Genomic DNA, 72,089 nt, shown 5'->3' on the forward strand with positions numbered 1-72,089 from the left:
GAGAAAAGAGAGAGAGAGAGAGAGAGAGAGAGAGAGAGAGAGAGAGAGAGAGAGAGAGAGAGAGAGAGAGAGAGAGAAACACTTTTATTGAGTCCTGTGGTTTAGCGATGCGTGGTGGCCGCCGGTTGAAGTCTGGCGGCGACGATGGCAGCTCTTGTGACCAGGAGTGTTTGCACGTCCAGGTCCAACCTGCCCAGCGCACGCTCCCACTGCTCATCACTATTTACATGCGGGAATGGAACTTGGGGACATGCCCACATGGAGTGGACAAGTGTGGCGGGGGTGCCACAGAGGAGGCAATTCGGTGAGGGGTTTTGCGCGGTGTAGATGCGATGGAATACTGCACGACAAGAGGGCGTATTCGTTTGCAGGAGTCGCCAGAGACGTTCCTAGTTGGTGAGCCCTGGATGTGCGGGGGGATAATGGCGGCAGGCGAGGCGGTAATGCACGACGATGTTGTGATAGGTGAATAGTCGGTCCCTCGCGAATCCGGCAGCATGGTAGGGGGTGAGGCTAGGCCCGGCACGAATAGTAAGCCCTCGTGCCACATTGTTGGCCGCCTCGTTCCCTCCCAGACCAATGTGCGCCGGGGCCCAAATGAGTTCCACCGGAAAGGTCGCGAAATTTTTGGAGAGGATTTTGGATGCTACGAGGGAAATTGACCCACGGGGGAAATTTTGAATGGCCGTTTTCGAATCTGCGATTATAATTATTGGAGTAGGCCGGGTCGTTAACGCAAGTGCTATTGCAGCCTCCTCCACCGCCGCCGCTGGGGGAGGTGGTACGCACAGTCAGAGAGGTAAAAGGGAGGCTATCCGGGCTGTTGATGCCTGCGAGGGCATAGCCATCGTGACGGCGGTATTCTGACGCGTCGAGATACACGGCGTCTGGTCGGATGGGCAATTTCTTCGCCAGTGCTCGTGCTCGCTCCTCCCTGCGAGCCCTGTGGTACTCGGGGTGCAAGTTCGTGGGAGGGGACGAACGCGGAGACAGGCACGGGTGGTTTTTGGGATGGGGACCTTCGGGTCGGAGATCTCTGGTGCGCGGATCCCGAAACGTTTTAGAATGTCGTCACCAGTGGAGGTAGAGGAAAGAAGGCGTAGCTGGTTGATGTGGTGGGCTTCAATCAGCTCCTGGGCCGTATTGGGGAGGCCTAGTCGTTCAAGTTTGGCGGTGGGTGCATTTTGGGGAATTTGCAGTGCTGCCCTGTATGCCTTCCTAATTAGATTATTACCTTTCGCCAGATTCGCATTGATTACTCGGAGGTATGAGAGGGAGAGCCGGCCCATTCGCGGAAAGCTGGGGCGTTGCAACATTTTGAACCGCTTCACTTGAGCTCGCTCCTGGCCAACACTAGGAGTCAAGGGAAGGTCGGTGATGGTCGAACATAATTATTACGCGCGATCCGTACAAAGCGCGCTATCGGCATCTGCATTGGCTCATCTACGGCGGTACCAGAAGTGTCCCCCACACAGCAAACTCAAACAGAAGGATGTTGGCAGCCACTGAGCAGTGGGGATGTAGTCAGAGAAGGTGTTTGGTGGTTCGAACCCCCTGGGAGTTTTTTTCAGGCAGCGCGTAAGCGACGCTTAGTGTTTCTTGGGGCAAAACTCCTCCCTTTCGACATCCCACAACCTCGCCCGCCGCCCCCCCCCCCCCAAAAAAAAAAAAAAAAAAAAACATTTCTCGCTACGGCCCTGCTGAGTAGCGTCGTGTGCCGTTCTCGTAGAGCGTCTTTCGTTGTATATGTGTTATAGTTCATTGTTACTAGACACCGGACTATCACGAAGACAGGGAACGTTTTTGAATAAATTACCCCAGCCAATGTTCTCCCCAAGAAGCGCGCTGCCGAGTTTTCCGGACTCTTAAAGTTACCTGAACTACATGCGTTTGATGACAGGCTGCGTGCGCCTGCACACAAAAATTCTCCAAAGGCAAAGAATGCAAGACTATCTTTAGAGGCGAATACTGGCAGTAGGTTCCTTGCAGTGAATAGATTATACATTCTTATATACGTACTTTTCTTCAGCATGTGTCACCGCGTTTCGTCGCCGACACGCGCAACCGAACTCTCTAAAAAAAATCGGCTACCTTAGATGAGAAGACCGAGGAAATGCCGCAGTTCACGTGATCACTAGGCGCAGTCAACCCCCGACGCGCTCCTCCCCACCCGAACGTCCGCGCCGCGACGCGCCCTCCCCACACCCGCTCGTCGGCTCCCAGCCTCCTCTTCGCTTCCCCTCACATTTCTTGGTCCAACATTTTCCTCATCCTCTCCTCTTTGCTGTGCCGAGTTTCGAGCGACGCCCGGCACGGCTGAACTCAAGATTAAACAGCTCCCCTGTTAAAACAATAATTGGCCCATAATTGTATTAACAGCGGAGCTGCGAAAATGACAAGAAACATTTCTGTAGATCGTCGTATTTTTGCTTGCCGCCTTGCCGTATTCTTGTGTCGTGATTCTCGCAGCTAGCTACGTCACAACAGCTGATGGCTGTCGTAGGAACAGGCTACGACAGCCATCATGCTACAGGAATGCTTGTCGTTACAACAAAAATGTGTTTCTTAACAACACATGGCTTTGGCGTAACAACAGGGCTTCTGATGTCTCAACAAAGTCTTTTGTTGTACGACATGAATTCTGGTTGGGATTCTGCGGTATTGCTGTTTTCATTTTAGAATCGGTGCCGCTTCGGAAGTTCATGAGCTCGAGAGCAGGCGCATACGCTTCAGAGACCCGAATTGCAGCCACTCAGCCTTGCCCTCTTCGCTAGTCAGCGTGTGACCAAATATAAGTTCCAGGATGCATAAAAAGAATCCGTCGTGGGCTCGTACATTTCGCAGCAAATGCCGCACTGCACTTTCCCGTGTAGATTGCGAGATTCGCCCCAGGAGCAGGACACGCCCTGGCTCTTGCTTGTTTAGCAAGGTTATGGATTGTGTTCAAAGGGAGTATTTATACAAATTGTCAAAAAACATTTACACAGCGCCCAATTTCTTCCATCTTAAGACACGTAGCCGTAAATATAGATGTACAGTCGAGCGAGGCGGCAGCTGCTGTTCTTCCTTCACGCAGCGTCTCGCCGCAGGGTCTTATGACGGCTCTTCTTCGTCCGTGCCTACACGCACAACAATTCACACAAACAGCAGTCTGCACAGACAGCTGAACGAGGCGGTGCGGTACCAGGAACGTTTCTGCGAGCAAGAAAGACGCGCTGACTTCTTTCTTGCTGGCTTGGCATTCTTTCGCTCTCAGGAGAACCGAGAGGGAGAGCGAGAAACCACTTTATTAAAGACGATAGTCTTTCATGGGTTACTTAAACTCAGAAATTTTGGTCTGTCTGTATGTATGCCTGTCTGTCTGCCTGTCTGTGACCCCATTCATCCACTCGGCCAAAGTGAAACGAAGTTTGCGCAATAGCCTTATATACTCACAGCCTAATCTAAACGCCAAAGTCTGGTGTATAGTTTCATACTTGTCAACATTGTTGAACAAGAACACGCAATTACGCAAATATAGGACAGGAAATCAATACATACGTGGTGTTTGCAGTGTTCCTTTACTAAAACATTCATGGATGCTTGGCTTTTGCGAAATGAAATACTACATCTATACCGCAAAAAAAAACAGTTAACACTATCACCTGCTGTCGCCCGCGCCATCATAGCTACTGGCGGAATTTTAAGAATTCAAGCGGCAGCGGTTACAACCGGTTTTACTATAGTCGGTGACAACTTAAGAACGGCACCGATGATGATGATGATGATTGCTATTGGTTTCCCCTTTGAAGCGGGGTGATGACATGTCATCTTACCAAAAAGGACTAATATAACCATGTTTCACACTCTTGGTTTAATACTAGCGCTGCTTAGGGCAGACACTAAAGCTTATTAGGCCCGAAATACTTTTTTTCCCTGTTACAGGTGGTAACTGTCCTAGGCAATATTCCCCTCTCTGCTTTTCGTCCACCAGCATTCTAATCTTCTTTTCGTCTCCTCGACAGCTTTGAAGTTAACTTCCTCTCTGATACCCGTAAATCCTAGACCTTCTGGAAGCCCAATATTCCCTTCATGTAGATTTGGATGGATACCCTCACATTCTAACACTATGTGCCGCATAGTATCTGTTTCTTTTCCGCAGACCACGCATACCCCATCATTTTGTGAATACTTCCCCACAAAACTCTTAGTTCGCAGGCAACCTGCTCCAGCCTCAAAAAGCAAGGCACTGCCCTGGGAATTATCGTAGAAATTTTCCTTTCTGATGTTCAATTTCTCAGCCCTGTACACCTCTAACGACGTTTTAGCTTCCATTTTTAGATGCGACGCTCAGAGCATCTCTTGTCGGCGGCCCTGTCCTTCCTGGGTGCGTCCGTTGTTGTCCGCAGCCACTCTCCCCCTCTCCTGTCCGATAGCGAACACTCTCTCGCGAGGGGTATTGGATTGGATTGGATTGTCTTGGCTTGGCTTGGCTTGGCTTGGCTTGGCTTGACTTGGATTGGATTTGGATTGGATTAGAATAAAGTGGATTGTGTGGGATTGTGTTACGTCATAGCCGCGGCACTCTCTCCGCGGTCTCCTCTCCTTCGGGCGCGCTGCGCATATAACCGGTGTGCCGCTCTCCGGAGGCCTTTCGGTCGATGGTTGCTCTCCGCTTGCGCTTGAACCCCCCTCAGCGTCGCATCTCACCAGGGTTACCGCTAGGGGAGGTGGGCGTAATTTTTTTCCTCCATTTATTCGTTTCAATCTGCCTTGCCTCTTTTTTTGTTACCTTGGCTGTTTTGGATTCTCCACTGTTCTTTCCGTATTTCATCGTTAGCCTTCTGGTCTTTCTTAACCACTGCGTGTCCACGCTTTTGAAGTATAGGTACCTAAAAACCTTAGCTGCCCACCTTCGTTGATCGTTGAACCGGAAGTTGCCGCTGTGCCTTATCACCGTAGCCGGATGTTTCTCCGCGCGGCGCAAGTAGGGCGTTACTGGGAATATTTTGAACATGGCGTGAGCCGTTTCCGTGATTTTGTGGACTTAATATGCTTATAAACGACTCCAGTGACGACAAACAAACTGCGTGAGACAAGGAAGACGATATCACGCATTCATAGCAAACCCCTTTCAAAACGTGTGCCCACTGACGTCACGGGTCCGGCGCTTTGGCGGAGTGATACACTACCTGAGGTGGTGCCCTTCTTGAGTTGTAACCGAGTATAGATAGGTTCCACGTTCTGCTTGTGATGCACGTGGATATAGTGAACTAGAATACTTTGGTAGTGGAAAAAGCGGCCGCCTCCGAGTGCGGCACTTACCCTGGTATTCTGAGTCCTTCCTCCGCTCGAGCTTCCAGTGAAGAAGATCCTTGATATCGATTTCCCTCTGCATAAGCATTGTGGAATCCTCCCCTCAGCCTTGTAGAGGGAGCAAATGAAATGGAGGAGGGACTCAGAATATGGCCCTTAGTGTCAACCCCACGAGGTGGCGTTCGCGTACCCCGCCCGAGCGTTTTTTTCGCCTCAAGAAGCGGCGGGCAGGCGTGCGTCGGGCAGTCTCCGAGGAGCTGCAGTTCTTTTTTCATGTCAAAATAGTAGAGAATGCTATTAATGTACCAAGGTTTTTTATGGGAAGGGTACCTACGTTGTGTATTTACTGTTTTCTCCTTTTTTTCATCACATTTGGCCAACCTAGCAGACCACGCACGCCGTGCTCAGTCTAGGCTAGCGTGCGGATACTTTTTTCTTCGTTGTTTGATGGTTTCTCTATCGTGTTGGGTCAACTGAGGAATGAGGGGGGTGCTTAAGGCTTTCTGCTTAAGGTCAATGTTTCTGCTTTTTTTCTTCATTTTTTTCTGATTTTTCTATCAAGTTCTGCATACCTAGCAAACAGCGTCGTGCGTGCGCAAGCATTTACGATGTATTTTACAAATTGTACCCATGAAGCACACATGACAGATGTCTTGAAACTTCAGTCAAGTCAACGGAAAGCATGCAAATACAGGATTCGCGACCGCAATTTTCAGAAAAGCACCAAGCCATACAGCATCATTTTACTGCACGATCATTTTAAAACTGCATACTGTTTCGCACACTCTACACCGATAAACATAAAATAATTACACCTTATTTACATTTAATTATTTACATCCACGTTACAAACAAATCAAAGAACCAAGAACATTTAACCAAGGGGGGTTCCTGCTAGGCTCCTTTTACAATTTCCCAAACCAAAATCACGTGAAGCGGCTAGCTGGTGTTCTTTTCCTATAAGGATCATGTGCACCGACTCAACAGTGGGGAGATAATGTCATTGTGTAACCTGTTTATTGTTCGCTTTCCATACTGTAAATAATTACCACATGTGTGCGCTCACCCACGCATGCCAACGAACGTGTAGAGCGCTTAACTATAGCAGACTATAGCAACACGAAGGGAAAAGCAAAACCGAAACTGAAACCACATGTGAGTCGAAATGCAAGTGCGAAATAGAAGCTCGGTGCGCTTGAAGCAAGAACAGGTACGAATCAGTACCACACGAAAGCGTCAACTCGCCGGAGCGCGCGAGCAACGCCAAGCGAGTCCCGGTAATGCGCGCAAACGCAGCGCGTGTGAGAAAACACACAAAACAAAGGAAAACGGAAGCAAATAAATAACGCAACCCGCAGCGTTCAGTTTCGACTGTATTCGAGGGGCATCAGTTCTATTGCAGTGTAAATTCATCCCTGGTGCGGCTTATGCGCGTTGCAATAGCTTTGTGAATGCTATTAGTAAGGTAGCAAGGTTCTTATGGGAAAAGTGCACCTATGCCGTGCGCATGTACTATTTGTTCGTTTTTTCAACCCATTTGGCCAACCAAGCAGACCGCGTGTGTCGTGCTTTAGTGATCGAGGCTAGCGTGTGGATACTGTTTCATCATTGTTTGCTAATGTTTCTGTCGCGTTTGTCAGCCGCGGAAACGGCATGGTGCGTTAGGCAGGCCGACTTACGCACATTTCCGTTTTTTTTAATTTGATCACGCTAGAGGACTGCGCAAGCCACAATTCCTAGGCCCGGCCCGAACCCGACAAATTTTTAAATATAAGCCCGAGCCCCGCCCGTACCCGGAAAAATTTAATAAAATAAATCTGTGCCCGTCGAACTGTTTTGAAATATCACCCCGCGTTCGAAAGACGGTAAACGTGAGTCCGAAAAAATTTGGCCTTTTCAACCGGAAAACGTAACCATAGGCCAAGTATATTCGACTTACAATTTTTAAACTTGGACCGAGCTTTCTAAATATATATCCGGACACAGAAAAAATAATTTTGGAGAATATCGACGAAATATATTTTTAACAGAGCTCCACTCACTTCGCGCTTCGATTTTTATTTCATTTAACCTAATTCAATCAGCTAACTTTATGGTATCAACAATCACGAATTTGCGGCGCATGACTGCCGGGCTTCAGACACTGCGTGCATGCGCCCGGGCCAGCACGGCACGAAAAAAAAAATTGTTGAAGGCCGAGCACCGCTTTGTCCCAAGAAAATGTGTCCCACCTTGCCTGGGCTACTTCAGTGCACTAATCCACGCAATACACACGATATGCTTTTAATAACTATCAAGGCAGCGAAAACGATCAACATTCAAAACTGTAATTCTCAGAAAAGCACCATATGGCGCATCATTTTATAACTGTACAGTTAACAATTACCATATTACGAATGCACAAGTTCATTAAAAGTGCTGCCCACGTCTTGCAGACGGAAGATATTATGAAACACTTAGGAATTCAACAAATAGAAGCAGGGTAAAACAAGTCGCAAATATAAGATCTTTGTAGTAATCGCATAAATTTATTATGGGTATAATCCCCCAACACGCTATTGCATTATCCTTTCAAACCGTATGGGCCATGGCCCTTCGGAAATAAGAGACCGCCGCAAGCATATGTCCTCTCTATATTACAAACAGAAAAAAAAACAAAGAACATTTAAAGATCAGCGTAGTGCAAGCTAGGCAGCTCTTGCAATTACACACGCAAAAATATCATGTGCAGCGGCTTAAGAAACATCAAAACCGAGCGTGAACCACCAAACAGCAGCATAGCGGCAAGGCGCCCAGGCAAGGCGCCGCCTCGGGATCTCCTCGGGCGGGGCACACCAGCGCCACGCGCGGCGGTTAACAAGTTCGGCGTCATTAGCGCTATGGGGAGAAGGCGGCGCTTTTAAATGCAGAGCATTTCTTAGGCTCGCCTCTTCCTGCGTCGGACGGTGTCAACAGCTCCGCGTCCGCAGCAGGTGCGCCTCTCCTCCTTCCCTCCTCTCTCTCAACAGCAGCTGGCGCGCGCATGCGTCGTAGTCAGCCCGTTCGCTCCGTCGTGGTCTCCGCGTAACAGGTGCGTGATAGCAGCGCGGTGGGGCGTGGAAGGGCGCGCGCTGCTTGCGCATGCGTGCTCTCCCCCCCGTACTGCTCTCCCTCTACTGCGCGCGCTGCAAATATAAAGCGTCTAGCGGTCGCTCGTGCTTCAGTCACTGCGTTGCTCCTTCCTTCCTTGGTTGACGCTCGCCCCCACGTTTACTCGTGTCTGCTACTCCAGCATCACGGAAGAAGCGATGGAAGCAACACTGCCTTCAAGCAGTACTGAGGCCCCAATGCTCTGCATTTACTCGTGTTCCCCTCGCGGGAAGGCGCGGGAATTTTTTTTCCACTACCCAAGTATTCTAGTTCACTATAGCTCCGCTGTTCCGCCTCCATAGCTTACGTAATCGTGTTTTAGAGCAATTTACCACGCTCAAAATATTACTGTAAGCTTTTGAAATTGCACAGTATTTGAGGGCAATAAGTATTCGTCTCATTATTTTAAGCGGCACGTGATGCGACCGTAGGCTCTCATCACCATCGTTATGATCCTTTTCCCTTTGTGCCGTTTTTTTTTATCTTCGTCCTTGTAAGCCCTACATATACTCTACAAGCGCACACGTGCTTTGGTGCTGATGTAATTGTCATGCTCAGATTACTCTTAATGGGAAGCCGAGCCTCCCAGACGAAAAATAGAAAACAGTAGTGGCAGAAAAAACAGCATTGGATTTATTCGAACAATCCGGAAACATTGCAGAGACAGGCATCATTCGTTGCCGAGAGAGTCGAAAGATGCTAACGAAATGACATTTCACATTGAGTAGTGGCACTGGCTAACTTGCGAATGACAAAGTCTAGGTTCCTGTAGTTGTGTAACAGAGGGGACGACTAGAATGTATACATATTGAACATGGAGAACAGCGGCATGGGGAGTCGATTATGTAGGTGTTTCGTCTCTTCTGGCTGTCTTGTTTCAAATAAATGTCTAGCTGTTGGTATTATGCATGCATGCGTCTAAACTCCAGCCTTTGTGGCGATATTCAGGAATAAGCAAAAAAGCAGCATACGTTTACAGGAGTTGTCTTCACCTGCAGCACAGATTTTATTCACATGTGGCATCGATTACGTCAATGGTCTTTTAAAAAAAGTTGATCAGGGCGCTTGAAAATATTAGCTACACTTTTTCGAATGCATGCAGCACTGAACGCGATCCTTGCTTGGGACAGAGGCAACCAGAAAACACAATGTTCTTACGTCTGAATGCTGGGGAAGGTTTCAAAGGTAGAAGGGCTTTATACTTTAGCCATCACAAAATTCACAGTTCAAGGGCAGCAAGCGTGGACCAGAGCTTCCCTGACTACCGAGGAGGACGCCAACTGGCGGGCACCCAACCATCAGCGCATGAAGCTCTAGATACATGTTTATACACTCACTCACAGTCTCAAAGCTTTCCAAAAACCATGGTGAAACTCAACCAAATATGACTTGACAGGCAAGTCAGAACGCTTTGTATTTATCTTGATTACATGGTTTCTGCCGGATGAGAACGGCAACATGCTGAAAACGGGAATCTAGACCTAAGCTGAGTCGAACTGCGCTAGCACAAACGTCCAACTGCCTGGTCACCCCCTTTTATACATTCACCAACAAAGGCGTGATTTATTCTTAACGGTTGATTCCGAAATAACATATGCCACTAGTCTTTGCTTTGGTTTGTTTTGGAGAAGGTTGGTCCAGCAGCAACGGGGGGTTCAAGTCAGCCGGATGCCATAAGACCAGCCACGGGTCGCATAATTCATTCGAAGTTAGTTTTCTCAACAGCTTGTGCCGGAGTTCTAAATTTCCTGCCCGTGCATATACAGAAACGCAGCCGTTGAAAAATATTTTCATGCAGTAACCCTTGTCTTCTCCCGCTTACACTGACTACTGTCGACGATGTGTGAGGAACGTTGCACGGAGTAGGGGGGATAAGATGCGTCGTTCCTGGTTAAGGCGCAAAACCTCATTTATTGCAGCCAGCTCTGCTTAAAATGTCATCTGACACAACTATGCACCAGTTCTTTCACTCCTATAGATCAGCGGTAAATTGTGAAAAGTGCTGGGTCAACATTTGAAGCAGCGTTCTCATACAACACTTGCAGGACACACATGCACAAAGAAACTGCAATGACGTTGCATACACCGGGTGACTGCGGTGCCTTGTGAAAGAAATGACTTAATTATGTACAGGAAACTTCTTGGGCTCTTCCACGTTGCACTGTAGGCTCCGTCTCTTGCCGCTGGCGGCCAAGCTAGGCTCCGCCTTTTCCAGTGGCAGCAAACGATTCCGGCGCAAAGTACTTGAGGCTGTGGACAAGTAAGCGGTTTACGGACAACAGCTCTGGGCCGGAGTCCTCCCTCCTGAAGAGTCCGATCAGGGCCACGTTCTCACCCTCCGCCGGTCTGCTGACCTGCGAAGAATTGCACCGGGGAGTTTGAGGGACTCGTGGCTATTGCCTTAAAAAAGGTGCACTGGGGGACACTGGGGTGTGCGCTCTTTGACAATAGGAAAGAACTAATAAATAACAGCAAGATTTTTTCAGCAGCATGGGGTAATAATGGGTTATAAGTGGTGTTCCAGTAATAGCGGGTTTATATAGACCTGTACCAGCTACAATATGGTTTAAAATTCTAAGCAGCACATTCTGTTCTAAGTAACGGATGTGAGCTGCTCGCGGGGACACCGACAGCACAGCGTCGTGAGCCTCACTTCGGCTCAGTCGTTACGGCGGGTGTGGGTTCACACGACAGCCACGCGAAAAGCGTACCTATGGCAATAGTGGGTTCCGACTTTACTGCCAATGCCACTTCTGCATCTTACGATGTCTCGAATATTTCACATTTCAGATCTTACTCAATTTCACATGAACGCATGGATGGCAAGACCTAAAGGCGGAATTGAGAAATTGAAATTCTACATCATTGCCGCGCTCTTCAAGTATGGCTAGGTTGATTGACCAGAATCGGCGAGTTTTAAGTGCTCATCAAAAGAGTGACCAGATTTGAAAAAGAGTGCACACGCGACACAGAGGTGCAGAAATAAAATATTGATTGTAAGTGTCATAATGATGCTTTCAGAAATAAAATATGTCAGCAGCACTTTTGATAAACGCTTTCATTCTTTGTTTGCGTCTTGAAGTACCATGAACACTATAGATTTATCGCCATAACGGAGCAGCATGGCGTGATTAACTCGTCACGGCAGATGCGCCTTTCGTTTCTGCGTTGTATTTGTGGCTTTCTATTTAAAGTGGCCATCGAATGCGTTCATTGGTGCAACTGAAGGAAAGACGGCTAATAAACGCTGCACCGTTGTAATGACGGGATTCAGGCGGTCAAAGCACAACAAGACACAGAAAAAAAGAAAAGATTTTTGAGCAAGGTTCGAAGTTGTCTAATGGGGCATAGAGCATAAGTTGTTGGCTGAGGTACTTCGCGACTCCCTAATTTAAGTACTAGATGAGTTGGTTGACTACCTTCTGCAAGCACTTAAAATTTTGAAAAGGTTGAAAAAGTGTTCCAGGGTCCCTTTAAAGAGAGCGCTTAAGGGATTCAAGTAGTTCGATAATTCAGCGGTGGATTTTCCGCCATATGCACTGCTCTCATATTGTGTGGTGTTGCTAGGGGAGCACATGGACAGTTACAATTTAACAAAACGGGACAGGTGAGGGCACGATAGGAAGCGTCGACACCGTGAACAATGTGCACATTGATTGATTGTAGTACTTAACGCGCCAATACTACACAGGAGATGAGGCGTGCCGTAGTGGAGGGCTCCGGATTAATTCTCACCACCTGGGGGGATCTCTAACGTGCGTCGAAATCTTGAACACACGGGCATTTTTGCTTTTCGCCTCCACCAGAAAAGCGGCCACCACGGCCGGGAATCGAACCCGCGTCTTCGTACTTAGCAGCACAACGCCTTAGCTACTGAGCCACGACGGCGGGTAACAACGGACACATAATATGTGCTAAAGTTGAACAGAATCAGGTTAATATTGCATCTAGACAAACGTTTACGCGTTTGTACAATTGCCAAGTATGGATGTTGCTGTTTTAACCGTATATAAAATATAGGAAGAGCTACGTATTTTGTTTTCTACGGTTTGTCAATTGCCTGACATTCACTTTCGCAGTTACCATGAGCTGGAAAGCTCATACGTTTTATCACAATTGACTAGCTAAAAGATTGTTTTGTAGCCATAATGAGAACGCCGGGGTCATTACAATACCTTTGCAATAGATGAAAGTAAAGATCAATGTACGAGACTCAAAATTTTACGCATGGTATTCTTTTTTAACATATTACGCCACACTTTTCTTCCAATGCGCACGCGAACACTGCTCGTCCTTTTTTTAGTTCAACTTTTTAAAAAACTACCAAGTTATCACAATGGCTCGAATTTTAGGCGGAGCGTTCTCGCACACTGTCAAAAACCACTTCACTTACTTTCATAAAATGAACTAGCCTCTCCTCCAACCAGCCGCAGCTCGGCATTAGTTTGTTCAAAACGAAAACCTGACATGGCGAAACCCTGCTATGTCGGAGTTTTAGCGCAATGAACGTTTGGTAAGCGATTGTCAGTGATCGCATGATCTGTGTAATTCGTTAGCGATTTGCCAAGATGCACCTACCTCGAGAAGAAGCTCCGGCGTGGTACCAATTATGTCGTGTAGCAGCGAAGACGCCTCTTCGGACCAAGAGACTCCATTTTGCTCAGTCAGGCGATCCAGGCGGCACTGCAACGCCTGTAATGAACCAAAGTCAATGGGTGAGAAAGAAAAATGATTGGAAGGCCCATTTAAGGGGAGACGTGGGTCTTGAAATGAACTTTTTTATTAATTGGTCTGTGATAATGAAAGTCACTGTGCATATGTGTTTTGTCTTCCTCATTTCAAATATGTAATTAGTTTTCAAGTGGTAAAATTATTTTTTGAGTTATAAAGAAAACACTGGAGCCTAATTAAGTAATTTCTTACGGGCCGTTAAGGAACTTTTTATTCAATTTTTTTTTTAATAAATGGTATGGATGTGTAGCTTAAGACCTGCCATGCATGCTGAAGCTATTTATATTCCTGTAAAGATAGTTGATTGGATAGAATTAATCTAATTATTCCAAGTACAGTTTTCTGAAAACTTAATGACCTCTAATTATTACTCATAACATTTATTTGAGGCAAAATGAGTCAATTAAAATAGCTTCAGCATGCAGTTCATTTTATCCCGAATTCAACGGTATAACACTTGTAGAAATCCTTTGAAAAAAACTACCTCAAAACCCCTGTAAGGCTAGGCACATATGCAAAAAAAGGGAAGCTGAGAAAATCGCAGTTGAAGTTTTACTACAAGTGACAGTTTTATCTATTGAGCATACGAAAAAAAGAAAGGTTCTAGAATGTAGCTCGCGTTTCGCTCAACACGAGCATACCAAGTTTGCTGAAATCAGTTGGTGGGAAAATTATGAAATCCTCTGTCTACTGATGGCACCTGGCAGAAAAACTGAACAAAAGCAAAGCCAGAACGTTGCTTCAATTTTTATGCTGTTGGCATCGCGCCGTCTCTCTTTGGCGACTAGGGCCGAGGTGCCGAGCGTGCACCACAGTTGTAAACGCTATTTTGTTATGTTACTGCTTCATTTTAAGCAATCAAATCGGATTTGCATCGCGTGAAGTGAGTTGCAGCGAAGGGGCTGGTAACGGAATGCCCGCCACTGTTCTGTAACGTGCATGCGCTTGGCTAGGTGGGATAACCACGTTTTCGGTTTAATCTACTCGTATATCACGTCACCAACGCACATTGTGCACAGCGCGAACATTTATAATTCTCAAATCGCTCATCTATATGGTAACCTGCCGACGAGGAAGCGCGCGCCGGAGTGCGGGCCGAACCGCCGCAGCATCGTTGATAACAGAATGAACACACTTCCCTTGCGACGTCGGCATGCGGCATCCTCCACTTTATCATTTCTTTTCTTTCTATTTGCTACTGATCGAAAGATAGACGCACCTTAGTGCCCCCGCAGGCGTAATCATATCGCTACGCTATCGTCTCGGCAGCCCGCGCGGGCGCTAAGCCTACCTCCGTCTCGGCGCCGTTCTCGCGATAAGTCGTCGTCACAGGAGCAGAAAATCGCATTTCAGGCGCTTTTAATAATGCCTGTTCTTCCTTTCGGTTATCGATAGACATCTTTACTTTATTTTTACGCCATGCGGGGCTTTTGCCGGTCCTCGCATAGACGAATACATGAGCCGTTGCCCTGTGATGAGAGTGCCGAGCAGACGACCCACGGCGCCCAGCCAATGAGGTTGCGCCCTGCGGTCACGTGCAGTCAGTAACCAATTAGGCGGCGCGATCCGTCTCTTTTCTACCCCGGTTTTACTCGCAACCAACGGACGAAACGGAGTGGTTCTGGCGGGGAATTGAAAACGAAAAGACGCGCTTTCAAATGAGACCAAGATGGACGCCGTGGCGCATGTAGAACCCGAGGGGCGAGTCGTCGAAAAAATGCTATTTTCGCGTCGAATCTTGGCCGATTTTAGCGGGCGTCGGTGCTATAAATTGATATTATGGCTCAAATACGTACTCCTGGGTCTGGATATTTTGCTAACCGGTAGAAAAATAGCTCTACTTTCCGAAAATGGTGATTTCTAAAAATCGATTTTTTGGCCAAATTTCGGTATTCCAAGACCCGCGTCTCCCCTTAAGAATGCTTGAGAGTCAATTTCCAATCCCTCGCTAACTATTTCCCCTCCCGATGCGCCGTTCGTGCTCCGTTTTTGGAAGCCTGCGACACAGCGTCTTTGCAGTGCTCCTCACCCACCGTGCCTACCATGCTTTGCATTGTACCCGACCCGGATCTCATGTTTGCCTAATTCAGCAGAAGCAATGTGCGCCTGTTTTTCATTTCGCTGCCTGCCAGTATTGGCATTTCGTAACAGCCACTTCTATTTCATCCTATCTTCCCGTCAACATGACCCTGTAATCGTGTCAAACTTCATTTTATAGCACGTACATGCAGCGATCTGGCTGCGTCGAGAAGGGACATGATGTACGCGTTGGGCAGAGCGAAGCCAATGCTAACAGCTCCGACTTGGTTGCTTCTCAAGCAATAGGGAGCGCAGCGCCACCGCAGCAAAAAGTGCTGCCGGCTGGGTTTCGGCTTCAGCTCCCCCTTTTCATCCGCTCTCTCGTGTTCTCTGTTCGTCGCCCGCTCGGTTTCGACGGATTAACGCCTCAAGTCTTTGTGGACATGCCCCATCTATTATATTAGCAGGATCACACACTTTATGGTGTTTAGAGGCAAATTTCTCTGCCATAGGACAGCAAGAAATGTGTGCTGAATGATGAAATTCTTTTGTAAAGCGCCACATGAAAAGAAAAAATGTTGAGAACAAAAATGCTCATCGACAGCCTTGAGCCCAAGCTGCAGAATCAAAAGATGGAAACAGGCGTTTTCTCTTTTTTTCCGTAGCCGTTTCTAAGCAGCTGCGAATTTTTTAGCTTTAAATACTTTGAATATAATTATTCACAAATCTTCGCAATATTTGACGTTAAATCGTTTAATACTGGACGGAGGTTATCTGGGCATTTTTTTATATAGTGTAGAGGATTTTTTAAGCGAACCGGAAAACAAGATTCACGACTGTTTTCTAACACGAGTTGCTGCCACTAAAAAAAGAGAACAGTTGAGGGCCTTTTTAAATTCTGGAATGGCCAGGATGATTGGAATTACTGCTGAGTAGATGATCATCGTAATGTCAGACATAAAATGGTTGACGCAGTGCTTTTGCGCCTATATCTGAAAAGTAAATCAGACTTGCCCATAGACTTCAAAAGAGAGAGAAATTTCGATTCTGTGCCACATTTACGTCTTTCAGTAAAGCCACATCGTTTAACACCTTAAACAGGGAGAAAAGGGGCATTTAGTGATTCTTCTCAGAAAACCAAATAAAACAGGATAATCAATTACCTGGACGAGGGCGGAGTCACTAAAATGATTTAGGGTTCTACTGCGATGTTCATATAACTGTTCACACAAACTGCACAACGTTTTTTTTTTTACTTCGCTTCCAGTCTTTCTTCCGCCATAATATCTATGGGGCCTTTTTTTCCTTTCTCACCCTTTCCCAGGCTGATCGAAACGTTGGTGTTGCGATTCTTGCAAACTCTCTCTCTCTCTCTCTCTCTCTCTCTCTCTCTCTCTCTCTCTCTCTCTCTCTCTCTCTCTCTCTCTCTCTCTCTCTCTCAATAAATCCAACAAGCCCGCTTGATATCCTTTTTCGACTAATCTAAACGTGAACCACCTTCTGTTTTATTTGCTAGGATTTGTTTTTCAGTTGCATAGCAGATTCTCTGTAAACGAGAAAGAAAGAAGGGCACCTGGTAGGGAAGACGGGACACGGTTTCCAGGAAGCTGTCCAGACTGCGGAATTGTGACATGAAAGCCGTCCCTTCGTCGCCGAAGTCCACGTACCGCACCTGGAACTGATAACGATAAGATAAGATTTCTGGCGTCGTTTGTTTGCATGATGCGCGAAGAGCAAGAAGTGTGAAAAACGGGTGAGGTATAGTAAACGTGTACTATACTGCAAAACGGTATGGGGAGGAGTTCCCAGTCCAAGACCCGTTGCGCTTTTCGAGCCTTTACAGCCGTCAACACCAGCAGGCGCTAATCATTGAAGCGGATGACGGTCATACCGTTGAAGCCGGACAACCGGATATGTATGCAGGGCTTCTAGGATACATGCGGTGAAGAAGCAACGCACCCAGTGCTATCCGTTAGCAGAGAGGAATCAGACGTCCTGGTCTTTAACGACAACACGGAGCACAAAACAGTACCAGTGCAACAGGTAGGAATACCATGGGTAAAAGAGCATAAACATTGTGGGGTATGGCTTATCGATGGCGGAGACTACACGCACGCGGGTGAGACTTTCCTTAAGACGGAAGCAAGGTGGAATGCGTCTTTAATGAATCATAGACCACTGTGGGGCCACAACAAATGCGAATTGGCAAGGAAAGTCTGGAAGGAGGTCATGGTACCAGGATTGACTTTCTGAAATTCGGTTCTGTGCATGAAACCAGAGACCCAAGTGGACCTGGAGGTAAATTAGAGGCAGTAGGCAGACTGGGCTTAGGGGCCCACAGCAAAACTACGAACGAAGCGATATAGGGTGATATGAGCTGTTCGTCCTTCAATGCAAAGGAAGCTCCAAGAAAGATAAAGTTTGAGGAGTGACTTCGTGGCATGGAGGACAAAAAATGGGCTGCGAGACTGTTTAATTACCTTTATATTAGAAGCATGGACATGCAGTGAAGACGGAAGGCCACACAGCTGACCAAGTGGTACGGAAAGTCGGTAGGGGGAGTGGGGTATACATAGGGTTGTTCGTTTTCGGGTAAAACCCGATTTTACCCGATTCTTGCACCCCGAACAAGTTTCAGGAGAATCGGGTTAAACCCGATTTCTCCCCGAATAAACCTCCCTGTAGCGATCTGCACAATCGTGAGTTGCTGCTAACTCGTGTTGATGCTCTTCCCCTTCTCTTCTCACCACTACCTGTCTCCTTTGTCACCCCTTTCTCCTCTCTAATCTTTACATCCCCTCCTCCCCCCCCCCCCCCCCCCCCGCACTGGGTTGTATGCAGGTGAGCCCACATTTGGGCTCAATAATATCCCCAGTGCACTTCCTTTCCTTTTCACCCGAACCACTTTCTCTCTCTTGACGGTCTGCCGTTCTCTCCTGGCGCTCTCTCGTTCTCTCCTGCGTTCTCTCCTGCCGTTCTCTCCTGTGACGAAACTCGCCACAAAATGGCGCTGCACTCTTGGACGGAACGTCTCAGAAAAAGAGGAAAACCAGCTAACTTTGTGGAAGTTGGGAGCCGTCCTTGATCCGTTTCAGAAGCGTCTGCTGGGGCAGTCATTTGAGGACTGCCGACCTCTGTTCATGTCCGTAACCGACAATGTAGATTCCCTTAATGACGAGTTCAACCAGTATTTGCTGGAAGCGAGCCCCACAAACCCAGCTGTCGAACTAATCGAGTATTGGCATGACTCTACTTCTCGCTACCCAAGGCTTGCAAAAGCTGCACTGACATTGTTGTGCCTAGCTAATGGTAGCTGTGATGTGGAGAGAACTTTCTCCCAGCTGAGATATGTTCAACGACCGGACAGATCTCGAATGGAAACTGACATGTTGCGCATGCAGATGATAATGTATGTCAACAAGGACGTGTAAAAAATCGATGACCAGATTTTCGAGAATAAAATGTATAATTTCTAAGAGTCAATGTTTACTGATTCATTCATTTTCAGACACCACTGATTCATTTTCAAGCAAACACAAAATTTCGGGTAGTATACTGTATTTGCTATAATACTCTGGTGTCTGTCCCAATTACCAGCTTGAAACACCAAATTTAACGTGTTATACTTAAAAAGCCCGTGATACGTTTTGATAAGCTCAGTGTAAGTTCTGATAAGTACAACCGTATATTTAACCCGAAAAAACCCGAAGTAAGGAATGGTTTCGCAAAAAAACCGATTTTTCCCCGAATATCAGTTTGAAAAATACCGCCCGATTTTTACCCTCCGAATTTGAAAAAATATAAAACCCGAAAACGAACAACCCTAGGTATACACGACAGTTAAAAGCAGGTAAGGGTAGCAGAGGCGACGAATTGGGCGCAAAAAATGGAAGCGAGAAAAACCCTGGAGACTTTTGGGACCGAGAAACTATCAGGACTGAAGGTTTCTATGGCAATACGAGAGTCAGTACATTGCTCTGTGAAGCATGCGCCAGGTGTCTGAGAACCCTGGCATACGCGGGTATCTACAGGCAACAGGATGACACATGTGTAGGCTGCGGCAGAGGTTGGGAAACCATAGACCTTATTGTCAGGGACTTCACAGGGACACGACCTTCGAGGGGTGAGGGGAAACGACGTTTGCGTAGGTTTTGCAATTTGGAGTAAGGTATCCTCAACTTCAGGGGGGTAGAAATGACGAAGAGGCGAAGAAATGACGAAGGCGAAAAATGACGAAGAAAAGTAGGGAAGAAATGGGTACGTAGGGGAGTACCGTAAAGTTCCGAAAAAACGATCACCCAATGTGCAGACATATGAAGGGAAAACACGAGATGGGAGAACTTTCGGTTCAAGTGCGGGAAGCACAAAATCAATATCAATATCAATCATCTATTGATCAGCATATCAATAGATGATTCGCGTTTGTTTCGTTCACTCATCTACGGAAGCAAATTCTAAAACGTCTACCACTGGAACGCCTGTTAAACATGGCCGCGCACACTGAATGAGAGCCAAAGAGCGAGTGGGGTTTAAAACGACGAAGCGAGCTAGTCCGCCATATTCCATCAGCAGTAGCATTCAATACACCATGAGGAGCGCTTAGTTGTCTATGAAGTTTTATGTTGTTTTTGTTGTTTCAGAAAGAAAGATATGCCTTTTGCGACACAATACTCAGTTCAGTTTTTCAGTTCATCTGAAAATTTCCCTATTCGGATGGCCCTAAAGTGCCCAACATGCGTGATATGCTGTCGCCCCCGTGATTCGTGCCTTTTGCATTGCTTGTAGTATAAGAGAGGACGCGAGGCAAGTTGGGAACACACCTGTCCAGAGGGCAGGGGATCGGGCGAGGTGAGCACGGCTCGGCGGAAGCTACCGTCGTCCGGGAACTCGCAGGCGTAGAGCGTACCCATCGCAGGAACTTCGTGGAGCATAGTGGAACGTGGAGCATACTGCGCATGAACAGACGGCACAGAATTAGTCTTTCCAGCAAAGTGGCACGCCGGAAACTCAAAGAACACGCTTCATTTTTGTCCCGATGAAACACCAATGAACACTTCGTGCCGACCGCAGGAGTACACAGGACAGCAATACACAGTCAGATTGATTGATTGATTGATTGATTGATTGATTGATTGATTGATTGATTGATTGATTGATTGATTGATTGATTGATTGATTGATTGATTGATTGATTGATTGATTGATTGATTGATTGATTGATTGATTGATTGATTGATTGATTGATTGATTGATTGATTGATTGATTGATTGATTGATTGATTGATTGATTGATTGATTGATTGATTGATTGATTGATTGATTGATTGATTGTGGTATCCCCTTATAGCGGAATGATGAAGCGTCATGTCACAACAGAATCGAGTATCCTCTCGTACTACTAGTTTAACTCTAGCGCTGCTATGAAGCTCAAGCACAGAATCAAATTAAATTTTACCCGTGGCGAAAAGCAATAACGTTCGTGTGTACAAAATTTCAGAACACATTAGAGATGCCCAGGTGGTCAAAATTAATCCGGAGCCCATTACCATTGCGTGCCGCATCGTGTGCGTTGCGTCGGAGTGTTAAACCCTACGATCAACCCATCAATTTTATACAGACCGTAGACGTCCCAGGATCTATTCCCCTTTCTACCCTTTTTCCAACACCATTTTATGTTTTTTTAGTAACATCTACTGCCTTGAGGTTTACTATCTCTGTATAAATTTAAACCCTGAGCTTAGGGAAGGCAGGCATTTCCAACATACAGACTTGTATAACTACGATCAAATTTCAACATAATGTGCCGAATCCTGTCAGTTTCCTTTTCGTAGACCACGCATAACGCATAATTTTGTGAATATTTATCGGCAATGCTCACAGAAAAACGCCTCCTGACGTCACCTGGCAGAGCATAGTTGCGCTTGTGTGAAGCGGCAGTTCGCACAGCCGGGTTGGTGCTTGGACACATGCGTAATGACTGGCTCACACAAAGGAATATTGGCGTAACTAAACAATAAAAATGAATAATTATGCGAGTCTCAAATTAGTGTGTACTTTTCACTGTTATCATCGCTCCTTCAGTAATTGCGTCTCAGAGCGGCGCTCGTTATCCACCAATCGCTTTCGCTAATTCGTTCACAGTAACAGCATGCCTACTGAACACTCTTTCACTGGCTAGCATTTGAGGCGGATGTCCAGCGTTCTTTCTCTTATACTGGATGTGATGCCGATACCAGGAGCGTCTGTTAGAGCCTATACGCTCTGGTCTTTTAAGAGGCTTGCGAGGGTTGGCGATACTTGTCAAGTCAGGTCTGCACTAGGCAGACACGTTTCCTTTCTCTGTGTCCACCACACACTGTAACATATTTACGGTCGTTAAAGTCCTCAAGTACGAGTACCGGCATTGGTAAAGGGCAGTCTCGTCGAATGCAGTGCACCCTGAAATTCTGCGAGCATATTTTCTACCAACACCATTAAATGGACCCGCACAATGGTTAGGTCCCGAGTGAAAGACGTTCCGTTGAAGACATAACGATACAGTTACCTCCAGTCCCACGAATGCGCAAAGGTATTGTCTCGGAGCATGGGTAACGAAACTCGTCCAACTTTCGGTGATAAAAAGTCTCTTGCTTTTTGAACGAGTCCCCATAAACAGTTGCTCGTCAAAACGGTTGCCTTTTGAACTGGACTGCCTACCTTTGTACGGACACTACTCTCTCGACCGCCGTACACGGGATTGGAAGATGGGAACCGCAGAAAGTTAAAAAATGGCCCTAGGACGTTCCTCACTGCATTTGCGAGCTTCCCGAGGAAGACCGCACCGCGGTCGCATTTGCTGTTGACCTCACTAAGCCATGTGCAGTTATGCAATAAGCGCATGTGCCAAAGTCGTACTGTCTTCAGACGGATGACGCTTGTGTTGCGCTCGTCTGGGCACCTTCGCACGCGCTGTCAAGGGCATCCATCTTTAACAGGCGTACAGGTAAGTGCAGAAGTCTCTCTACTGGCCTGCTACAATACCCAGCACAATCCCAGCAGGCGCGGTCATTGCGTAATTCCTCCTGCTCGTTACCTGGACCCTTAACCACAGCCGCACAAACGTAAAAATCTCTTTTTGGATTCTAACCGTGTACAGTACACTTGTAACCATGTGGCGTCGTGCATTATCACAAAAATGCATAACTGGCGGAGTTGACACTTTTAATCGCTACAACAGCACAAATGCGGATAATTGGTAGGGTGGAATTTACGAAAACAATGAAATAAAAGAGAAACTTCAAAATTATAAAAGCGATCTTATGAAATGACAAATGTAGATCTTATACATCTTCCTCACAAAACGAAGACAAATCGTAAAAGAATGAGGAAATCCAAAATGAACCAAAATATGAAAGCGGAGCAACCATCAACTACACTTTGCATTTGTACAAAAATGCATAGTGGGAAATTTACGGCACTTAATTGTCATTTGAGTATTCAAATGTATGTCTTTTGTAAAAAGGGACAAAAGAAAACATGAAGGCAATAAAATAACAAAGCGGATTTGGCCACTCATACGACGTGTGGCTAATAAAATTGCAATAAAAACAAACTTTGTAAGAATCAGAAGCATTTGTAGATAATTCTCAGAATTTGTGCAGATTTTTTTTCTATGTGTTCCCTCGACATATGCCCCTGTGATTTTTTTTGTGTTTATGCGTCATCATTTGCACGCCTTCGCTTTTCAAATAAATCAGTGGCGAGTAACGACCGCTGCTTCTGGTACTTAGTCCGCAACTTCATCTTGGCTGCACTAAGCGTTCAGTCATATTTGGGAGCATTGTAATGAGACTGCAAAAACCAAATCGCGCTCTGTATATTCCCCGTCGTAAGCTTTCCCGCCTCACAAAGTGATTACGCGACTGGGGCATGCGCATGCGCCATCTCCATTGCTTCCACACGCACAAATTCTTGGCAACCAGAGAGGCTGCTGACCTATTTGTGGACAACTCACGGTAAAGGTGCTCCTTGTATAGTAACTGACCACTCTACAGAGGGTTTTAGCCTACCGTGTGCTTGTACGTTCGTACATTCCGTGCGTACCGGGACCCGACCACGCCTGCGCGTGGGGACACGGCGAGGAGGGCCTCACCCCACTCGAACGAAGGCGCTCGCAGGGGAAGCCGGGGTCGCCAGTCAGCGTAACTAGACCCTTTGGCCGGAACGAATGCGCAAGTGCCCAGCCGGGTCCCAGTACAGACGGAACACACGGAACGGACAAAACACACTGTATGGTAAAACTCTCTAATAGACAGTTATACCAGAGCAGTGAAGCGGTCCCAGCACGGCGTCCGGTATACAGTCCATACACCTGCGCATGCGCCCAGCTGGTCTCTCCCCCTCTGCACACACACGGTGGTGCCGGTCCGTTACAAGGTACCATACCGGGACTGGTTCTCTATGCTGCTATTCCTATTTAGTCGTTGAAACGCCACCGTGCACTTCGAGTTGCCGATAACCTTAACGCGACATTCCGTTCCCTTGTGCGTACAACCCCCGAAATTCCAGTACGCACTCAGCGCCATCTACTTGGTCGCTCTAAACAGTTGTTCTATTCTTTTCGGCCACAGCTAAAAGAACCCCGCTGTTCGGACTCAATCCTAGGCGCGGAACCAGGTGTTCTGGGCGCGAACGGCCGGAGTTCGAGCCCCATATTTTTCTTCTAAGATCCGAGACTTTTAATGCAGAACATTCTCTGTCTAGAATGCTCGAAATGCCGATAAATACGTAGCGTAAATGGATCAGCCCTGCACTACGCCTCGCATTCACAAAACGCGGAATCGCTATAATGGTGTAACTTTTCAGCTTTGGCGGAAAGAAACAAAAGAAAACCTAAAAGCAAAAAATAATCTGATGTCTTTGGCTGCTGATAGCCATATCTGGTTGTAAAAAAACTCGCACTAGTTGACAATTTTCTGAACGTCTGGATATTTTTTATTGTAAGATGTTTTCATAGCTCAGAAGGACACTTTCTGTTTGTAAATATTGGTGGCTTTTTGCATTTTAGGTTGGTTTGAAGCCGGGACGCGTAATATATCAACTCGTTTGATTAGCGTTATGGATCGCACCGGAAATGCCGGGCTTATACCGCTTTGGGAACGTAAATATCGCAACCAATACAAGGTGGAGGTGCTAACTGCTCCTGGCTCACTCAAGGTAAACAATGGCGATAAGGATGATGATGATTATTATTCGTTCATTTATTCATGCTCCCGCCAAGATGCCAGCCCTTGCAGGCGGGGCAATAGTTATCGTGTAAAGCATAAAGGGCGCATGGTGAGGATGATGATGGACAGCCAAAGACAGGATATTTGAGTGTAGTCGATTCGGGCCAGCTGAGGACAAAAGGGAGATGCTGCTAAGTGTGGTGCGACTGGAGAAACGGCACCCCCGTTGTTAACGACCATATAATTGTTAACAACCATACAGCTTTATCGAAGAAATATACTGAAACGCTAGCTTTTTCGTGTTTATAATTCATTTTCATTCGTTAGGCTGTTTTGGAAGCTGCATCTGTCCTAGCTGTCGCCGTAATACCCCAACCCCAGTCCTCATCTCGTTCATCCCCGACAGCGCGTCGAACATTCAGGCGAAATGGTGCAAATCTCGGGGAAATCAATTTCCGAGGAGACCGGGACGGTACGCTAAACTGCCTGGACCCGTCCCGTGCGCCGATGAGTGTTTTCAGCCCCCATGCTCACCTGGCAGCGCTTGTTGACAATGCACATGAGGTCGTGGAGGATGCGCAAGCTGGTTCCCTTCATCTGGACGGTCAGCAGTCCGTCCTTGCCAACGTGGCTAAGGTGGCAGTGGCCCCGGCGTCCCTCCCGCGGGAAGCACGCCGTCATGAGGCGCTCTAACACCACCTCGTTCAGATTCACGTGCTCGGGACCCGACACGTCGAAAAGCACCACCGAAGCTGGGTCCCTCCTGCTGGAGCGCCAACAGGTAGTAGGAGTAAAAACTTTATTAATCGGAAGCAAGCACAAAATTTTGGGTGGGGTGGGGGAAATGAAGGGTGCAGGGAAAGGTAAAACACCTCAGACATTCAAAAGTTCAGATAAAAGGGTCGTTGTTCATGTTCAAGTTCACTCGGCACTGGCAGGTTTCACACAGCTTCTCGTAAAGTAGCAGCATCACGCATGAGGGAAGTAGGTTCAGATCATGATTACACGAGTTTGTATACACCGTTGGCTAAGGCGTATTCGGTGTTCTGTTGAATAAATGAAGGCTCCGTTCTTACTCGCTGCAGGTGTGCTGCCTCTGACGGAGAAGCGCGAAACATAAGCACCTTCCTTTTAATGCGGAATCATTAAAAAGAAGATGCGTATGTTTCATTTTGGAAGATTATTATTATGATGCACAGCGAGAAAGTCTGCCTTGGCGTCATTGTGTATAGCACTGAAACATCTCCTACGCCATGTGTCTGAAACATTCCATACCGCGAGGGAATGCGTAAGCTTAAGCTCCATAGCGCGAGCTTAAACTCCCCGGGAGAAAAGGTTATCCTGTAACACCAGTACACCACAGGTGCAGGGAAGGACCAGAAGAAGGTAGCCAAGCGATCAAATGGACAGGCGGCCAAATCAACCACTGCCTTCATGTAACCGTTACTGCACCATTCTAACTCGAACCTTTTTTTTTTGCTAAAAGTAGCCTTAAAATGTGCGTGCACATGACAACAGTGCTGAAAACGGAAAGGGGCTGTCACCGGTCCCCGTTTTAGTTTTAATGCTAGAAAGAGGTGGATAAGGAAGTTTATGAAGCCCAAGGAATTGTTGATAGCTGCCACACTTTCGTGCGTAAAATATGATGTCATCTGCCAGGTTTGTGGTACAATAGCCAGCAAATTATTTTATTTTTCAAATTTGCTTAACTAAATTTATCTGCACATTACAATTAGGGCGCATTATAACTGTGCAAATACGGTCCACGGCGGCAGAAACAAGCAGTGACAAAATGCACTAGGAGACCGAAGAAAGCGTTTCAAAAGGGTTTTGAGGAAGCGGAATACGAAGCAAAGCGTCTCAAGAGGCATCAAGAACAGGCCCTTCGAGAACACGGACGGAAGCAAAGCGTCTCAGGCATTCGGCTGGGCATTAATGCCTTCCAATTCAGAGAACATAAGAAGTCAGTACGTGCGTTTTGACTTTTCTATGTTCTTGTCCATCACGCCGTTATAAGAACGCCGACAAAGCGGAGACAAAATGCATGAAGCGTGTCGCCACCCTCTGCCAAGAGGACACCACGTCTGTAGTGCGCTCGCACGCCTGGTTTGTAGATGAAAGAAGTAAGCGAGGGATGCGAATTTAGCGAATTGGTTGATGGAAAGCAACAGAAATAATGAGCAGCCACACAACCGATGGTGGAACCTTTAGGCAATCGTCCTTCCCCTCGGCAGGCCGCCCCCCCGCCATGAGAAAAAAAGAGTGCTCGGATGCAAAGAATGAAATTTCCCTCACCTGCTGATGATCTGGGCCACGAGTGTCTTCCCCAGGAGTACGTCACTCAGTACTTCAGCAGATGCTGTGTAACGGGCGTAGCCAAGGAGCCCGCAAAGTTGCCACTGGATGGCCTGTCGTCACGAGGGAAGAGAGACAGTGCTGGCATCAGATCAACTCACAAGTGGTTTTCGCCGCTGGCCCTATCCTCTTCAATAGCCGGTGCTATATAAGACGACGAAACCACTAAATCTACAAATCCCATAGGTTCCGCAATGTTGCCTCTCGGAAAACACTCGGTGGTTAGCTCAAGCGATAGCTCTGCAACGAACAACGGGATTGCGGTGGCACCTTTGCGATGAATTCTCACATTTAAAGACTGCTCGACCCGCTTCCCTGTTTTTCATCAACTGCCGGGTTTGATGCTTCTTCGGAAGAGGTTGGTACTTTTACGTCAGGAACTTGCTCCACAGCACGAAAGCTGCCTTAACGCATTTTAACAGGTCTGATTTTTTCTATTTGTTTTTGTATCGATCATTCTGTGGTAACTTCTTTCAAAACTATTTTAGCTCATTCTAGGCGCAAAGTAACAATAGAGAACCCGGCCAACATGTATAGTCCTGCTTAGTTTCGTTGTATGTGCTAGACTCGGTTAGAGAATTTACACATGTTAAAATTCCTCACGCACAAAAAAAGCTTCAGCACGTTCCAGACAAACCATTAGTGCATATACACATAATTAAAAATATGCCACTTACCCGCTGCGGTGGCTGAGTGGCTAAGACGTTGTGCTGCTGAGCCCAAAAACACGGGTGCGATTAAAGCCTGAGTGACTTCTGAAGGGCCTTAGAGGCACTGTAAATATCCCCAGAGGGTCTAAATTAATCCGTAAGCTCCCCCACGGGACAGCTGTAGTTTCAAAGCGTAAAAGGCTGCCTTCAAATTTATGAATAAGATTATTACATACCGGGGTTGGTCATTGCATTGCGTTGATTTAAAAAAAACTTTGTAGTTAGGTTAAGTTAAAGGCGTCTGGAAGAAAAGAACCCCTTGGGTTATAGAGATGCTCATATACTGTCGAAAAATCACATATCCCTCCGTATCACGACGACGATGGTTAAACGCGAAGCTTTCTTGTGAGGGGTGCCTTGGTTGTCACCCGAGTTTGGACCTTAACCTGTTGAGCTTTGACTTTGATTCACACGTGCTTTGGACTTTTGATTAGAGCTTCTTTGACTTTTTACCTTCGACGTTTGATCTCTCACGAAGAAAGTTTAGCGTTCAACCATCGTCGCAGCGTTAGAGGGAGAAATGCATGACTTTTCTGTCTAATTTTGCACGTCCCTGCAGCCCTCTTCAAATCCAAACTGCTTCGACCGCGTCAGAATGGCGCAATCGCATAGACTCTGCCTTCGTAACGCCAGGGACCCGGGTTCGATTCCGACAATGGGAGGCGTATTTTTCCTTCACTTTACCCCCGATCATCATCGTCAGAGAAAGTCGCTTTTTTTGGACTGATTTTGCGACCCAACATATGCCATCAGTAAAACATGGAAGGTTTCGCTGTAAAAGCTGTTACAGTTTGGAATTTCATGCGCACAGTTGCGAATATAGTTTCATAAAGACTTATTATTGTAGCTAGGGTGTGGTGCAATCACCCCGCAATTGCAGCTTTATACACATGAAAGTAGTGGGGCATGCCACTTCTAGCAATACCTCTGACCCTCCTCCTGCTGCGGCTACTACAAGGCATATTATTATGCCCATTTTTGTCTCGCGTGCTTTCAGTTTCCCCACCTAAAACTGTCAATAAATTTAATCCCACGCGAAAATCTTGTGCGCCCATTGGAACCACTCGGCCTAAGCCCGTCGTTACGAATGTAAAACCTTATTACTTAGAGTGCTATGGAACCGAACGGAGAAGAAACACGGTACTAATGCTTGTCCTTTGTTTTTGTTCCGGCCGGTTTGCTTGTGAGCTAAGTAATATCACAGACCCGTAGTAAGAAAGTTTTAACATCCATACCTGGACTGGACTTGAGTACCAGTATGCACGGTATGCTAAAAATATCATGTTTCACAACCGCAACCAACTAGCCCACCCTGACGTTCCATAAAGAACCAAGTTTCGTAACCATGGATTTGGGGTAAAATAACGGTGTTCCTCCTTCGTAAGCATGTCACGTTCTATAGTAAACTTACTCAGTTAAAAACGCCTAGGAGGACGGCAGTTTGTGTGAAACATGTTCAAATAAGATAAGTGCGGGTAACTGATCGAAGATAGAGGAGAATACGGTGTGCAACAAAGGCTGTATATCGTACTTATTGTATTAGGAAAAGATAGGTTTACAAGGGAAAAACTTACACCTATTAAACCAATAACCGCAAATTGCAACAGCCCACAAGTTGAGCCCATAGAAAAGCGCATACGTGAGCATACTGAAAAGAAAAGCGAAGCAATAAACCTATCACCTACCTGCGTAGGGAGCTCGGCGAAACAGCTTTTCAATTCCATCAGGGCTTGTGGTGCGATGAAAAGCGTCTGGCCTTCGTCAACAAATTCACACAATACCTGCGCGATAGAACGATTGGAAACCCAGGTTTTACGTATCTGAAGCCACTCTCCAATAAAGAAACTAGGCTTGGATAAATGCGCTCTCACGCGCACCCGTTTGTCATGGTCTGAAGATAAAAAATAGCTATGCCCTTGATTGTAATGCGCACTAGGCTTTCATTAACACAAACATGCAACTTTTTCTCACTTGGAACAAGCAACGTTTATTCCAAGGGTGGCACGAAATGATATGTGCCGCGTATTGCCAGCAAGACAGTCACCACAACGACAGTCCGCGGCAGATCTGTCGTTACAGGTCTCCGAGCCGCTTGCTGCTGCTGCATACACTCCGCCAGCGGGTGTTCTATTAGGGGATATCGTCCCATCTTTGGTCTGCTGAACCCTTTCCGTGTCGCCTTGCTTGCGAAAATTCTCTCTTTCTGTTTGCGCCAGTCCCTCACGCAAGACTCCGGAACCCTGAACGCACGTGACACGGCCCAATTTCGATCGCTCTCAACGCACAATATTACTTTTTTCATAAACAGATGATTGTGGTTAACCCGCCGTGTCTTCGCAGTGGGAAATTTCATGGCGTAAAGAACAGAGGAACGCAAAAAAGGAATACGCAGACAACAAAGACAAACATGCATCGACTATGAAGCGTTGGCTACGCATTCACAGTCAAGCAGCCATCTTGAAACATCGATGGCGATACGGCGTCGCAGTTTTGAGTTCCACTCGATTGTAACGTGCATGTTATTTTGTGACCTATTTATTAGGAAAAAAGGTACGCGTTTGATTCGAGTAAATACGGTAGTGATGTTACACCGCCGTAGGAAGGGCCGCTAGTGTACGGTTTCTGAAATGGCAAGTTGGCCACACACAATAAGTAATTGTACACCAAGCTAGGTCTGCCTAAATGACTGCCTTGTTTAAGATTATCACCTGCCAACCGCCGCACTCTCCAACGGTCCGCACCCGCAGCCAGCGACCATCGTGCAGCGTTGCGTACAGCTCCCCTGTTTCTGGTCGCTCGGTGGGCTTGGCTTCGCTGTTGTAGTGGGCGGCCATCTCACGCAGGAGTTCCTTGTATTGTGCCTGCGAGGTTTCCATATATGCAACACTTTGAACGATTCAGAAATTACGTTGCAAAAATGGTCACATCCCCATAGTCCGGGCCCGGGGTCCCACCCAAGGAACCAGAGGGTGTGAAATAATTGACCCCATCGATATCGACAATAAATAATGACGAGTAGAAAAGGACCACCAGAATTAATTTCTTCTCCCAATTTCCTCATAGGCAGGGAGAAATCTTTGCTAATAAAAGGACTAACCGAACTCTGCCTGTACTGGGGATATCATGCATAATGGACTCATGCGCATACTGACTCTCCCCCAAATGTACTTTTTATCAATCGCGTATTGACCCCAATACTAATCTTTAAATATGGACGTGCCCTTACTTTGATCAGCATCGAGATCAACTGGTTGCGTCCCAGCCATCCCGAAAAATACGCCTCAATACTTGGACACTTCGATGAACCTCGCTAATAGAGGGAATTATGCATTTTTAACGACAAAATTCTCCTTATGAGGTTGTATGCTACGTAATTTGACTGCCCCTTCTCCACTATGTCCCCTTGAAGAACTGTAATGGAATGTACGAGAACTAAATAACAGTTATAGTTCCGCTTTAGTGCACTCGAACGTACTCCACAAGAACTTTGCAATACCCCCTTCTCTCCCCCACCCACTACGGTATTCCCCTTTCCCCTTAGGGCGCCTTGCCTCTTTCTCATTGAAGCATATAAACAAATCAATTTATAGAGACAATAGTCTTTCTTGTGCTACATACACACGAAAATTTTAGGCAGTGCGTACGTCACTCGACTCAACATCTTGCCGCTCGGCCAATGAATGAACTGCGTATCTGTTTTCTTCGCTGCAAAGGAACTACTGTCGGGGCTTATACATTACCTGATGCTTCAGCACAAATCCAAGATCAGGCATATTTGAGGCAAACTTAAATTTACGCACACAACCGTGAGCATCAGTGTTCTTTTAGCAATTTATGTTAGGCTTGTTGTGGAGCACACATTACAAGAGAACGCCCCCTTAGCTATGACAAAGCGACCTGTTCGCCTTTATTTCACTCAATCGTTGCGGATGGCAGAAAATCCCACGCTACGATTTATTACCCACAAAAGCACCCGCCTTGATCACGCACGCAGGCAAACACTGACACACACAAAAAAAGAAGACACCTACGTCGTAGACGGCAAATCTGGTGCACACATTGTCCGTGGCCGTGACACAGGATACGATCACGTCGACGTATTCCCGCCACCACTCTCCCTGCTGTGGGCTCGTGCTGTCGTTGGTGGAACCGGTGTTGTTGCTTGGGAGGGCACCAACACCACTCTGCACAGACGGTTGTGGAGCACTGAGGTCTAAGCTCTTGACATAGGTGCACTGTTACAGCTATCCACGCACGAATCACCTGAAAAAGAAAGCTGAAACTCTGAGTTGGGAATAGCTGAATAAATTCTTAAGCCGCTCGTCTATATGTTTCATTAAAAGGACCATGCAGACAAAATACAATCTGTATTCATCCATCGCATACTCTTGATGGGAATAGACGTGGTCCACAAGACAACATGCATCTTTATAAAGCTCCGGGTACCGAGCCACTTCCAAGTCGACTTCACAACTGTACAAAAATGCTTTGCCGAAAGACAATGTTCTCTAAAGTAGCCATAAAAGCAGTTTAATATTAAATCTTTGGGTCTACTAGGCTCTGGGTCGGTATATTAAACATCTGCACAAAACCCCAGACAAGCCCTGTTAGAGTTGGTTTTCCTGTTATACACAAATGTGCTTCTGGACAGACATTTTGTAGGGACGATATGTGAAGTCTTAACATCAAACAATGTCAGCTTCACTGGTCTACACAAATGCATCGTTGAAAAAACACTTCTCTTGAAACACTGCGAGTAGTCTGATATGAAAGTATAAGGGCCCTAAGGCTTTTCCTTATTGTAATTTTCCCAAGCGGCGAAAGAAAGTGTGCATAAGGACATTGAGTCCGCCTTGAGATTCTTAAGCATTTAAAATCGAACGAAATACGTCGTCTGTTCGTGTAGGAAAAACAGGAAGTAGAGTTCGGACGTTGTGAACTAACCCGATTCCACCTGTATTTATTCTGTACGTTGTCCGAATTTTAATGTCTGGAATTAGTACAAATTTTCTTCACACGTATATTGTTTTTGCCTCAGGGACGCCTGCCAGTTTGGAATGCAAGGGTGAAATGAGGAGAACCGATACTGAATAGAATTCGGAGACGTATAATTTGGACTCATTTTTACGGCAAAGCAACGGCCGGACTTAAGTTACTTGGTAAAGCTCAACCGCTGCTGAACAGACCTTATTCCCGTGTTTAAAGAGGCCACGAAGACAAAATAAAAATTAGTTTTATTCGAAAGATTTCGTGTTCTATAGTGCCCCCAGCGCTTGTCCGGTAGCGAACGATGCACTGCGAAATTAATCAATTTAGGCTAAAATTTTGACTATCACGCCAAAACATCTGTTTGAACGAAGTTTGCAATGACGTCATAAGAACAGGTCTTTCAGCTACACTTGGTGTGGAACGGAGCCTTGTTACCGTTAGTCAACCTAGAATGCACCACCACACCGCGTCAAGCCGTTTTTTGCGTGTGGTTTGTTTGTGACCTTATTTACTCCTGGCTTGTTTTTGTTCGTTGAGGAAATAATCGTTTTGTAAAAAAATGGTGCTCGTGGACAAATATGGTCACGTATGACCCCGTCGCTAGCGTCAATCGGCCATTGCACGTTTGAGACAACCCCAAAGCCCCGCTGTGCTTTACATCTCAACGAAGCATAGTGCGCGCAGTATAAAGCAGTACGCATCGGTACTTCTATATTTACGTGTTCTTTCGTAGCTTCCACTCTTTGTCCCACCATTGTTAATGATAGAAAAATTATGTGCCCTAAATTTAAGTGCAAATAGCTCATTCGGCAAGCTTATAAGTTCTGCCTAATTTGCGTTTGCTTTTTTCAGTCCTCCGCCAATCGCAGGGGTGGCTGGTATGACGTCACAGTTTCTGTTGCAGAAAATGAGTGAGTGGGTCGCATGGCTATTCCCTTTTTTCGTAATTATACAGATTATTTCAGCGAAGTTTGCGTGATTCTAACGAGGCAATCTTTTGCATGAACCAAGCTTGCATTTTGTCTTCATGGAGTCAGCTACCCTGGACGAAAGCGTTCTTTTTCGGAGTTCACGGCGGCAAAACACGCGGCGTCGGAGAGAATGGGCAACGTATTTTAAATGTAGTTCAGCGCTTCGAAGAGCAGTCATTACTTTATGTTAGCCTCGGAAAAACAGTTGTGCTTGTGGTGTACTGTGGTGGTGGTAATCATATCCGCCTAACATGCGGAAGATCCCAGGCTCGATCCCTGGCAGGCACACTGACTTTTTTTTTCTAGCCAATATTTGTTTATACAGCGGAGGTAACGCAGCTTTGTTGCTTCGGGTGCGGCTTCGGAGGTGCCACTTCCCGATATATGAGGGTGGGGGAAAGTATTTTCTCGCGAGCCCGCTGAGTAACGAAACTGGTTGTTGTTCACATATATGTAGCGCTACCAATGTCTAAAAAGCAATTTCAGAGTTTGCCCGAATGTACTTCTAATGGGTCGAATCTGTATTTAGGGCCAAGTAACTTCTAAGGATTATATTTTCATACGCGGGAACCATATAAGACATAACCTGTACACCTACAGAAGAACCAGGTATATATGAGCTACACAGGGTATGTACAGCCACACCCACACGTATATGCACGCACACGCGCGTGCATTTTCAGTGCTAAAACTGCTACAGCCGTTCACTCAGGCTGGTATACAATCCAAATGTTACAGGTGCCGCAGCTTTCTTTGTCGCATGATGTCAGAAACTTTTCGTTGAGTTGTGAAAGCATGCACGTAGGCGGATATGCTGACGCCGCTGCAATGACTCGGCAGTGAACGTCTGATGGATGCTGTCGTCGTCGATGGCCAATGCACCTCATTGGTTATACGTTATGAGGCTATCGTAGCCAATGTGAATTTCTATGAGGGCTGTCGGCCCCATCCAGTCAACGGAATTGTTTAGGGTACCTCTCTGTTACGGGGATCTTGCTTTTGTGGATGGCACTGGCCGAGGTTGAGCACGTTCGCGTGGCCTTTGAAGGGCCGTGCTATAGTGTACTAGAATTCTAGTACACTATAGCCGTTATATGCAAGCGCGAGGGTCATTGGATTGGATTGGAATAAATTGGGTTGTATTGGATTCGAAATCCAATCTAGTTGGGGTACGGGTGTGGAGAGAATTGGGTATGCAGATTCGCCAATCTGCGCATTCCAGAGGAGTAACGTCATAGCCGCGGCAGACGCACTGGTGCCGGCGCGTGTCCAGCTGTGCGCCACCGTTGCGCTGTAGCCAAGTCTTACGCTGCGGCGGAGCCGCTTTATAGCTGTTGCGCGTGGCTCCTGGAGAGCTGTGCTGCGCATGCGCGGGGAGCAGTGACTGGACTGGACTGGATTGGAAAGTGTGTTAGCAGCAGTAAGCATGATAATCAGCTAATCCGAGACAACCAGGAAACCTAAGAATACCCAGCTGAACCTTAGCTTATGCTACGTATATCCTGGCATGAATCCGAGCTAAGCCACTGCCGTTTTTTTTGTGCGTGAGGGATGCTCGCGGATCATAAAAGCGCAGATTTGTGGGGCCATTATGGAGATGCATTTGCATAGCGAGTGGAGGAAAATGGTACTGTGCGTGAATGGCCGGTGCCCTTATACACTGCATGCTTCGCCCCTCCCCAGGTTTCACTTTAGTGGAGATGGACCGGGATTGTTTTTTTGGCATGGTCTATTTCACCGTCAACCGGGAAAATTTCTGAAATGAGTTTCTGCCGGTAGTCGCTTCCTATTGGCTCTCGAAGTCACATGACCAAGTGCAGGGACAAAGTGTCCGGTACCCAGGGCTGCACTCTAGGGAAATTTGCCTAACTTAGGGAATTTTGATCATATTTAGGAAAAATTAAACTTTGTCAACATTTTGTTGCCTCTAGTTTTGATCTCGGGAATTGTTTGCGTCTACGTGGACTTCAGTCGTATAATGGCGCCTTTTGTTAAGTTTAGCATTCATTATTTTTATATACCTATGGAGTTCAGTATTTAAATGAAGCGCAGATATCTACTTCACATAAATGTTCATCCAGCAAAGCTATCGCTCCTACCTTTGACATTGTTGGTTTAAATTTGAAAAGAACATGGCTGATGAATTTTATAAACTTGCTCACTCGAATATCATGCAATGTGCATCGTCTGTGCTTGTTTCTATTATTCTTGTTTTTTATATACTTGCGAGGTATTACAAGTATTACAACTTCAAGATCTTTGTGGCAAATGTTGTGTAGTGCAAGATTTACCGTTTTTGTGACAAATGCAAACACAAAAAGACCTTGCGGCAGCGTTTACTTTTGATAATCGTATTGGGCGCCGTGCGGCAATATTGGCATCACGTTTCGCCGTAGCTCGCGCAATCGCTCTCGTGGGGTTCCCTCAGCGAGCGATTGCGAATCTCCGTCGCATCGTTTGTCGCGTCGCTCGCAAAAATCGCTGCATGTGGTTACTGCTAGAAACGACAACTGAGAGAAAACATATAATAACCGCATTCACCAAAAATTAAGGAAAAGCTAGGGAATTTCTATATCCGAGCTAGGGGAAAAGTGGCTTCACAGGTTGGTACCACCGGGCAGCACTGCGGGACGTAGAGCCATTTCTTCCCTGCTTGCTTACATGCGCGTGACCCGCTACCCCGTCGCGTTCCCTACAACTCCGTTTTTCTGCTTTGCTTTAGTATTTGTTCGCCCGTAATTATCAATTACGGGCACGCGATGACAAAGCTGCCGAGTGCTTCGCAAATGCAAGAGACAGATGCCGGCGAAGTGTGCCTTGTGGTCGGACATCGCTCCGCAGTTGTGATGAAATGGAAGCGCGGATCACATCGCACAGCCAAGAAAACTGAGTTTAATTATAAAAGAGGGATGCAAGAACCATTGCGGCGGCGAAAATCCGCGTGGGCAATCACGCCAGCTAGATATCGGAGGGACTAAAGTACTACCAGATTCGGTGCTGTTGCATTCATGGCGGCGCGAAGTTTGGCAGCACGAACAAGAGCGCACAAAAATCATCGTAAGTACTCACGGGTGTCGTATATCGCTCGTTCTTTGCTTGTTCTTATATGCCGGAATGATCTTGCTACTATAAAGCAGCTGGAGATAAGGCGCCAGTGTAAGCATCCGCGAATTCCTACTGAAAGCCACGATGTCCTTACGCAGGTAGCTTCAGTTACATACGTAGTGTCTGCTATCCGCCTATGCGTTCATTGTAATTGCCACGTTCTTAAGTTTGTGGCTGTAATTCGCGCCTATGAGATATAGCGATCCACTCGGAAGACAGAAATAAACAAATTTCTTCATTACTGGGGGCCGCCTTTGTTTAGCATAAAATCTATTCGTGACTCCCTAATACTGGTTCACAGCTACCCTAAATTTAAGTAAGCAAATGTAGTGAATGGTTCGTAGTTCAGGAATAACAACGTTTATCCCGTTTTTATTTTTCAACATTCGTACTGCCATAACCTACACTTGATGAGGTGGACGTATACGTGGTTTTAGCACTATTAAACTTTCTCATTCATATGTTGCTAGCAGAACTTAGTCCTTGCAATGCATACCCTTGTGTTCCTTTTCACCGTTTTTCTTAGGACATTGAAACGAGACTGCAGCTTCGTCGTCTACACTGAAGCTGAAAAGGAAGGGATGTACCTGGAAGTGAGGTCTCTCGACTTGACGCACAATCACGCTGTTGACAAGGAACTTTTCAGACACTTACCACAACAGAGAAGACTGGCACAAGATCTTCAAGCTAAGGCTCGCGAAATGCTGAAGTTTAAGGCCAACAGGGTGATGGGGAGAGAGCAAATGTAAAAGGCGAGGGCAGTGCACTACTGCTCAGGGATTTCTCAATTATCGCCGCAAAAGAAAAACTGTTGAAACCGAGGGAAAACTTGCCAGAAGTTGTACGCATGCTGAAAAAGCTAATCAGGCAACAGTTCGTTTTCTCACAGATGAAATGAAAACAGCGACCTCCGAGCTGTTTACTTTCAAGACGAAGAAATGAAGAAATCATTTCATTGCTGGCCCGAAGCACTTATTCATCAACACGATCTGCAAGTTGCTTGGGACAAGAACGTCTTGCTTTCTGGTTATCATTGAAAACGGTGATGGTGAAATTCAGATTGTTGCTGTTGGACTGCTTACAACTGAAGATGCCGAGACTCTTCGCTGGTTTTTGACGTATTTAAATATTTTAACCCCAAATGGGGCTCTGTGAGGGGGACCACGGCTTGCTGCAGAACACAGCGGCACCGGAAGTAGTGTATTATTTTACTACGAACTGGCACACCATTAATGCAAAATGGATAATGGGGCTGAGGCGGTCATGTGGTAACTTTTTCGACTCGACTAACAACCGTGGATAATGCTTAAACCCGAAACCAAAAAAGCTTGCAGATCGTTTCAGTTCGCTTGAACTGTTTGTTGAGCAATACTTTGCCATCGTTAACAGAGAGCGCAACGAAAATGACCTACAAAGCGGCAGTTGTGCTGCAAAAGAACCCAGTACTGCCAAATGGTGACGAAGCAGCCAGGATGTATACCAGCCTGCTGATGCTATGCAGTTCATTATGCAAGCCAAGAGCTCTTTGCCTCAATGACGGCTGAAGGCAAAATCAGCTGTGCCATTGCTAGAGGCAAAATTAGTGCAACCACTGCAGATTGTTCTTGCGCTTTCTGGAAAGCCCTGCTGTTGCCATGCCAACACATTTTTGCCCTACGTGATGCATCAAACATGCCGAAGTATGATAAAGCACTGTGCGCTGAGCGCTGGTTCTTGTACGCCTATATCGCAAAGTGCTGGATGAGGCAGGAATATGTGTGTGGTGACAACATGGCCGGATGTGCAATTCAGCCCTCACAGCAACAAAAAAAAATTTTTGTCGGCACACCGAACGGTCAGGAAAGCAGCTGGTGTTGCGTCAAAGCTGGCGAGCATGGCATCAGAGTGCTCCACAAACACAAATTGAAGATAGGCTGTCTCTTCTAGAGATGATTCTCGAACAGAGAAAGAATGGTTATGACGTTGACATCTCCGCCCGTAAGCCTTCACAGCACTTAAAAGCTGCTTTTGCGGCTGCGAGTACAAGTGCAAAAGACTTGCAGGAGCTTGAAGTGGATTCACGTGCGCTTTGAAGAGCTACTGAAGGGGAGGGACCTCGTGAGGAGCACCCAGAAAAAAATATCCACACAGCCGAGTGCTCAAATGCCCCCCCCCCCGCCAGCAATGCCCAGGGGGAAATCAGTCTCTCTTGCAAGCATGCACTGCAACCCACAAAGCTGCAAACATCAAAGTGCCGATTGCGATGAAGAGATGTGGCCGTCCAAAGGACCATATGCTCACGGTTGTTGGTCGCCCACGAAAGCGGAAGGCAATATAAACTCAGAGGCCATTCTCCGAGCTGGCGGTATACGAATAAAAAGCTAGCCGTGTTAACTTGGCTCTTAGGGAAGATGACAGCAGCAGAAGCTATCAAGGGAAGTTATTTGATGCAGACTGTGGAAGCGAGGCCAGAGGAAGTGCACGATGGCATTCGTGATAAAATGGTGGACCTAAACAGTGTCGTCACATTTTTCATCGATGATACTTGGAAAGCTTTACTAATGGTCACTAACATAAAAAAAGAAGACGAGTAAAAGGGCGTTCAGTGCAAGACATATTTAGATGACTATGAGTCCATTCTGTGCCACTGGTGTTTATTTTGGCACCATCTTCCATGGATTGGATTGGCCAAGAGGCCGAAGTCAAAGGTCTGGAAATGTGGCCCATGCATGGCCACCGCTTTTACACAGTAGTGCTAATGGTTCACTCTGCTGAGTTTGCCCTTCTCTAGAGTGTGCATATGCTTTTCTTTGAAGTAAGTGTTGATTTTCTTTATTATTGAAATATGTTTGGAAGGGGGGTGACTGTACAATACAAAAGTTTGCTCAGTGCTTTTTCTGTAAAGTGTATTTCTTTGAAGGAAGAGCTAATTTATTTCATTACTGAATTAATTTTGATAGGGGGCGGGGCATGGGCATTGCTTCCCTCTCCCCCCGAGTGACCTAAGAACAATTACCCCGCTCCCTCATCCTCTTTTCCCTCAATACATTCGGTTTGTCCCCCTCAAGGCAAAATTCTGCCGACGCCCATTTGGCTGGGGGACTGTACAATAAAAATGTTTGCTCCATGCTTTTTTTTTTAAGTTGCTTATGCGAGTGCCGGCGCAGCCACATAGCTTTTCTAACGAAGTCCACTGCAGTGAAATTATCCTACTTTGTATATTATTTTAAGCTACAAATTACCTAACGTGTTCGGTAAATACTACTCGCCAATACCGCGTTACTAGCGTTTACGGAAACGCGTCAAAAACACGACGTGGCAGGCACGGTTGCATGCTTCGGCTAACATATAGGCCTGTTAAAGAGGCCCTGCAACGCTTTTTTTGAAGTCCTAATGCTTGCAGAACGTGGTCACCCAACACACCCAGTACATAGATTAAGGGGTCTCAAAATACCTTAGCCAAAATTTACTGCTCTATATCCATCAGATAACTTGGATACTCGCTCAAAAGATTTTTCTCGCTTTCCCGGTCTTGGCATTCTTCGACCGCTCGAATTACGTCATTAAGGTCATGTAGCGGCTGTTGGCGGGTTTTCCTTCAGTTGCAGCACTGAACTACATACGAGAGCAACTTTAAAAAGAAAGCCGCCAGAACAAAGCAGAAACAGAAGGCGTATCGGGTGCGACGAGCAAATCACGCAGTGCCGCTCTATGCTGGCGGAAACTATAGGTTTCGCAGTGCTTCCAGAGGCGAAGGAAAGAGGGAAAGCATTTATCGAAATAGTTGCAGGGTCTCTTTAACGGTGAGCGCAGGGGGCTCAAACTTTACGCTGCAGCTTGAGCATGAGCGGGGTAATTATTAAATCAGTTTGAGGTGACTGCTGGCGTCTATGAGCGACTACGCTTACGGCTCGTAGACAGCCGAATGTAGTTGGCTCTATTCTCGCAAAAATATTCCCGAAAGCGATCGCCCAAAAATGTACGCGGCGCATTCAGCTACAAAACTACTTAGCTCTACTCGTGAAAGTGTCCGCGAAACCGATAGCTGAAGTATGCAGCCTGTGCAGGCAGCTCGTTCTGCCACTTCCCCGGAGCTTTGCTCAAAGATCGAGTGGCCGCACATCATGGTGAAAACACCCCCCATCCCCTCCCCCCACCCCCAACACACACACCCAACTATGCTGTGCATGCCGACGTTGAATAGGCGCTAACTGCAGCAACGAATTCAAAACGTTTTCTCGAGTATTCAACGAAATTTTACAACTAGTGAAAGCGCTTGCGCGCACCTATCAAGCGATCGCGATTTCAGTGGGCTGAAGTGCCGCCGGTGTAATTAAATTACCGGCGTTCTTCTAGAAGTCAGGCTGCCGCGAAAAATCCCGTCACTGATTTGTCACGGCAGCCGGGATAAATATAAAAAAAGGGTTCTCCCGGCACTTTGTCGCGCAACTTCGGAGAGCCAATAGGAGATGACTGCCGGCAGAAACTCTTTTCAGATATTCTCCCGGTTGCTGGCAGAATAGACAGCGATTTACTTCTCAGCCCACCTGTCTTTTCTCCAGTGAAATCTCGTCGTGCTGTCCGTACACGCGTGTTCCTACAGCCCGTTGGCTCCCCTCCAGTGCTTGGGACCTTGAATCCTCCAATTTGCTCTGGGTGCCACTTATTGCACCGTTTCAACACATCTCTGGTTCTGGACGAGCAACCTAAGGTGCGTCCAGATGTACTGTATAAAAGCAGGCCTGAATAAAGGGGTCTGCCAAACACCACCTTTGGTCCCCCCAGAATTTGCCTGGGGCGATTCGGGGTAGAGGGGAAGGCGGCTGCCCAACACAGTCAGTGCTCGTCGCCTCACCATCTCTCGGGGCCTCCCTAATAATGATGATTGCTATTGGTTTCCCCTTTGTAGCGGGGTGATGACATGTCATTTTACCAAAAAAGGACTAATATACTTCTGTTTTATACTCTTGGTTTGTTACTAGCGTTGCTTAGGGCAGGCACAAAAAGCTTATTAGGCACAAAATACTTTTTTTTTTCTGTCGAATCCCCCCTTCCCCCGGGTCAATTCATATAGCACTAATAGTTTCAAAGTTTTCGGTGGCATGTTTTCCCAAAATCAAATGAGACAAACACAAGGTGAGAGTAGGAATCGTTGGTAAACCACCTGACTAGAAAATTAGGAGGAGGACGAGACTATGGATCACGTGATGGTGAAAGGTAGCGATCATCAGCCTTGTTGTGGTCACTACAGGACGAAGGCCTGTCCTGACAATGCCAATCTCAACACCCGGATACACACCTAAGGAATATTGCGCACGGGTTCACGGTGGCTAATGTAGGGCAAATTTTCTGATATAAAAATAGCGACTACCAACGAACACAAAGTATGGACCTTTTTTCAGTAGCACTGCCCTCTTACAGGGGCCACCCACGCCACGCTTGGAAAATCATGTACTTCGAGATCACCCCCCGCGCGGGGTAATCTCGGAGGTGACGGGTGGGCGGGGGCAACGTTCACAGAACCAAGGTCTCTGTAAACGTTGGTGGGGGGATTATAGCAGAACACGCCCCCCTTTTTTCCCGCCTGCCCTGCGCAGTTGAGGAAGCCGTCCCAGGCGCCACGCCTGGTTTTGGGGGCAGAGAAATTTGCCGATCGCAGTCCTAGCGCCTACCTGTCCGCCGCTTTCAGGGCTCAGAAAACGGAGCAGCACTTAGCTGGCTCGGTGTTCGCAACTGGCTAATCCAATACGGCGTCGTTTTGTTAGCATTTTGCCCCCCAAGAGACCTTATGCAAAAACTGGCGCCCTCTTGAGGGATCCCCGTGCGCTTCTGCCATGTTGGGGGATTCCAGGATCTCCGGATACCGCTGTGTACATGATAGCCCAGGGTTAGCGACGCGCACGTCGGCATTTATCGTTGTCCAAGATGCCCAAATACTGCCGCGTAGCTTGCTGTGCACAGAGATAATACGTGGACGACCACGGAAATAGCGTACACATCTGTTTTTTTATTTCTCAACGGAAGCATGACTCAAGCCTTGCGTGAAGTCGCTTGCGGGTGTCGACCTCCCTTCTCGCAGTAATATTATAGCTAGATCGCATGCATAGTCACGAAACGAATAATATGTGCAGGACTAAAAATGTCCCAAAGGGAGCTATTTTCTAGCCCTGTATTTGCCGCGGAGCAGTCTTCCGTGCTGGTAGTTAAAGCGCACTGCATCGGTCATCTCGTACTTTATCGTGCGAGTAGAGTTTTGATTCTGACATTCGTGCTTTGCGCTTCCGCGTTTTCTTTTTATTCTGGGCGTTCGGTAGGCTTTTATGGAAGTACTACGCATTCTTTCGTTTGCCAAACGTTACAGGAAATTAAGATCCGCGAGAGTTGCAACCTTCACGTAGCGCCATGAGTAGCGCAAGTAACGTACGTAGTAATTCCGTGTATCGGTCATTTACCGCTCGTTGCCTGTTCGACCGTAGCCTATTTTCCCAAGATTAAATTTTTCGAGCGGAATTTTCTAAGCGGTAGTGTGCACCCAGTTTTGTTGTCCACGGCGCGAGCAAAGGACGCTCAGCGGTCGCCGCGAGGCACGCGCTAACGAGCGCTCGGAATTTTGTCGCTCTTTGAGGTTTTTGCAGTCTTTTTTTTTTTTTGCTAAAGCCTTTTCGTGTGCTGTGGACCCTCGGAAGTCGCCGCGAGGCACGCGCTCACCGCGTTCGGCAATTTATTGGATAATTTAAATATTCATTGGCAATTTATTGGCAATGTTTAACGCGTTACACGCCACACACCTTACACGCTACATATTACGGCCAGCTTCAACAGCTCCACTGCTAAAAAATATCACGGATGCAAATTATTTTGGTAAGGGTTTTTTTTTTCTTTTGCAGATTTCCTCTGCGTCCCAGAGGATCCTTAGCGTATAGCTATATCGCGAGTGCCCCCGCACCTCCCCCATTTCAACCTCAGGTAGTAAGGCCGCAAGTTTCGAAGCGTTTCAGGAATGACCTCCTGAGAAACCCGCAGGATGCGAACCAACACGGATGTATTTTCAATGTTTGCGTTCTCAAAGCCCCCAAAAAAAATGAAAAGAGAAGAAATGCGACAGCTTCCCTGCCGGTGCCTCCCTGACAGCTTTTCGATGAATAATGCCTATTTACGAAGTCGCCCGCAAATGTGGGCAACAGAGAAAGGTCCACAGATCACTCGCCGCTCATTTCGCTGCGCTTAAATCTGAATATAAAAGGATCACCAAGCCGAGAAAGCCCCTCACACGCTCCGTACCAAGCAATCCCGAGACCGCCATCCCCCAAAATGGCGTCGCATGCTCGTTTCGTTTTTCTTTCGGTAGATGGCGGCAATTTTGCATAAGGTCTATAGGTCGCTGGGAGCGAGGGTAGCCCATGCGCAGAGCGCTACTGAAAAAGGTCTTTTGAAAATACTAATAACACAAAAAATGTTCGGAAAAAAGAAAAAGGAGGGAAAGACGCGTCAGCCTGTGAAGGTAGGTGCGTGAGTGTAACTTGTAGATTGGCTTAGAATGCGGATCAGCTAGGTTAGTGCAATAACGAGGATAACAAAATAAAGACGTAAAATAACAGTGAAACCAGTAAAACCTTCCTTTAGATAAAACGCACGTAGGTGCTTCGGTAAAACGGCGTTCGATAAACTATCTGGGAACCGTTGTTTACTATATTAACGGCCGAAACGCGTATTGATGAATCCTTAAAACCTATTAATTTCGCCCCATATCCAGATTCACCCCATTAAGTGTTACATAAAACAAACCCTTAAATTACTAGTAGACGTAAGCGTGACATGTATGAACAAACCGGCCGCAATGGCTCAGTGGCTGAGCCCTTGTTTTGTTGAGCCGAAAGAAGCGGGTTCAATTTCAGCCGTGGAGGCCGCTTTTCGGGTGGAGGCGAAAAACGAAAACACCCGTGTGCTCAGTATTCGGCGCAGTGTTACAGATGCCCAAGTGGTCGATATTAATCCCCCCTCCCCTACAGCGCGCCTCTTCCTATCCGAGGGGCAGCGTCGGGGCGTAAAAGAAATGAACGCGATTAACATAAATTAGACATGCCAGAACATGTCTGCGTCTGTCTAAACTTTTCCGCATTAGAGGGACTCTACTACACTTCCGATAAACCATTGTACTCTTTCCTTCTCGTCTGCAAGCAACGTATTCTGCTAAGTTCACGTATACCGAATAGTTAGCATGAGCCAAGGGTCGATTGTTGTGGGGGGCTGCGTGTAGCAAGCACTACCGTTACAGGGGCTGACCTCTTCAGATTTAAGTTTTTCGCCCTCTCTCGCATTCTGGGGGCCCTGGGTACGAAGCGTAGAGCAACATTCGCGCAACCTTTAACAGTCTTCGGGACCATCCCTAAGTCACGCCAAAACCCAATTTTCGCGTAATGGGACATATAACGCTTCCGCGTTGAACTTGTACCCAGCTTTCTCACTCAGAATTCCGACCTCTCAGGAACCTAGCAAAACAACTTCAGGAAAGTGATATTTGGCATAAAGCAATAACTCAACGTGAAGATGAAACAAAGAACTTTCCATGATTCTGAATATTTTTTTGTGTAACTCATTTTCAAATCTTACTCCCCGTGATTTCTCTAGGATAGTTTCCATGGCTCCGGAACTTAGTCGCGCAACGTGCAAGACTTGAAACTCTGCGCAAAGCAAGTTTTCACCCCATATGTTATCTGCGCGAAAACACTCTACATTTTGCTAAATAAATACACAGTAATCACAGTTGAAAGGACTGCCAGGAGCGGCAAAGCAGCACATAAGTTGAAAATTGCTTTCTTGCGCGTGCACACATCACAAACTCCGCTAAAAAAGGCAGGCCCCAGCGACAATCGCGCGCACCGCGCTAAGTCAGCTGCTGACATCGACCCTAACACCACATCAGCGCATTCGTTCTGATAGTCGGGCAGGGGTCCGCTTGTGTCCTAGAAATCGCTACCGACCACAACGGGCCCGTTCACCCCGCTGTCCCGTCGCTTAGGCAATCTGTCGTACGGCGACTACTGCGGACGAATTCGCATCCAAACCCGGTTATGTACAGCTGTTGCTACCCAGGGCAACATTCAGACAAATTCCACAAATGTAAGGAAAGGGCAGACCCAGCACATATGCTATGGGCTTCCCCGAAGGCGGCTACAGCGGTGCGCAGAATCACTCAGGCGGAGCAAGTCTGAGCCATCCAGGTGGCCGAGGACGCTGATAGAGCCCAAGGCCTCTTGGCCGACGCCTACGATCACTAACGTTTCATATATTCTATCTCAGGGGCCGGGAATATCTGAGAGACATAAGCACACTTACCTCTGCTGCCATCGTGTTCTGCTCTGCGGCCATATCCTTGACAGTCGATGTCGGCGCAACCAGGAGTCCGAGTGCCGAAGCTGCACAACCAGCGTCCCACACAGGTGTAAGCGACAAAATGCTCCGTGGAGAAGTTCAACGGACGTTTTCCCAGGGCTACTGGTCGCTCCTAGCGGCAGAAGGGGCAAACTAAACACTGGACAAGCGCGCACATTAAATTCTTTCCCTCAAAAAACCCGTGCGCAAAATTCCTCGTATCCTGCTCCCTCCGCACCATATCCCCCGCCCTCCCCCCCCCCCCCCCCCCCCCCGGCATCCCTCCTTCCATATGGCGGCCACGAAAGCAGTGGGCCTTATCTCCCCCTTTTTTGTTTGCTTCTGTTACTTCCTGGTGTGCTCACAGCATGGTCAGCCTCAAAAGGCGTTGCCCCTTTCCTTATCTTTTTTGTGCGTGCGTGTACCAGGGTACGGAGTCGCGGTCAGCTGCAGGAAGATCGGGGACAAAAGGGCGCCTTCCTAGAAAGCAGCAGCTGATGCCACAGCAGCAAGCAGAGGGAGCACCTGTTTGAGATTGTCACCCAAGGCGCCCGTGAAATGGAGGATCGGCAGCGCACGAATGCGCAGACATCTACTGAAAAGAGGCCCATTGCAAAATCTGGCTACTTCGAACTTCAATAATTCGAATTTATTTATAGCTCGAACTACACGATTTGGTCTATGCACAAATAAGCCCGTTAACTCGACCGCGAGTGGGCTCCGTCACCGATAATTCGAACTACATGCCACCGCGCAGTTGCCTTGGCGCGCAGCACACGTCCAGAAAAACACACCCTGTGCGTTCACACAAGGCCTCGTAGAATATAGCAGGCAAAAAAGGGCTAAAAAATCTACATCGGAATTCGCATTTTTCGCTAACTGCGTCTTTCCTCCGATTAAAACTTCGGCCCTCCCTTTCTGCTCCACCTCTGCCCCTCTTATTCACAATGGGCCGGAATCATGAACCTGTCAGGATACTGTTATGGCTGTTAATTTAACCCCCACGATAATGATCTCTCATCCTTTGGCGAGACTCAACAGCCGATTTTAGTGCAAGCACCGTGTTCCTGTGCGCAGTGGCTTCACTAACCAAATCTGATCAGTCAGCGCAGACTACGTTCTGGGTAGAAAGCTGCGCACCCATGTTAGCTTTGAAATTCTCCCCTTGTAGTCTATTTGAGCAGGCGAGCATGTGATTGCTTCCCTCCCCCTTCCTTTCTTCTTTCTCCTTTTTTCTAATATTCAGTTTTTCTAATATTTCAGAAATGTTGGTTAATTTTTGACCCATTATTTTTGTTATTACGATACTCAAGTTCGCATCTGTATGTGCATTATTGTAGCAATTAACTTTATTAGCAACAGCGAATTAGCACTTTTGTGCTTACACTTTCTTTTCAAAGCGGACATGGTGCTGTTGTTGGCCAGCTGTTCGAACACTGTAGACCTCCGCTCCAAAACCCGTCCAACAGATCCCACCATGCTTTGGTCGTGCGCGCCCGGTTTTGCTAAACACAGTTTAAACACTCCGAAACATGAATGTACCCCTTTGTGAAGCGCCACTAACAAGTGCTTCAAACGCTGAACGTGAATCTTCGCTATACCCGGCCATGCTGTCTGGCGGTCCGCACATTTCGCTCTATGTACATATGTACAAGCGCGCAAAGAAGCCTCAAAAGATAAAGTAAAAAGTACCAGAAATGTTTTTTGAGCAAAAAGGGTGCATTAGAAATGAAAGCTAAAGTGTAGATTGGACCAAACAGTCCACCCCTGACAGCGCAAAAAAAAAGAGAAAGGAGTGACAGTAGTTTTTTTTGAAAGAATACGAAAATAAGTAAGGGGAGGTGAAGGCAACAATAAAACCGAAATGCCAACGCCAGCCACTCTCTAAAAAAGAAGAAAGGAGGAGAAAAAAGTGGGGAAAATGAGACGAGGTCAGTGCGACCGCACATTCTGGTTCACGCCACCAGACTCCCCAACCCTTCCGAAAGAAAAAAAAACAGGAAGTACGTGATGAATTTTGGAAGAACACGAGAAAGTCGGTGCCACCACTTTCCCTAGCACGGGTAACCTAGCATCAGATATGTGACGAATTTTGAAAGAACGAGAAAGTATGTGCCTCGCCCGCGTAGCTGGTATGCTGGTCCGAAAAAAAAATTAAATCGTGGGAAACCACGCCAGCTTTCCGGTAGACTAGCGATCGGCGCACTACCCCGGTATCCGTCTGTCTTCTGGTCTTTGACGGTTGGCGGTTCCTCGGCCGCCTGCAACACGAGCAAACGCACTTTCGCGTAGCCAGCAGCCGCCTAAGCTGAGGAAGGCTCTGCTAGCCAAGATGATGCCCTCGAGCGCATCTCGAACAACCGGAGAAACATGCCAGTAAAGGTTTTGTGAAGGCGAATGCTCATCCATTAAAACAGGTACAGTGTTTTTATACAGTGTCATTGCACAATGTAGATAACTAAACAGCTCATATCGTCCTTGAAAAATAAACTTCTCTGATTGCTGCCAGTCTGTTGATGGATTTTTATTGCGTCCTGAAAATGTCTCTTCTGACAATGTGGGCGATCAAATACTTTGCGTAAACACAATATCAGAAAACCCGAAGTAGGGAAATAACAACAAAGTTCAGTAATCACAACGCAAAAGGCAGCACCACGCGCAGCAACTTCAACACATTGCATGTTGCTGATAATTGCCACGGGAGGAGGCAGTGACAGACTTGGGCCTGAAAAATGAGGGGTTTTCTTACGTGACTCTAAATTATAATACCTTTCATGCTTCATGCATTTCTTTATGGCGAGAGAGAGAGAGAATAAACATCTTTAATGTGGAGCCTAATGGTGCAGGATGGTGAGAGCACCACGTGTGGGGAGCGTCCGCTAGTCCGGGATGCCCTGGTCCTTGCTGGCTGCTCGTGCCCTCTCTATCAGCATGCCCTGAGTCGAGAGGTCCGAGCTGGACAGCCGGCCCACCCACTGCTCGTACGTGGGACGGGGATCGGATGTGAGGGATGGGGATTGACGAATAAACTTCAATATTTCTAGCAGCAATATCCATCGCGACCGCAGTTTCCGAACAGCATTCGATAAAACGGGCGACGTCCCTTTCATGAAACGACGTTCGGTCAGACTGACATTCCTTCGATAAAACGGCGTTCGTGGAAGCGGTGTTCGATTAAATGTCACACACCTCTAACTTGCCATTCACAATACTTCTCACAAAATTGGCTTAACGAAACTGCACGTTTATCTGGCAGACATGCGGCTGCTCGTTTCACGGTGCCTTTGCTTGATTGATTGATTTATTGCAGGGTTTAACTCGCCCACGCAACGCAGGCGATGAGGCGTGCCGTAGTGGAGGGCTCCGGATTAATTTTGACCACCTGAGGATCTTTATCGTGCACCGACAACTCGTACGCACGGGCGTTTTTGCTTTTCGCCTCCATCAGAGAAGCGGCCACCGCGGCCGGGAATCGAATCCACGACATCATGCTCAGCAGCGCAACGCCTATAGCCACTGAGCCACTGCGGCGGGTACGGTGCCTTTGCCGAAACTTGTGCTGTTACTGACAATTGTTCATGACACCGGTTGAAATAAAACTCCCCTCAGTTGTGTAGTCGTCTGGGCAGTAAAACGGCATGGAGTTTGGTTCGGAATACTTTCTATGAAACCCGAGTTAACGATTTTCTGCAACTCAGACATCTAACAGGAATTCCGAAACATCTACAATCGGAACTAATGACGACAGATAAATGAAACTCGGCGCAAGAATCGAGATGCCTTACCGGTAAATAGCACAAAGATTTTTTTCCAAGATACCTACATTACACTGACATGTTACACAGCTTTCACCACAAACTTAGTGCTGCCTCAAAGCGTATTTTGCCTAGAAACGACATGAAAAATTGCGAAGGCAGCAATAACAGCTTCGCTGTCAATACCGGTTGGACCAATTAGCCGAAGTCGGAGTTCGAAGAGAGACCTACCCGACAAAAAAAGCTGTCCTCAGTATGGTGCTCCCATATGCAGCGCTCCCGTCTTCACATTGTTGCCCCGTGCAATGAAAAGGCTCAGCCGAAAACGTGTGCATTGTACGCCAAGACGGGCTGGCGTATGTGATGAAACCGCAGACCACTTTGCCGCTTTTGTTGGCATCCCACGGTTCCCAGTAGCGCTACGGAATTCTCCCGAGAACAGCGCTTCTCGAGGGTGTAAAGTTCGACAAGAAACAAACCGTTACACAGTTACGCAGTCGAGGCTCGATTGGCACGGCGTAATCTTCGGCATTGGGGACTGGATGTCGCGAGCAGCTCAGCTAAACGAGTGAGCCAATAAGAAAAGTATAATGAGACTCCCACAAGCGTCACTCGGGACATGCGAAGCATGCATATTTACTCCATACCGTCAAGTTGCTTGCGTGAACGGCGGTTTGACTCGTTTGATAAGTGAGTATGCGTGGAATAAGTATTTCGAGTTTACTGCCACGAGCACCAATTTGCGACGGGGCATTCGTCCGTTAAGCAAATGAGGATACACGGGCAACTAAGTTAATTAAGTCGATACGGGCTGATTGGTCATCATCATCATCATCATCATCATCATCATCCGCCTGCTCAGGTCCACTGCAGGACGAAGGCCTCTTTTAATGACCTCCAACTGCTCCTGTCCTGCGCCGCTCGAGTCTACAGTTTGCCACCTCATTCCTTCATTTCATCCCTCCATTAAAAAATGGCCTTCCACATCTTCTAGACCTATCTCTCGGTATCCACTCTGTTAGCGTAATTGTCCACCGGTTGTCGGTTGTTCTCACCACATGGCCAGCCCAAGTCCATTTCTTTTTCTTTAGTTGAACGATGATATCTTCAACTCTAGTTTGTTCTCTCATACAGGTAGTTCGTTTCCTGTGGCTGGGTGATATTCCTAACTTTATTCGTTCCATGGCTTGTTGAGCCGTTCTACGTTTGGTTTATATTTGTTTAGTTAGACGACAAGTTTCAGTTTTTTTCGTAGAAACTAATCATCATCATCATCATCATCAACAACCCAATATGCATGTCCACTCCCGGACGAAGGCCTCTCCCACTGACCTCCGCCCACTCCTGTCCCGCGAAGCCTGAGTCCATTTTTCTGCCCCCGAATTTTCTTATTTCGTCTCTTCATCGAGTTAGTGACCTTGCTCTTCTTATAGTCCCGTCTCTCCCTCTCTATTCTGTTACCTTGGCGGTCCACCTGTAGTCGCTTAGTCTCACTACGTGGCCAGCCCAAGTTCATTTCTTTTTCTTAATTTCAACTATGATATTTTCTACTCCAGTTTGTTCTCCCAGCCAGGTAGCTCGTTTATTGTCCCAAGTGTTACGCCTATACTTAATCGCGTGATGGCCAGCTGGTCCAACGTTTGTTTGTTTTCCAGTTGTTTCGTAAGGCGCCAAGTTTCCAATCCACACGTAGACATTACTAAGGGCATATTTTTAATTAAAATAACACTACTACCCTAGGTTCTGTACGTATTTTTTACCTCTAAAACGTTTCCTTTAAGTTAAGCAATGGCGCTGCTGCTTGCTGAGGTGGTTGGTTGGCCATACATGGGTACCGTATTTTCGCGTGTATTACCCGCCCTTGCATATAATCCACACCCCCACTTTCAGCCCGCAGGAAAAAAAAAAAAAAACTTCCGCGCGTATTGCTCGCACATTTGATGTAGAAAAGGCTGCACCACAGCTACTGCTGAAGTGACACATCACATATTATGTAGGCAGAAAAAGCGTATATTAGGAAGTAGAACACACTGACTGCAAGACGAAAGTCACAATGCCCTCAGGGTCACTGTTCTAGCTACAGCTATCCCGCACGATCTTCACGGCACAACGGGCAATGCAGCTTCACGGCACAACGGCCATTGCCGTGAAGCTGCACTAACGGGGAAACCCCACGTATTATTCGCACCCTTACATTGCCAATGAAATATTCGCATCTTTTGCGCAGGTAATACGCACTTAAATACGATATATTGTTCGTAGACACGTGTTTGGCAAATATATATTTTGTTTTGTGGCAGCACGCTTCCCGAGTGTAAAAATCCGCTTTAGAAAGGGGCACAAAATAACTAACGCCAAAAAATAGTTCTCGCACACCTAAGTCCGCTTACGCGTTTTGAATGCACGCGACGTGTTAGGGCCTTCTTCCCCTGACAATAGCTATCAAAATGTTCGCTGACGCACCGCGTTTGCATTTCTTTCTTCCTTCTCGTATGTTTTTTTCAAGCACGAATTACTACCACAGACGGACTGGCCACATTTCACCCCCCCTCCCCTTTCCCCCCCTCACACCCCGCGCGCTACTTAGAGACAGTGTTCTCCGCGCGTGACATGCATCTGTCTTACTCGCGTTCCGTCACGTTCACTTCTCCTGCGATATGACGTCAGCGCTTCACGCGCTGGGCGAACTGGTTCGATTGCTGGCAACATGGTCGTATATAGTGTCGGTAGCTGAGCCACTCTGAATTGATTGATTGTGGGGTTTTAGCGCGCCGACGCAACGCAGGCGATGAGGCGCGCGGTAGTGGAGGGCTCCGGATTAATTTTGACCACCTGGGGATCTTTAACGTGCGCCGAAATCTCGTACACTCGGGCGTTTTTGCTTTTCGCCTCCATCAGAAAAGCGGCCGCCGCGGCCGGGAATCGAACCCGCGACCTCGTGCTCAGTAGCGCAACGCCTTAGCCACTGAGCCACTGTGGCGGGTGAGCCACTCTGAAGACCCGGCTCTGATTTGTACAGGAACTCCAATGTACCCAGTTTCTCAAAATCTATTTGATTGACTTGATCAAATGTAATAAGCGTGCGCAAGTCGGGAAAACGTTTGATATTTTTGTGTTTCTTTTATTCCACTTTTGACGAGGTGGTTGTTTTGTGTATTGGAAGAAAACGTCGCTCTTTTCGCATTCGCAAAATGGGGCAATTGAGGCTTTGGCTTAAAGGAGGCGTCAAAAAGCCCCGGATTGTATGTCAAGATACGCTTCACACATGCAAATACCACAATGCATCCGTTGCTTTGCTTGTAGTTAGTTGAATCGATATTACGTTCGTGCACATCACGGGGAAGCTTCAGTCGCCAAGGTCAAGTTTAGGTCTCAGAACCTGTGCAGGGCCTCATGAAGCACTGCTATAGCTGAAAGCCACCGATTAATTTTGGTCACTTGCGGGAACTTAATGCGTTTGGAAATGTCGTAATCGCTGGATTCTTCTTCTCTGTCAGAACGGTAGGGGTGTGAAAACCCGGTACCAGGCTTAAACTGATACCGACAGTTTTCGAACCAATGTGTGTTTGGACGCCGTGACGCTTCCGTTGTATGGACACACTCACTCGTATTGCCAGAACCTGATTTGAATTTCGCGCCCTTCAGGGTTCGCTAGCTGGCCCGGCTTATAGTGCTCCAGTGGCAAGTTGCACGGCATTGCGGTCGCGAAAATAGGAGACTGGCTAGTGTGGCAGCTGATTTCTTCTCTTTTTCTTTTTTGCTTAATGACGCAATAAACAGAACCTCCAATACTGCGGGCAAAACTATCGATGGAAGTACATCACGCGAAACTATCGATAGTACGCTCAATACAATCCGTGGTCGATTCAGGATGGGACTATTGATAGGCTGTCCGTGGCCTCCGCGATTTGCTGCCGGCGACGCGCCGCCGGTAGCCGATCGCGGAGGCCATGGCTGTCGATGGGTATCGGCAACCTATCAATAGTCCGTTGATCATCGTAAAAGTATAGCGCTGCCGCCAATTATATAGTTCGTTATCCCAAAATTATGAATGTAAATGATGATATTCAACGAAAATACAGTTCAGCCAAAAAATTTCGTCAAATCAAGAAAAACGCCACCGAAGGCGCCAGAATCGACATACCTATATACACTACCTATATGTAAACCCCTCGGAACACGGGGAACGAGATTAATTATGCTTGGTGGCCACAGCATAAACCTTGTAATTATGCTGTGTTTTTAAAAAAATTACTTGCATTCAGCCCTCCAGCAGTTATCGGCTAGGGTGAAAAAATGTGTTTTAACGTGGTTAAACTACACACAAGATGCGTACGCGTGGTTTCCATGGAACAGGTCGATCAGGAAAACGGAATGCATTTCACCGTTATACGCAAACAACTGCTTCGCAAGACCCAACTGTCGCCCTTATAATTACGCCTACGAAAATTTTAGCGGATTAAAAGCAAGTAAGCCACCTGTTGTGGACAACAGGACAAAAAAAAGGTGCCTGATCTGAAGTTTCTTGGTAAATCAAGCGACGCAGATAAAAAATTCAATATCGTTAATTGATTAATTTGACGCCATATTCAAAGGTTTTTGAACCTCATGGTAAAGAAACTAAAATCCCGCAGCCCACCCACGTCACTTTCGCAATTCTATCGGAACGTCTCCGACTTTGGTATACAAGCACTTGTGCCCGTTCTCGCACCTGGAAACTGCCTCAACGGAACCCAAAACTACCTGCGTTTAAAAGCCGCCAGGGAGCTGTTTTGTCCCGAACAAACGCGCGGCCAACAAGCAATTTAACGCGTGTAATCCCAACACTACATCCTTAATTTAAATATTTCAAACATTCCGCCACGGTCTTGTTTGCGCTCGCGTTGTCTAATTCAACTCACGCAACACTTGTTTGAAATATTTAAATTAATTATGTAGTGTTGGGATTACACGCGTTAAATTGATTGTTGGCCGCGCGTTTGTTCGGGACAAAACAGCTCCCTGGCTGCTTTTATACGCAGGCAGTTTTGCGTTCCGTTGAGGCAGTTTCCAGGTGGGAGAACGGGCACAAGTGCTTGTATACCAAAGTCGGAGACGTTCTGATAGAATTGCGAAAGTGACGTGGGGGGGCTGCGGGGTTTTAGTTTCTTTACCATGAGGTTCAAAAACCTTTGAATATGACGTCAAATGAATCAATTAACGTATCAAGATGACATTGAATTTTTTATCTGCGTCGCTTGATTTACCAAGAAACTTCAGATCAGGCTCCTTTTTTTTATCCTGTTGACCACAACAGGTGGCTTAGTTGCTTTTAATCCGCTGGAATTTTCGTCGGCGTAATTACCAGCGCGACAGATGGTTCTTGTGAAGCCGTTGTTTGCGTATAGCGGTGAAATGCATTCCGTTTTCCTGATCGACCTGTTCCATGGAAACCACGCGTACGCATCTTGTGTGTAGTTTAACCACGTTAAAATACATTTTTGCACCCTTGCAGGTAACTGGTGGAGGGCTGAATGCAAGTAATTTCTTTAAAAACACAGCATAATTACGAGGTTTATGCTGTGGCCACCAAGCTTGGAAGTGACTGGGTCGTTTTCACCTCTACTACACATTCCATGGTTCCTCATTAGAGTCTGGCGAAGGGATCCGACTGGTTGCGCGGAAATTCTGCCATGCCGATTCATCTACAGCGCTTTTCAAATTCAGCGGCCGCATACTGTAGTCCACAGACGCACTCATTTCGAACTTGTTCATTTCCGCTCTATTAGGACTTACCTCAGGCAGAAACAAGCCGAGACGACAGCAGTTTTATATTGTTTAAATTGTCCCGTATACCTCACACCGACCTGTTAGATGAGGATGAAAAACTTTTATTTAGTACCAATCAATGCGTTTTTTCAAACCCCTGATAGGAGTCGGCCACTGGTCATCGAAATGCCTGGCATAGAATTGGTTTAAAAGTGGCTACCGGGAAAGATTACGCAAAAAGGCAAAAAAAATGAAAGCCACCCAAATGGGAATCGCGATGCAGCGTCAAAAAAAAAAAAAAAAACTAGAGCCACAGGAACAAAAATGTAATGCGGACATCTCGCACCCAGTCTAGCGTTCTCCATAAACAATGAATTCGCCTTAAAAACCAAAAAAAAAAGAAGTAAGGAAATACGCACGGTTCTCCTCTCACGCCTTTTACAATTCGTCTTTCACGAAGTATCCACAATGGCACTCACAGCAGACGGAGCAAAATTTCAACTGACCTCCCGGCCAGCTCTCGAACTATGCAGTAGTGGTGGGTCGAAGGTGCACAGCACTCCACGATACGGCTACCAAAATGCGCATGAGCCGGCGACTAACGACTAAAATACCTCGCCAGACCACGTCAGCTTCTTTTTTCTTCTATCGCTCCGATGGGGTGCCAGATATCGTAAATTGTCGAAAATCTACAGTTGATAGCGTACTATACAGGAAACTGGTACTACCAGGCGTCAAACAGCAGCGCAAAAAAAAAAAAAGAAAGAAAAGGACAGGGACGTAGACAAGGCGACGACGACTTCGCGGAACATCTAACCGGCACTACTGTGAATCCAACACACATGCCTTACAACCAGGGGCTCTATCTGCGCATGCCTATAAGTATCAGTTCTTTTTCTGGGAGCGTGAGTGAGGAAGCCATGTGCACGCTGACGCACGCATCCCCAGTGTTAAAATTCGTTCCAGATGTATGAATTCCCGAGTAAGAGGTGCTTTGCATTTTAAGTGCCCCATTCACGTATCTCCACGAAGTGAATCATGACGGGTGGCCGAAGAACTGGGGATCGTTCTTAGCTTACCTCACCCGTGGCATTGCCCACTCGCGCATGTAAATGAGTGACAACGCCTGTGTACAGTACATACCATTCCAATCCAATCCAATCCAATCCTCGTCGCACATGCGCAACACTGTGTACACGGACGCCAAGCCCCGGCCAAAGCGAGGTCCTAAAGTGCTTCGCCCCTAAAACCAAATCTCCGCAGGCGCCCATGAGTTGATGATCGGAAGCAGCGCTACTTGGTCATCTGGAACACAATGTTTCAAACCAAAGTACGAAAAGTTCCCGCATTGCGAGAAGAATAGAGGCGCGAGTAGTAGTAGAAGAACTGTTAAAGGAGTACTGACACCAAATTTTGACGCCTAAAAAATGATATAATTGGCTTCAGTAGTGTGTACAGATGCCTCACAGAAATTTTTGCACCGATCCGAGGCCGGAATCACATCTAAAATCGATTTTGATTGTCCCGGCCGCCAGCTTCCACAAATCGGCAGCACTAGCGAAATCGCTTTCGGCGTGACGAAACATCGGCCTGCGTGTCTGGCCGGCTTAGGTTGACGTCATATAGTCGTTTTCGGAACCGGAAACCATATCCTGCGCTGCTGTTGTCGGTGGTATTTGTTTGGGCAGGAGACGTACGGGTGTAGCTGTGTGAGCAATGCTTGTAAACTTTGCGCACTTTGCGTGTTCGACGTCTTTGCTCTTCAGTTCGTGGCCGGCGCATGGTCTTTCCTTGCACTGGTGCCGAAAACTGCGCGATGTCGACGCGCACTGCGGCGACGCGGCGGTGCGCGTCGCCGAGCTCGACCAAGTTGTGCTATGGCAAGCTCGCGAAATGCGAAGTGCTGCTCGTGGAAGCCTGTACGAGCAAATCGACGACGACGCCAAGATGCATTATTTTCCACCCGACGACATGCAGCGCTAAACGTGGACTGAGTTCGTGCGCGGCGGCGGCCGCAAGAACTGTCGCCCAAGCCAGCGGGCTCGGCGTTGCTGGGTCAGCTTGGGTGTTGGGAACTTCAGGCTTAGTATCGTGGCAAATATTTGATCGGCGGTATCTGTACAACTGCGAATGACCATCCCTTACACAACTTTTCACCACACTATCATCCCCTTTTTCGCATACTGAGCTTTATTTTGGCGATAATTTCCGTTCCAGCGATCGGTGACCAAGACATCTGCCGCGGCCTGTTTTGAGTCTTGCGCGCAGGTGGCGCCATCTTTCGGCCGCTCGCCGCACCACGGTGCCGGCAGCACCGGCAGTGCTGGGTCGGAGCGCCGAACCTCCGCTGCCGGTCAGCGTAGGCTTACCATCGCGGCAAATATCTGAACGCCGCTTTTAAATTCAGCGCTGATAACAACCCCTAGCACAATTTTTCAACACGCTAACATCTACTTTCTCGCATGTGGAACTACATTTTCGCGATCAGATTGATTAGAAGAGTGGCGACAAGCTGTTGCTATCACGGTCTGCGCCGGTTCGAGCCGCAGTGATATTAAAAAACGGACGACGGCGAAGACATCGCCGGCCTAATCGCCTGGCCAAATAAAGTTGTTCTGTCTGTCGGGTGGCAGCGACTCATCCTAGTCTGACGATTCAGACGACATGTCGACTGCGCGGGCGAGTGCGGACCATGTGCAATCGCAGCAGACGATGCGGCGAACGTCCCTGACGTCACGGGTGAGACCGCGACGTAAGGCTGGCCCGCTTGCAGGCTGGCCTTCGAGCGGCCATTTTCCCGCGCGGTGACGAAATTTGAAACTGGTTGCAATAAACGTGCTATAATTAATTCTGTGTAGGCGGCTGGCGGCTTTCGGTTCGATTTTCGTAATTACTGGGCCAATAGGTATTCTTTACAACATAAAAACTGAAAGCGAGAAATTTCGTGTCAGTACTCCTTTAAGGCGATAGGCTGAAGTGCTTCATTCTGCGACAAACATTCGTTATTAACAACGGAGCTGTTGTTACCGGCCGTAAACTCCCCGCCAGGAACGCTATCGCGCAGACGCTGTGCAGATGTCGCAGTACCCACTCGACAGCGGAAAGGCACGTGACAGCGGCCGCCGCAACACTGGAGAGGAGCGTGCTCATGCGCTCAGTATCGTAGGAGAGCCCCTCGCTCGGGAACTGCGTCGTCGCGCGCATGCGCTCAGAATCGTACAAGAGACTTCCCGCGCAGCGTCTTCCCAGTTGTTCGCGTGTCCCAGCCGCGGATAGTTGGCATGGTCGATGAAGAGGCCGCGATCCAAAAGGTAGGGTGTGCTATTGAAGCTATGTGCCCGTCAATGCTCACCTAAAACAGCTTCTCGATTGAAGTCTTGCGCATAAGTGCGAACGTCCCTGGATTTTTGTTGCACGATCAAGATAATGGCTGCTGCTGTAAACAGTAAACAACAAAAATTCTGCAAAAATTCAGAGAGTTGTCTATAAATGCGTGGTATTCTTATTCTGTTTGTCGAAAGTGTGAGTTCTTTACGGCCAAATAGCGAAAGACGTTGGATTTTGTTATTCTTGCTAAGTTTATTTTCGTTTCTTTTAGTCAATCATGTAAATATATACCATTATAGCTACGAAGCAGTGCCTTCACTCTGCTAATTATCCGTTTTTTTTTTTCGAATAAGCAAGGCCAGGCCAAAATGTGCTAAAGCGCGTCAAAAGAACGGAGGCGGTTCACCTGGTGTGAAAACCTTTTTCTTCAAATTACACACAGGCACCTTGTTTGTTGGAACCTGGATGCAGGATAGAGGGATATCTGTGCCATGGGGAACTCAGTGTTCAATTTGTAAACAACCAGAAACGATAGAGCACGTTTTTCTGCATTGTTGGGCTGCGGTATGTTTGTGGGATGTCCTCCAGAGGACCCTTCATAAAGATTTCCCGCTGAGCCCCCGTGGCATACGCTATCTAGCGGTGGGAAACGAGGAGGGGGCGCCCTTGGACCTGGTTATGTTGGTGGCCTTGCATAGCATATGGCGCTCGCGCATGGCCTGGCTCCACGGTGATGTGGACGCCCGCCCTACGCGGCAATGTTTTCGTGAGTCCATATCCCAGTACGTAGAAGTCCAGAAGCGCAAGGCATGCACTCCTGAGTGGCTGTCAAGGATAGAACCCTTGACTACGCTTAGGGAATTTAGAGAGACATCAGCCTTCATATAGGTTGGTGGCTTGTCGCTCGAGTTGCTCATGTGAATAAGTTTGTTTTGTGTTTCTGTGTTGTGTCGAAGACCGGCATTAAAGAAAAAAAAAAGCAAGGCGTACTGTAGAGTTGTCCCATTTACGCTATTTTTAAACGTATTTCCAAATTTTTGTTGCAGACATTTCTTGCTTATTTATTGGTTTCGGTGGGAGGAGTATGAGATAGATATTGTTGATTTTGTCAGACTACTTTTGTGAATTTTTTTGTATATTTTTATTATTCTTTGGTTTTTCAAAATTGTGGCCGAGCAATTGCCTCTTCATTTATGCAATTATAAAGATTTATTTATTTATTTATTTATTTATTTATTTATTTATTTATTTATTTATTTATTTATTTATTTATTTATTTCGGTACCTTCAATGCCCAGGGGGCGTTACAGAAGGGAGTGGGTTTCTTTTTTACAAGGTATTGAAAAAATATATATACAATAAGGGGAAAATATACAAAGCAAGAATAGATGCGATGCTTTAAAGGCAAGAGCGAAAAAGTAAACAAATCACAGGAGGTAAAAACTATACATATACATATATATATATATATATATACATACATACACACATATGCATGTATATACATTCATATACACATACACGTACATACACACCGAGAAAAAAAAACATTTGGTGCGGAGGGAAATATAACTCAAAAGCTGGGGAGTTATACAAAGACAGTTGTGAAAAAAAAGACTATGTAAGAAAATTAAGAAAAACTTGATTATACAATGCACAAGTGACGTTCAACTGCCGAACGAAATGCGCGCGCATCTGTGATTGTAGCTATTGAAGTTGGCAGGCGGTTCCACTCATCTGATGTTTTTGGTATGAAGGAATGGAAGCACAGATTAGTACTACAGTGAGGGACGTTTACTTTGAAAGAATGATCAACGCGCGATGATAAGTACGACGGGCTGGAAAGGAGTTCATTTTTTAGTTGTGGATTGAAGTGATAAATTTTGTGGAACAAGTTGAGTCGAGACAGCTTTCTGCGCACGGAAAGATTCGGCAGATTTAAGGTTCGTTTCATTGAAGTTACGCTCGCTTTGCGGTAGTAGTTAGGATAAAGCGTGCACTACGGTTCCGTGTGGATTCTATTGCGTTAATAAGGTAATCTTGTGCTGGGTCCCATACCGAACAGGCATACTCGAGTTTAGGGCGAATTAGGGTTTTGTAAAGGATTAGTTTCAGATCGGAAGGTGCCATAAAAAAATTACGTCGCAGATAGCCTAGTGTTTGGTTTGCATTACTAATTATATAATTCACGTGTGTTTCCCAGGATAGGTTGTTGGTTATGTGTACTCCTAAATATTTGTATGTTGCTGTTGTTTCAAGTTGGTGGCCATGAATGTTGTATGATGTTGGTGACCTTTCAGAAATATTGGAACGTCACGAGATTCTCATCATTTTACATTTGTTAGTGTTCAAACGCATTTTCCAAATGTCACACCAAGTCGATATCCTATCAAGGTCAGATTGTAGTGCGGATGGATCAGACGTTGATGACATCACTCGATAGAGCACGCAGTCATCTGCGAATAATCTAATGGAAGAGGTTATGGCGTCAGGTAAGTCGTTGATAAAAAAAAAAAAACAGGAGAGGGCCGAGTACAGAGCCTTGCGGCACACCTGAGGTGACTGAACAATAAGAGGAATCGTAATCGTTGGCTGTTACAAATTGTGATCTGTTCGATAAAAAATTTTCAATCCAAGCGAGAATTTGGGGGTCAATGTTTAGTTTACGCAGTTTTTGACAGAGCAAGTGATGGGAAACAAGATCAAACGCTTTGATCTTGTTTCGACTGCCAAATCTGCATTTTTGTGGAAATGCAGGGTGTTACACGGTCTGGGCTGTGGGGGTTCACGGCAAAGAATGCTACGCATTGAACACCGCAGGTGTGATCGATGGAACTTCGACCCGGGCCTCCGCAGTAGCAGCTCGATGCGGGGCCGCTGCGTTATCTGCGCATGTTGCCGGCAGTAGACAAGAAGTCCCTATAGTTGTCCTTGTTCCTTTCTTCGTGGCACATGCGCAATTAAAAGAGTGGCCCGCATCGGGGGCTTTGAGGAGCTCATGTGCCCGCTTCACTGAACTCACATGAATACGCAAGAATTAGAAACGCAAAAGGTGTGGAATAGTGCGTGCCGAGTGACACCTGAAAGTGACGTCACGTGAGTAGGAGAAAAGAAGCTGTGCGAACTAATTTGCGCCAAAAGACGAAACCCGCCGCGGTGGCTCAGTGGCTAAGGCGTTGTGGTGATGAGCCCAAGGAAAGGGGTTCGATTCCCTGCCGCGGCGGCCGCTTTTCTGATAGAGGCGAAAAGCAAAAACGCCCGTGTGTACGAGATTTCGGAGCACGTCAAAGATCCGCAGGTGGTCAAAATTAATCCGGAGCCCTCAACTACGGCGCGCCTCGTCGCCTCGTAGCCGCGTAAAAACCCTATAATGAATGAATCAATCAAAAGACGAAGGAAAGAAAGCGAAGGAAGGGCCGGAAATACGATAAGTTAATAAGTACCGCAAGGCTTTTGCTTGTTGCAGCCCGTCATCTGACAAAATTGCACCCGATGCTTTCTTTTTCTTTTCATAAACGAAGTACGTTGGTCACAATAGAAAGGAGGAAGGAGGAGGGAAGGAAAGGGAGCAAAAAGATGCCGGCAATATGTAAAGGCCTTGGTCGCTGAATGCGGAGTGTGTGGGCTAGTTCTTGGTACCTCCAATGGGGCTGGCACGAGGCGCGAGAGAGAAGATAAAATAATCAATCTATATAGCATGTGGGACTTCTTTATTCGTAGGGTCAAAATGACCATCTTGCGATTGATTTGATTGATTGATTGATTGTGGGGTTTAACGCGCCGACGCAACGCAGGCGATGAGGCGCACCGTAGTGGAGGGCTCCAGATTAATTTTGACCACCTGGGGATCGTTAACGGGCGCTGAAATCTGGTACACACGCGCGTTTTTGCTTTTCGCTTCCGTCAGAAAAGCGGCCGCCGCGGCCGGGAATCGAGCCCGCGACCTCGAGCTCAGCAGCGCAACGCCTTAGCCACTGAGACCATCTTGCGATTTCATTTTGGGATGTTTTTTTTTTGGAATACTTTGGGTTACAGTGAATTTTGAGTAACCCGTAGCTCTCTTTATAAATTTATTTGAGGGTGTCCATTTCAACGTTCTCTTAGGTGGTGACCTGCAGAAGAGGCTCCTGCATTTCCAGGTTGAGTGTTCTTTTATTTTTTATTTATTTATTTGTTTGTTTATTTATTTACTGATTTTTTTATTTATTCCTTTGTTTGTTTCAAAACTCAATAATTTTTATGCGGGTGCTTAACGTACCGATGCTGCACTTGCGGTATGCGCGTAACGAAGGGTGCCTAGAAATTTCCCCGCATTTCCCCGAGGGGAAGAATGTGAAAGTGCGAATGCACGAGTTGAATTTGCGCGGTTCGGTAATGTTCGCGAAAGAGAGATCACACACACACACACAACTACAAAGAAAGAAAGATGCATTTATTCACAGACACCTATTTGTGTTGTCGTTGTACTTGATTGCTAGAGCGCATCTCAGCTTTGAAATTTCGTGTCAGTACCCCTTTAAGCGGGTGCATTAGCCCTTCTCACGCCCGATTCCTGGCCAATCCCCCACGTGGGTATGTGTCATGCACAGACGACACCTATTTGTGTTGTCGTTGTACTTCATTGCTAGAGCGCATCTCAGCTTTGAAATTTCGTGTCAGTACTCCTTTAGGCGGGTGCATTAGCCCTTCTCACGCCCGATTCCTGGCCAATCCCCCACGTGGGTATGTGCCATGTCAGCGGCCAGGCAGCGCGCGCCCATCTCCCCCCGTTGCCAAGGAAGACGAGGAGATTCCTGGCCAATCCCCCACGTGGGTATGTGCCACATCCCCCCGTTGCCAAGGAAGACGAGGAGCGCGCGCACCCGCAGCTGTTGCTATGTGGACGGACGACGGTCAACGGAATTCAGGGTCGCTTATAAAGTGCATTCGCACTTAAAAAAGAGGTGTGAAAAGCGGCCGCAAAAACCGGCCCCCGGAGCGCGCCGCAAAGGTGGCTAGAATGGGGAGGGCGGCGCTGTTGACCAAGACGAAAAATGGGCCGCGAGGATGTTTAAGTACCTGTATTTGAGGAGCGTGGACACGCGGTGGAGACGGAGGACCAGACAGCTGACCAAGCGGTACGGAAAGTCGGTAGGTGAAAGCGGGGTTTACACAACAGTTAAAAAGCAGGTTAAGGCAGCAGAGACGACGAAGTGGGCAGAGAGAATGGAAGCGAAAAAAACCCTGGAGACTTATAGGACAGAGAAACGGGAAATTAAGAAGGAGGGATTCTATGGCAATACGAGAGGCAGTGCGTTGCTCTTCGAGGCACGGGCAGGGTGCCTGGGAACCCGGGCATACACGGGTAACTACAGGCAGCAGGATGAAATGTGTGCATGCTGCGGCAGTGATCGGGAAACTATAGAACATATTGTCAGGAGCGGCACAGAGATACGGCCACCGTGGGGTGAGGGGGAAACGACGCTAGCGGGTGCTTTGGGATTTGGGGCGAGGGGGAACCTATACTTCAAGGACATAGAGGTGACGAAGAGGCGACTGGAGTGGTGGTGGAGGAAAAGCAGGGAAGGGATGGGTACGCAGGTGGAGTAATCATGCGGACGAGAATTTAGAACAGCGAGGGGAGAAAAAAGGGGGTGGGGGCGATGAGTTTAAAACAGAAAAGAGGGAGAAATGGGATGGAGGAAGCAAATCTATAGGTTAACCTGGGAGTAGGGCATGTAAACGTAATAAAACAGGCAAGTCGGTTGCTGACAACCGACGCCCCGATTCAAAGGGAAAGCCACTAATCATCATCATCATCATTGGTAGAGTTCCTGTATATAGCTACATACAGGAACTCTAAGGCGCGGTAAGGTCCCTGAAATTACTAAGGTAGCGCCATCTTTAGATCTCGCCGCCTTTTGCCCGCGCTCCTTTCCTGCTTCGTTTTTTGCGATTTCATTTTTCGCCGGCGAACGCCGCGCGCCATTGGCCAACGTCCAGTGACGTAGTACCTCGTTGTTTGTTGTTTTTTTTGTTTGTTTTTTCTTCTCTTCGCCGCCACTGTCCATTTGAATTCGCCATTTTAGGCTCAGCTGCCTCGGAGCAGGCCTTAGCTCCATTCGATTCAGAAGGGGCGCACGGCAACGTTGCAGAGGAAGTTCTGTGGTACCGGTGCAGTGCAGCAGCGTGGTTCCGCGGTGCCGTGCATCACGGTTGCACCGTCAGTAGCGCCCCTGCGTGTTTACAATCGAGCGACGTGCAGGCATAGTCGTCTGCTAATCATCCTCGCCTGTCGTCCTCTACAACTGGATGGTTACGGCCATCTGGGTTGCGTCGTACGCAACGCAAAGTTTGTCCCACGCATCTTCGAGCTCGACGGACATTTTCACGCGGTCGCCGCAACTGCCGGTAGCCGCCTGCCAACCCGCAATGCCCGAACGCTCACGGCACCGAATTGCTGCACCTCCTCCGTAGCAGGTGCAGCGGTTCTCTGCACCGCGGCGGCACCGCTGCAGCACCATAAGCAATCGAGCGACGCGGTGCACGGCACCTTCCTGCAGCGGCGAATCGAGCGCTTTGGTGCAGCGCACCGACCCGCCACGGTGGCTCAGTGGCTAAGGCGTTGCGCTTCTGAGCACGAGGTCGCGGGTTCGATTCCCGTCCGCAGCGTCCGCTTTTCTGATGGAGGCGAAAAGCAAAAACGTCCGTGTGTACGAGATTTCGGCGCACGTTAAAGATCCCCAGGTGGTCAAAATTAATCCGGAGCCCTCCACTACGGCGCGCCTCATCGCCTGCATTGCGTCGGCGCGTTAAACCCTACAATCAATCAATCAATCAATCAATCAATCAATCAATCAATCAATCAATCAATCAATCAATCAATCAATCAATCAATCAATCAATCAATAAATCAATCAATCAATCAATGGTGCAGCGCACCATGCAATGGTGCGGACGTTGCAGGGAATCGCGTCTGAATAGAATGGAGCTCTTATCGAAGCCGCCAGCGTATAATAACCGATAACAACCGAAGAGTCAGCTGCTCGTTTCAAACAAGTGTTGCGTCGGCGTCACTTTATGTAGCTTCGCGATGCCGAGTTGTGCCTTCGGCTGCTCGAATAAGGTCAGTGCAGTCACGGCCAGCTCGGCTGTAGCAAGCTGTAATTTATCAAAGCCCACACATGAATCAATGTTAGCTGTACAGCATGAAAAGGATTCACAATTGCGCTTGCTAGCGCGCTTCTGGCCTTGGAATACGGTAGTTAATATAAAATTGGGCGCTACACCTAATTGTAAGCTGAGCGCATTCTTTAACTGCGCGTTCTTTGTGCCAGCCTTTTCCAGATATGCCCGACAGGGCCTTACTCGAAATAATTGCGAACGCCAATCACACGAACATTGCTATGCCACGGACGCACTGCCAAAAGTACAGCCGTCATGGGCGAGGGAGACGCGAGAACTTTGACCCTGACAGCAGCCTATAACGACGTGAAGGTGACATATATTTTGCAGCAGCATCAAAGCACCGTAAAGTGCACGGAATAAAGGTGGCATGAATGTCAGTAGCTAATGCGGGGCGCATACTGAGCGCTGCCTAATGATCTACAACAAACGCAAAAAACGCGAATGCAAAAAAGCCAGCGCAGCGCTCGAACTGCCGCGAACCAAGGTCACCGCAAACCATGCGCAAGCCCTCTGTGCAGCGCTTGCACGACCACTACTTAATCGCGCAAATGCAAGAACGGAATTACTGTAACAGAGCAATTTGAAACGTCCACGTTCGATCCTTTCGCGTTCACGAACAATCCTGAGCATGCCGCACACGTAAACAAACACCGCGCTGTCCGTATGCGCCAGCGGCATCCATCCTGCAAATATCCCCTTCTACACAAAAATATACAACAAAACAGTCTCACTTAATGCGTGTTGGTAAAACGGGGCTCTAGAATTACTATTAATGCTACCAAAGAGCGATTGCGGCGCGAAAACAAGATCAAACAGCACGAAAAAACTGCAGCGAGCGGCCCGAAGCGTTGCGAGGGCGTCTGCTCTGAGGAGGCCAACAAAAATGGCGGCCCCGCCGCGGAGTTAAAAGGACCGCGGTGCTGCGGGTGAGGGGAGAGATAAAAGAGGAGGGCAGCGGAGAAGGAGGGAGCAGTTGGCGCTACCTTATTTATTTTAGGGACCTGAAGGCGCGGTAGGGCGCGGTAAGGCGCGTGGCTGGAATGGGCGCACCGCCAGTATCGCGTGGGCTGCATTTCTATCAAGGTGAAAACGAACGCGTTGCGGTATCGTGCGCTTTCTGGAAGAGTAAAAGAACGAATATTTACCACTAAAAAATTTTTGTCAGCTCATTTCATTACATCCGTGAAATGTAGTTTTACGGGCCCAGTTGGCATCGCAGTTTCAAAATCGTTTGCGCATTACGTGAGGTGGTTCTATATAAAAAAAATCTTGGGGTTGTATAATATGCACTGACACCACCCGCTAGACGGGCGCCATGCATTTCGCCTTCCTCGGGATACAGCCGCCGTCTTCCAGATCGGCACTACCGTAGAGCCTGCGAACTGTCATTAACTGAAGATGTCTCGACGGACACTGCAGCGCTTTCTGCTACCCGGCCGTAACAAACCGGCAGCCCGCACGCAGTTTCCCCGCTCACATCAGAGATTATAGTTGACATTAAAGCAACACATCTGGTCTCGTCATGAAATCGTTTATTTACAATGAAAAGAAAAACGGTTTATTTGCGGATGAAGAAGATGCACACTAGATGTGGAGGTGGTGAAGAAACTAAACAAAAATAATTTCCCGGTGAAAAGAAAACAAAAAGTATTCAACAGTCCATTCCAGAGTTCGGCAGTGAAAGAAAAGAAATAAGTTTGAATGCGTTGGTTCGACAATGGTAAGGCTTGATATTAAGGTGGTGATCACTTCTAGATATGGACGGCGAGGCAAATGAGATGTAGGTATTGTGAGGCATGCGATATACCGAGTTAATAAAACAGTAAAGCAAGTTCATAGAATCCTTTGGTCGGCGCATGCGTAATGTGGTGAGTTCAAGAGAAGACAGGGCAAGGGAAGGTGAAAAGTAGCGATCATAGCGATTACAAATAAATCTGATGGCTTTTTTTTGAATGGCCTCAATTCTATCGATTTCCCCCTGCTTGTGTGGGTTCCATACGGGGCATGCGTAGTCAAGTACTGGACGAATCAGTGTTTTATACATTAGTAATTTAGTGCTTTTTGGGGATTGGGACAGTGTTCGTCTTAAATAACCTAACTTTTTTAAAGATTTTGTGCAGCTAAAGTTAATATGCTGAGACCAAGATAGATTGCTGGAAAGAACAACACCAAGATATTTGTATTCTGTTACTTTTTTTTAGGTGGATACGTTAAACGAGTACGTGAAGCAGGAAGGGGACTTACTATTCGTGAAATACATAAGCACAAATTTGTTAAAATATACTCATTTGCCAGGTTGCACACCATTCACAAAATTTAGTAAAGGAGTCATTTAGACCATGACGGGCTTCAGGAGAGTCGATGGGTTCATACAAAACACAATCGTCCGCGTACAGATGAATTTTAGAGATGACGTTATTAGGCAAATCGTTTATGTACAGTAGAAACAGTAACGGGCCAAGTACAGAACCTTGTGGAACGCCTGAACTAACACTAACAATGTCGGATTCAGTGGAGGTATAATAAACGTATTGCGACCGCTCAGAAAGAAAATTAGAAGTCCAAGTAACTAGTTGCGGGTTGTTTAATATGGCGTTTAATTTACATAGTAATTTAGAGTGAAGTACAGTGTCGAACGCTTTCGAAAAGTCAATGAATAGTGCATCAACCTGATTACCAATGTCCATGTTACTAGCAATGTCGTGCACGAATTCGGTTAACTGCGTAACAGTACTACAACTACGTCTGGATCCATGTTGGAAGCTAGACCACAGATTTTTAGATTCGAGAAATGCAATAATATGTTTGTATATCATATGTTCTAATACCTTGCAGGAATGAGGGGTAAGTGAGATGGACCTGTAATTGCTGAAAACTTGCTTGTCACCAGATTTATGTAAAGGTACTATTTTGCCGTTTTTCCAAGATCTGGGAACGGTGCCAGATTTTATGGTTATATTGAAAATTTTTGTAAGGTATTGAGAGGTCCAAAGAGAGTAGCGAACGAGAAACATTTTAGGGATACCATCGGGTCCATTACACTTTTTAGTGTCCAAATTAAGTATGAGATTTAACACGCCCTCTTCAGTGATCACTACATCGCTTATTGGAGACATTGGATTCGAAGTGGAAAAAGTAGGAACAACCAGATTGTCGACTGTAAAGACAGGCTGAAAGAACGAGTTAAAATTGTTCGAAATTTCCGCCGGATCATCAATGATTGTGTCGTTTATTTTGAAAGAATTGCAGGAAGCATCGCGAGGCAGGACCGAGCGCCAAACTTGCGGGGATTGTCGGATAGCAAAGTTTGAAGTTGAACACGAAAAAAGAAATCTTTAGCTATATTTTGCTGCTCTCGAAGTTCCCGCTTGGCCTCGGTAAACCTGATAATACTTTCTGGATTTTTAGATGATTTGCAGCGCCGAAGTCTCCGGACTTTAGGAGATAAGTGTAAAAGATCGCGGTTCATCCAGGGAACATCAGTGTTCTTCTTTTTAGTCTTTGTAGGAATAAACTCTGAAATGCATGATTTTACTAGCTTTTCAAAAGTGGTAGTTAGTGTATCAACGTCTCTTGAAGCGCTGAGTAGCACAAAATCATCGTACGCATCGGCCAAAGCGTCTAAAACAGAAAGGTCATCCGCACATTCAAAGTCAGGAAACGAAGTGAAAACATATCGCGGTTTATTGATTACGCATGCGAGGGAAACGAGAACAGCCTGATGGTCAGACAGGCCATCAATTATTTCGTAGTTACAGCCTTTATCCGAAAGGCCGGAGCTTAAAAATGCGAGATCGAGAACAGAATTCAACCTGGTGGCACCATGAACAACTTGAGTTAAGGCTAAAGATACTGTAAAGTCGACAAGTTCTCTGCAAATATTAATTTCGCGACCATCACACGTAAGGGAAGGCCAGTGGATTGCTTGGGAGTTAAAATCACCCATGCAAATGAAGTTCGATGCACTAAAATTGCGCTCGCACATGAAGTTATTAAGAATCTGTAATGTTTCAATAATCGAGGCAGGAGGCCGATAGAAAACGCTAACGACAATGGCACATTTTTCGAGAAAAATCTTGCACCAAACAGATTCGGTGTCGGCTGGGCCTGGAATAACAGCAAATTTTAAGTCCGAACGGATGAGAAGAGCAACCACACCCCCTTTCCCCACGAGTCGATCGGTGCGAACTGCTGTGTACCCTGTGGGAGTTAACTCGGAATCGAGGATACCATCATGAAGCCACGTTTCGGTTATGCGGATGACGTGAGGCGAATACGCAGAGACAAGGGAGAGAAGGCTAGGCAATTTTTTTTATTACGCTCCTAGCATTTAAATTTAGAAGGACGAAATTTTCATTCCTGCCGGGACGACGTCAACCGGAGACAACAGGCGCTGCTGCCGGGGAAGATTCACCAGGAGAGGAACGCAGTTCCGAACCGGATGCAGCCGGGGAGGGCATCGCATGGGAATTATTTGGCAAACTAGGTGCTTTGACAAGGGAATTCAGTGTTTCATCCCAGTAGTACCGAGCTTTGTTTATTAGAATGTAATCAAACCTCAAACTAGTAGAACACCCTATATGACGAAAAGCAGATGCGGCGTCCCACATGTTTTCCCGCAGAGCTCGAACTCGCTGAGAGAAATCTTCGTTAATATAAATTTTAGTTCCTTTAAGCTTTGCAACGTTCTTAAATATGGTCATTTTATACCGGTAATCAAGGAGCTTAAGTATTACAGGACGGGAACGATCTAGATGCTGTCTGCCGAGTCTGTGACAACGTTCAATCTGAGGACATTTAATCTGCAGCATTTTAGTAAAAAACGACTCAATCTTAGTTGCCAAACAATGACCGTCTTCGAAGGCTTCCTCTGTCAGCTCATAAATTACAATATTGTTGCGCCGTGACCGATTTTCAAGATCATCAATCTTGGAAGCGAGTTCGGCAATGTATGCGTTAGCCGACCCTACAGAAGCGGAATTGGAGTTGGAACCTGTGGAAGCTTTTTCCAAAGCACATACCAGAGACTCGAGTGCATCAAATCGTTTGTCGAAACATAGCTTAATCTCAGCAATATCACTTGCGATTTGCTGCTGAGTAGCCAGCAGTTGCGAAAGCAAAGCAGCGACATCAGGTTTGTCTGATATAGTACAATCAGCTATTCGGGAACCTGCACCGAGCTCAGGGGTCGAAACAGAATTGCCAAATGAACGAGTAGTGGGACGAGTGCTAGGTTGCCGGTTTTAGTTCCAGGCGCAGGTTTGGGGGGGCCGGGAATAAATTCGACGTCACCACACAGTAAAAGACTGTTAAAGAAAAACACTGCATCAGAACATGACAAAGCAAACACTTGTGGGCAGAGCAGCAGCAATAAAAAACGGTCATCGCTATAGACTATGTACGCATCAGGAAAGTAACATACCTGCGTCAAAAAAGGCATCGTTTTAGCATAGTGTCCTTGTTTCTGCTACTATGCCCAGGGAGGCTGAAGCTGATGGCCGGTTCCTTTATAGCTTCGCTGCGGGATCACATGCCGTGCGTTGGCGATGATTGGATGATCGATGACTGCGTTGAAGGAAGGCACGGAGTGGAAACTTAGGTAAGGCACACGGGTGGACATGTCGCAACTATCACCCACGGGGGCGATAGGAAAGTCCATGTGCGTGACGCCACCGAAGACCACATGACCCCCCAGGCAGAATTGCACGGCAGAAGGGGATGCAGCGCTCAAACCAGGAACGGCACTTGCGCAGAGCGCGGATCCGATCAGGCTGACAAGGAGCTGCGTCAAAAAAAAGTCACCGTTTTAGCATAGTGTCCTCGTTGCTGCCACTATGCCCACTCAACAGATGCTTATGCAACTCGCCACTCTTGTAAAATAATCTTAGACGAGGCCGTGGGGGGTTTATCAAGGGAACCGCGTGTAAATTCACATCGACGAATCTAAATAAAAATCAAAATAGGGACGCGAAAACGCAGCAGAGAGTGCCAGAACCGACTGCGATTCGTTCGTATTGATTGCTGCTTAAACTTTGTACTTGGCTCCTCATATTAATAAGTTTACCATAATAAATTTGTTGGTTATTGTCTTGTACCTGCCATTTTAAAGCTGGCTGCTGAACTCAATTTGGCTGCTCGCTGCGAAAACGAGCGTTTCTTCGCTTGTGCCAAGCTGCAGCGGAGTAGTTGGTGCATAGGTGGCGAGAGCCACGGTGCGGCGGAAGACGCGGT

At 47.0% G+C, this 72,089-nt stretch overlaps 1 protein-coding gene across 1 annotated transcript; it reads right to left on the minus strand.

Annotated features, from left to right (window-relative positions):
* Positions 1–9,040: 9,040 nt before the first annotated feature.
* Positions 9,041–45,930, minus strand: LOC144166559 (tudor domain-containing protein 7-like). The gene is made up of 10 exons (XM_077696057.1): positions 45,826–45,930; positions 31,477–31,629; positions 30,154–30,306; positions 29,131–29,226; positions 26,676–26,788; positions 24,915–25,143; positions 19,995–20,123; positions 16,748–16,852; positions 13,003–13,116; positions 9,041–10,778 (listed from the first exon to the last, which is right to left on the minus strand). Exons 1-10 carry the CDS (start codon positions 45,856–45,858, stop codon positions 10,620–10,622), a joined length of 1,284 nt encoding a protein of 427 aa, XP_077552183.1. The 5' UTR covers positions 45,859–45,930; the 3' UTR covers positions 9,041–10,619.
* Between the last annotated feature and the right edge of the window lie 26,159 nt (positions 45,931–72,089).

This window comes from Haemaphysalis longicornis, unplaced genomic scaffold (assembly GCF_048455015.1).
Source record: "Haemaphysalis longicornis isolate Haplotype H1 unplaced genomic scaffold, Haemaphysalis longicornis Haplotype H1 scaffold_18, whole genome shotgun sequence".
In the NCBI taxonomy this organism is placed as follows: Eukaryota; Metazoa; Arthropoda; class Arachnida; order Ixodida; family Ixodidae; genus Haemaphysalis; species Haemaphysalis longicornis.

Bases quoted from the DNA above. Each gene is read 5' to 3' on its own strand.
- LOC144166559 (XM_077696057.1), bottom strand. From the start codon at position 45,858: ATGGCCGCAGAGCAGAACACGATGGCAGCAGAG. The intron at 25,144-26,675 runs GTGAGGGAAATT...GCGCTCCAGCAG, and splicing joins GTGGCCCAGATCATCAGCAG to GAGGGACCCAGCTTCGGTGG. The intron at 10,779-13,002 runs GTAGGTGCATCT...AATTCTTCGCAG, and splicing joins CGCCGGAGCTTCTTCTCGAG to GTCAGCAGACCGGCGGAGGG.